Source organism: Erpetoichthys calabaricus, chromosome 2 (assembly GCF_900747795.2).
Source record: "Erpetoichthys calabaricus chromosome 2, fErpCal1.3, whole genome shotgun sequence".
Taxonomy (NCBI): domain Eukaryota; kingdom Metazoa; phylum Chordata; class Cladistia; order Polypteriformes; family Polypteridae; genus Erpetoichthys; species Erpetoichthys calabaricus.
Window position 1 is genome coordinate 34,277,728 of NC_041395.2, and position 65,893 is coordinate 34,343,620.

Genomic DNA, 65,893 nt, shown 5'->3' on the forward strand with positions numbered 1-65,893 from the left:
CAAAATACACTATGCGTACCAGAAAAACCCTGATCCCTTTTTAGAAATGCACCTTATTGGAAAAAAAAATGCCATTTTGAGCAAGAGGGAAATTAACCTTCAAGAATATCCTGAGGTAAATTAATTTTGCACTGAGCCAAACTCGGCCTTTTTGTCAATTAAATCAGTTCATTGGAAATAGCTGATGTTCTCCTTTTCATTGACTCTTTATTTTAGCACAAGTGGAACTCCCAAACGTTTAGCGGAATAGCACATTTCTCATGTTCACTCTTAGAAATACTGGTTCTGTAATGGTACTATGTGTGGTTCTTCACTGGATTGTGTGGCTCTTCGTAGCTTTATTGAGTAACCAAGCACCACTTGGATCGGGTTCCTTGCGTATGAAATTGGTTCTTCATGCATTGAAAAACTTCTTAATATGCAGAAAAAATCTTTAATGTTTGACTTAAGCTCTGTTAATAATGCTTGCAGCAGGAGTCCTTTTAAAATCACGAACCATTGTTATTTCACAAATCTCGTACCATCTATTCGTGATTATCTACTGCTTGGAACCTGATACAGATGTAAATAAAGGTTCTTTCCGAAACCTTATGGATGGGACTTTTGGGAATCAATACTGGTTCCCGTATGGCATTGCTCTGAAGAACCACTCTAGCACCTTTATTCCAAAACTACCTTTGCAACCGATTTTTTTTCACTATTTCTCTACTTGTCTTTACAACATGTTAAAAAATGATCAATGCCGTTTGGTACGTCATTTAATACTTCCACTGGTTTTTGATAGAAGAGAAAAATCTGCCAGTGAATAAAAAATACTTCTATGTATAAATATATTTTACAGTATGACTTGTACTTTCAGGTTTTCTAAGACTTCAATTAAACTGTGCACATTTAAGTAGGAAAAGAAAATTAAATAAATTCAATTGGGGAAATTGTAGTGGAGAAGAAGCTGAAAAATCGGTGAACACAACAGAGTTAACCTCAACTTTAACGAAACGTTTGATGTGTAATAAATACAATCGGCAGTAGTGGTTTTATAGTCAGCTGTGTTCCTGTGCGGCTTTGTAATTCATCTCGCTCGCTGTGTGCTTTGCACAGTAGTAGACTGCAGTGTCGTCAGCTCTCAAATCATTCATTTGCATGTAAAAATTACTGCTGTCTTTAGAGGGAATAAATCTTCCTTTTATCGCACTGTTATAGTACTCGCTCCCTGAGCTGTGATAGCTAAGTAGCCATTCTAGTGATTTTCCGGGTGCTTGTCGTATCCAAGCCATCCAGGTGCTACTAAGGGTGAATCCTTCGACTGCACATTTCAGCTGAACACTTTCACCGGGTTTCGCTTGCCGCGCATCAGACTGTTTTAAAACGATCTCAGCCGAGGTATCTGAAAAAGAAAGAACATTAAAACATTTTAAATTAGATAGATAGATAGATAGATAGATAGATAGATAGATAGATAGATAGATAGATAGATAGATAGATAGATAGATAGATAGATAGACCTACATATAAAACATGCCGTAAGGAGGTGAAAGTAGATGTATTTTCTGCACATCATTTCACACGGTGTCCCTTTAGCTGATGCTGTACACATAAAAGGTCGGCAGGAGTTTAAGTAGGGTGTCGCTGTTCATATTTGCATAGACGGGACTTTCTCTAAGCAAGGTGTGCTAGAGTATGGATTTCTGCAAATATCATTTATTAAATTTGATTAATTTGATTAATATTTGAGAAAAATAAATTTTGCTTATTTATAGTTAATGTGATTTGAGTCAGTTAAAAATTATTCGCTGTACATTTGTAATTTTATTCATTTCAGTATTATATTGCTTGCATAATTATGTGCCCAATGACATTTCAAGTAACCTTCAAGAGTTGATAATTAAGAATGTATGAAATATTTGTAACTTAATTTTTACAATATGTTCCTTCATAAGACTCAACAGTAAAACATATTTTACAACAGCATTCCCAATACAAAACTGCAAAGAAGATAGAAATTGAATTAAAAAAAAGTTAATTTAATAGATATTAATTAAAGCAACAAGAACTGACATATTCCTTGTCATTTTTGAAAGAATATTTGGCAGACTGTAACATTACATTTTAAATTAGGCCAGGGATATTCAGTCATAGAACAAGGTGGATGGGTATAAAAATTGATAGGCCAGATGTCCACAGTAGAAAATATTCCCATTTTGGAAGTGACCTCACTCTCTCAGTAAAAAGAAGGGCCTCACAACACCAGAACAAGCTTCTTGGATTTCTCCAGCTGTTCTTTTAACTTCTAGATTTATAAGGGAGCTGAACTATCTACTTTGCGATTGTTTTATTCTTGCAGATGTCTTGAAAGTACAACTGATAATATTTCTGTAAAATTAAGAAAAGAAAAATTCTTACAAGTTAACACTTTAAGTGAATGTTAACATATCAAATTTTATATTGCATGTGATAGTGAGCTCATGTATTTCCATGGAAATTAAATCTAATGCAACAAATCAATGTACCTTAAACTACAATCATGGAAACATAAGATGGCTTTAACTTGAATTTTTCACTTTATACTTAGCAATACTTTAAATGAGTGTCAGATTGCATGATGCACCAATGCTTTTACTGTACTTACTCTGACATCTGAAGAAAGCCCACACAATGCAGTCTGCCGTCAATCGCTGAATAACTTGGTATCCGTTCATCTCAGGACTGAACCGAAATGAATGAAAACATGAAGAAGTCAGCTCAGAATATCAATGGCACAGAGCTGCTTTTTGTTCACAGCATGTAATACATGCTACTGTATCTTCATAGAAATATTTGAACAAACAGTGTTTGAAGATCACAACTACTTTGAAGAGGCACTTATCTCTCTCCATCATTCTGGCAATTAATACAGGAGCATTAGTTTTCTCATGACAAAATGGATTTTATCCTCAAGTCATAAAGCTGATGGCAAACTTGTAACACTGATATATGCATTATCGCACATGATGTGTTTTTTCTTATATTATTCCATCTTCTGTTGTTGTATTTAATGTATAGTGCTGTATTCAGTGTTTAATGTTGACATTCATTAGACTGTTGAAGAAATTGAGGTAAGAATCTCATTGTAATATGTACATGTGCCAATAAAATTGAATTTGAACTTTAATATTTACTTCCTATTCATGTGTTGTTACAGTTAGTATAACATTTAAATTATTCTTAACTTATAAGACATTTCAATCAATTAATATTTTCACAAAATAAAACACCTACATTTATTATGCTTTATACAATGAGTTAATAATGAGGGTGGTACAGTAGTGGTGGTGCTGCCTTGCACTAAGAAGGCCAGGGTTCATGCCCTGTGTCCCCCTTCCATGTTTTCCTCATGTACATGTTGGTTTCCTTTTTGTGCTCTGGTTTCCTCCCACTGTCCAATGACATTCAGTCTGGATGGACTGGCATTGCTAAACTGACTCTAATACAGTATGTGTGTATTAGTGTGGTCACATTGCGATGGACTGGCACCCTGTTTATGGAATTTCTCCTGCTTTGTTACCTATGTTTCCTGGGATAGGCTGTAGGCCTCTAATTCTCCCATTTTTAGTACAGTAAATTGCTTAAGACTGGTATCTTTCATGCACACTATGACACTAAAACTTGTGAAGGCAGTTAACGACATGAAGCTACATACTGCTTTGAAGAAGTCTTCCATTATTGTTTTGTGTGTTTTATGTTCCATGTTTGACACAGAGGACCATGATAATACAGGTATTATTAACAGACTATGGGGTTGGGTTGGCCCCTTTGATTTTGTTATATCCTACTTTCACTTATCACACTTGCAGAGCCTGTTTAATTTTATTTTGGGGTTTTTGCTGTATCCTTATTCTTCAGTTTTGGCTCTTAATTTGTTCAAATGGCATGTGGTCCCTTTTGGTGAAATCATTAGAAGAAAATGCATACATTTTCATAGCTATGATAATGACACTCAGCTATTTATTGCAGTCTCCTCTGATGTGTCTCTGGAAGATATTAACAGTCAAATCAATTAAAATGTCTTAAAATTAGTTATGCAATGATAAACTTTTGGTTATAGTTTCTGATCACCACAGACAATATAAAGACAAGTTTGGTATTCTTTAATTTGAAATTACTTTTGTGCCAAATAGTCATGGTATTTATAATATCGCCACATGAAAATTTACTCTAAAGTGATTATTAATACATATTAAAAAACAACTAGCCTGTTCTTGCATTTTAAAGTGGAAGTCATGGGGCAGAGGTCCAAAAGTGAAAACAAAAGTCTTAAATCTTAAAAAATATGCTTTGAAACAGTAGAGGTTTAAAAAACATCCTTCAGCATTTCTGACACATGCTTTGTCATCAGAAGTATAAATAAAGTAAAATAAACATCATAAATTCCTGGTACTGTCTTCTTGAGGTAAGAATACGTTTTCCCTTTCACTTGTTTGCTTGCAGTGGCCATAGTGGGTGGAGGTTTGACATTTTCTACGGGAGCACTTCAAATTCTAAATTTTTCATACCTTCAGACTGCATATTATCCTACTTTTTTGCATGGCACTGCTAATTATTTTCTCCTCTGAATGTACCTGCCTTCATTCATGAATCTTCCCAGTCTTGTAGAATGTAGTTTGAGCCATCCCAAGACTTGCGGAATGCAGCACTCTGTGTACCTGTGTGATAGATCACTGTTGACCAGGCATCCAGTTTTACTCATCTTCAGCCAATAAGCTGGCTGCTGCAATACTATAATATTTTGTTGAAGTGATGTCAGAATATAATAGTAAGAAATACTTGTATATTAAATGTATACTATGAGTGTTTCCTTTAGGTGATGGCAGGGTTCTGTGGGTGTAATCAGGACATAAGTTTAATATGTCACTGTCCTCTGTAAAAATATATTTTATAAATCTACTTTTCTTTCCACTCACATGCACAGTTGACACAGAACCAGATTTAGTACAGGGGCTCATCATTTAGAACTGCTAGGCAAAGCATAAGACCAGACAGATAGAAACAGCTGGGGAAACGTGCAGTCAGACTGAAAACAGTCGTATACTTTTTTTGTCTGTCAGAGTCAGCATGAAATTGTATTCCCTTTGCCTTGATTGGAATTGTATTATTCACCTAAGTGGGGGCCGGCACATAAAGAAAGAGTATAAAACCTTGGAACATTGTCTGGCACACCTTTGAAGCCGACGGACGGATGGGAGATAACGTCATCCGATCCTGAAAATCCTTCCACTGCACAGCGAAAATGGCAGACTTTACACATCGGGCCCCCTACTCCTGAACTGGGTTCTTGCCTTTGGCTTCCTTCGTCTGTTATGCAGCCTAAGCCGTTATTAAAGAAAGCTAAGTTATTTCTCCTACATGAATTATTTTCTTAGTATCAGGAATTTTCAGCTGTGAAAGTAAGCTAAGAAAAAAAATTAAAATGTACACAAAAATTAATTAAAAAAGAAAAAGAAAAACACACAAGCATATTTAGTTTTTAACCAGTTTGCAGACTCTTGGCAATTTTAGCAAACTACCATCAAATATTACTTCTTGTTCAGTAGACATACAGCCATCTCAATACTTATACAAAGTGTTTATTGTGGTCTTTTATTTTATTTTTTCTAATTAGGTGATGAACTACTACACTTTGTCTATCCATCCATCCATCCATTTTCCAACCTGCTGAATCTGAACACAGGGTCACGGGGGTCTGCTGGAGCCAATCCCAGCCAACACAGGGCACAAGGCAGGAACCAATCCCGGGCAGGGTGCCAACCCACCACAGGACACACACAAACACCAAGCACACACTAGTGCCAATTTAGAATCACCAATCCACCTAACCTGCATGTCTTTGGACTGTGGGAGGAAACCGGAGCGCCCGGAGGAAACCCACGCAGAGAGGACCCAGGAAGCGAACCCAGGTCCCCTAACTGCGAGGCAGCAGCACTACCACTGCGCCACCGTGCCGCCCTACACTCTGCCTATTTCCCTTTTATATTATATTTTCTCAGATTTTCTCCTTCCTCCAAGCAATTCATTTTATCTAATACCATCGCCTGCTCACTTCCTCCTTCTTCATCAGTTTTATCCATCTATATTCTAGTGACAAGTCACTTTTTGTCTTATTTTCAAGTCTTTTTGTCTCTTGCTCTCCTCATGATTCCCCTCTCCTGCAGTCACTAATCCTACTCACAAAACATGTGCAAAAGTTAAAAACTCTAATTTACAGAAGGTACTCATGTAAATGTTTTCTTGTGCAACCAGCTTGTATGAAAATCATTGTGTGGTAGGAGACAGAGAAAGTAGCACGTCACAGTTTTACATAGAGGACTTGACTCTTGCAACAGTGATGAAATGCTGCATGTTGAACAACACATTTGATGATGTCTGTAGATTAGCACAGGGAAGTAAGAATCTCAGTGTACTCAGCACACTTGATAATAATGACCATATAAACAGCCAGCTGATCAGGGCAACAATAAGCCTAACCAGAAAAGGTGATTAAATACTTAAATGACTTTAAAAACCTGATCTGAGTACATCTGCAATGTCAAAGAAGAGAATTTCAGACAATGATCATTGGCCTCAGTATCCCAGTTTGAACTTTAAAAATCAATAGGTGTTGCAGTATAGCATAATTTTCGTAAAGAGAGTTAATTTCTTGAAGATGTGCTAAGGGTGCTCATTTTGTTTCATTCAGAGAGGAGAAGTATTAGCCATACTTTTCATTTTTCTCCTGCCTTCTGTTGCTGTTTATGTTTTAAAAATGATCCCTTTAGCTTTACTCTAGGTATGGTTCAATGCAAATCATCTAAAGTACTATATCTTTTCAATGACTGTGAAAGGTATTTCCATTTTTTGACTACTGTTATCAAAGTAATAAACATGAAATTGATACTTCAGATATTTTCAAATAATTCATATTTTAAATCCTGTCTTATATTCATTTAAATATTATTGGGCTATAATCATCAAATTTAGAACATGTTTAAATAAACAGATTTCTTTTCTACTACTTTCACATTTTTTATTAATTTTTCTCTTTATCCAGTACAGCATCAGAGAGAAAAGAGAGCACAGCACTGGACACAAAGCAGATGATTAGTCTGGATATGGTGATTGGCTGTCAAGGGTTCACTCATGCATCAATTCAATCTCTCATATCGTGCATCCTTACAACTTTCCATTAATCTACCCTGCAAATCTTTGAGATCTGAGTTTCATGAACAAAGATGTGAAAATACTTGAAATGAACATGCAAATTAGCATAGACAGAGTTAAAATTTACTTAATCATATTATATAGTTGTTCTGAAGACGAAACCTCTAATGAATTCAAAATGTCATATCAATATTCAATAATTCTCAAAATTGTAACTATTTAACGATTCTGTATCAGACAGACGCTTCCCCGCAAAGAAGATTTGTGGCTTAATGACATATAAAGTTCTGTGACAGCTTGTGAGCAAAATTCTTTTTTAATGATGTATACAAAATACCGATTGAGGAGCTTGGTCAATGCAGGTATTCTGTTCGCTGATCTTCCGTCTTGTAAAAAATTGATTATCTGTTCTTCGGTTGTTTTATATATATAAATATATTAAATGAAAGAACATATCACTAATGTTAGAAAAATTTGTGTTGGAAGCTGAATTGTTTTCCACTTCAGTATTTTTTAATCTTCCTTGGTTACTTCATAATATATCAAAATATGGCATTTAAATCCATGTCTATATGTATAATGAAAAGGCATTGTAAATTGGTGAATATGGAGTAGTGTAAATAAAAAAGAATGAATCCAGTATAAAGAATCATTATTAACACACATTTGAATCGGAAAGCTAGATAGTTTTAACAAGGCTTTATAAAAGACACAATCAGAAAGTACTGGAAGAAGTAATTGATAGCCTACCTTTCAACTTTTTTCTTCTGTCTCTCTAATATTTGCTTTTCTTTTTATAAATATTTAGCAATAGCGGCACCATTCCATCTCTAGGTATAATTTGTGTCCAATTAGGAATAATAATAATAATAATAATAATAATATCTGGAGGTTTTATTTGACACGTCACTGCATAAATTAAATTTACTATGTAGTGGGTGTGTGGAATTATTGAGGATTTCATGGAGTTTTTTAAGAACCATGTCCTCAGATATTTATATAACACGTTTTCCATGCTCAAAGTGCTTTTTTGTCACAACTCTGTATATTTATTTGTGTATATATACGTAAGGTTCTGTATTGTTTAAATCAGAAAATAAACATTTATTATTTTTCACTATTACTTTAATAGAAGAGAAAGGAAAAAAATGTTTTGTTTTGTTTTCTACGGAAGCCGAGAGAGGACGTACTATATCGTTATTTTTTTAAATTGTTTTCTCGAGATAACGGAATAATTTTGTCGAGATCTCGAGAAAACGAACTTTGTTTTCTCGAGATAACGGAATAATTTTGTCGAGATCTAACGGAATAATGGCAGAAATGGTTTAAAATGGCAGAAGAGCGGAACTTTATTGATCAGCGCGTCACATTTTTGTTTAATCAAGGACTGACGCAGGCTGAAATATCTTTATGCCTTAGTTTAGAAAATAACAACGTTAGTGTGCGTCATTTAAGAAGACGGTTAGCAAGGCTTCAGTTGTATAGGCGTCGCAATCTAAGCCAGCCTGATGCCATTGTGCATCACATCGCAGAGCAGTTAACGGGCCCTGGGCAACTCCACGGATACCGTATGATGACAGAGAGATGTAGATTAGCTGGATTAAGAGTCACTAGAGATCTTGTATATGAAATACAATCAACTTTGGACCCAGAAGGCATTCAGCTAAGGAGACGCAGGAGACTGCGAAGAAGGCATTACCGTGTCCCGGGACCAAATTACCTTTGGCACATGGACAGCTATGATAAGCTCACACCTTTTGGTATCGCAGTGAACGGATGCGTGGATGGCTTCTCACGCCATATCATCTGGATGCAAGCGAACGTCACTAACAGTAAACCTGAAGTTGTCGCAGGTTACTTTATTAGTGCTGTCATTGAGTTGGGGGGGCTGCCCAAAAATAATCAGATCCGATCTCGGTACTGAAAATGTGCACGTTAACAGACTACAGCGTTTTCTACGTGAGGATGAAAACGGCACACTTTCTGAACCTGCTATTCTTCAAGGAAGAAGTACTGCAAATCAGAGGATTGAATGGTGGTGGGGATTCTATCGGAGGCAAAATGTGGACTACTGGAGAGATTTGTTTCTAGAGTTTCAGTCAGTGGGAGACTTCAATGGTGACGTGGTTGACAAAGGTCTCATTCAGTTCTGCTTTCTTGACGTCATTCAGGTAGGAAGAACTCGTTCACACAAACACGCACACACGCGCACATGCACACCATAGTCAAGTACATATGAATTCTATACTATTACAAGTAGCCTTTACGCATTTTTAGTTTTTATGAACTGGTGTAATTGCATTTTTTGCCATTTAACCATGAGTCCATCAATGCCGATTAGGCCTAAATGTATATACTGTATATGCTTGGCGGATTTCCTTTTTTGGGTAAATATTTGTGTTTGCTGAGCTATACCTATTGATGTGAAAGGTGATGATGATTGTAAGGGTTCACAGCTGGATGGGAACCCACGAACATTCCAGTGAATAAAATTACACTGGGCTTGAAATTCAGCGTGGAATTGCGAGTAAGCTATTCCGCACATTATTTTGTAAGCGATCTCAACGTCTTTGTAAAATTATTGTTAAGTAATTGTGCCTAATTTGTGTAGGGATTTAATTTTTTTTACACTTTACGTTTTCTTAAGTTCTCATGCATGCATCATGCAGCTGCTGAATTCCGCAATTTGATCAACTGTTTAGTACACCTGTTCAAGTGCGCCAAGTCTAAGACTTGTGGTGCGCGTATAGCCGTATGTTTAAACTGCGTTTTAGAAAACACTTGACTAAACTTTATTTACTTAAATGCGAAAATCAGTCTGAAGTACATTCTTGCACTAAAATCAGTACATTTCAGGAAATTAACTTGGATTATTTTAATGAGTCCTTAATCAGCTTCGTTCCTTTTTATATGACGAACTGACTGCTGTGACACAATGATGAACAGTACTCAAAGACAACGTTGAAAAAGCGTCTGTTAAATATGCCCCTGTTTAAGGTTGCCATCAAACTCTGGAAAGAAAGACATTTCAGCCTATAAATGAATTTGTAGAACGCATTACCCTATGATAGCACAATTCAACTTTTCATTATTTTATGATCTTTTAGAAGTGACTTTTGGTTTTGGCAACAGTTCATGGCAGTTTCAAAGTAAATGTGTACACTGGCCGACTTATAGTCCTAGTCATTCTCAGGTTACTCCAGTTCAGAGGAGCAGACAGCAAGAGCCTATAATGTTAGAACTGTGCTCAAGACAGGGTCTGGACAGGGTATACTGGTACATCACAGCCATGCTAGTAACCAAACTAGCACGGGTTCGAGAGTGTGGAAGGAAAACTGGAGTACCCAGAAAAAAAGCACAGAGACATAGGGAGAACATATGAATGCACACACACAATCAGGTGCTGGATTTGAAACAAGCATGCTGAATCTGTGGCAGTGCTAATTAATATGTGCTGTGGTACCACCCAAGCTGGGGGTATATTAGCTTTTCATTTTTACAATTGAAAATTTCATAAATTAACAGCATTCACACTTACACCCTTATGTTGACTACTAAACTAAGACCTATGGAAAATAATATTATGATAGGAAAAACAATAGATACAAAAATTAAGGAATACTTATTTCCTTTTGCATAATGTATTTTACATTCTCTAGATTTTTTATATTACTTAAGCGATTTTCCTTTGCATGTCTGTTTTTTGTCTGAATATGAGTGTAATCTTTACATGCAAAATTAAACAATCATTTATTTAAAGTTAAAATAACTGGAATAACAACCTATTTGAAAGACTTTCAGGTTTCTCCATCTACACAAAGTTGTATAAACAATTCTAAACATCATTAAGAATAAGATGTGATTTTATAAAATGTCTAAAATATTAATATCAGAGTGATCTTTAATCTTTGGAATTTTGACCCATCAACACAATTTCATTCACTCCAGCAAGTCTGAAATTCCTCCTTGAGTTTAATTTAAGGGAGGATCCCCCCTAATTTCAAAGATGAATTTCAAGCCCTAAATTAATATAATGTTGTGTGTGTATAGATACTGTATATATATATATAATGTATATATGTATGTGTATATATATATATATATATATATATATATATATATATATATATGTATATAGCAGCCCAGAGCAATATTCTTTCAGGGGGACAGTAATTCCTACCTGTGTCTATATGTGCGCCTGTGTATTGGGGTTGTGGTGAGAAGTTTAGTAACACATTTGAGTAATTTGAATATTCTTTGCAGAGGGAGATAGATACTGTGGTCAGAATGTGGAACAACCATCGGATCAGGCCAGGTGGGAGTGGTCGTGATTTATTTCACGGCAGACCTTTTCTCATGTACCAAGCACCAGAACTTTACCAAGCACAGGACTACCTCCATCCAGTTGACTATGACAGACTTGATTAAATTGTAGAAGAGGGTGTTTGCATTTGGAAAACTGGTATTCCCTGTGATCCAGATCTTCATGAACTCTGTGTTTTGCTAATGGAGGAACACCATCTTGAAGCTAGTTATACTGCTGTTGAGGCTACTAGGCTGTACAGAGAACTTAGGCCTTTGGTAAGAGAAATATTGTCAGAACCAGAATAGTCAGAACCCCCTGATGTACTCACACCAACATATGTAATAATATGTCCATAAAGGATCTTATACTCACTGTTTTATTTATGTCTGTTTCTTTTGAGTGTGTATGTTTCCTTTAGACTTTTTGGCTTGTTTGTTTTGCTACTATGGTTTAACCTTTTCTATTGATAGATTTCAGGTAAATGACCTAACCTTGAAATTTTTGTTGTGCTGAACTTAAGTGTAGTGTATTTTGGGAAAGCTGAAACGTGAAGCAGGACCTCAGAATGATTTGTATAGCCAGCCTGTTTGCAGGTTCAAGTAACTTTTAGGAATCAAACTTGGCTTGTGTGATAACTGTGGTAGTGGAATGAAAGCCAGGTGTAAATGTTTATTTGAGTGTGTGGGATTGCGGTGGTGTCTTTTATTATAACTCTTTTCAGAAAAAGTTCTGAATTCTGCTTTAGTTCATTTGCCAGTTTGTGGCAAAAAATGAGCATTTAATTCAGTTGCTTTCTGACACTTTTTGTAAAGAGCCCAACTCATTTGCAAACATGGACATTTTGAGAGGAGCCATGGACATTTAAATGAAGCTTGCTATTTGCATAGCTGCTGGACACCTGTAAAGGAGCTCAATCTCCAGCAAGAAATCTTTATTTTAACTTTTTACTTAAGGATATGTAATTAATAACTAAGGAACTGGACCATCTAGAAACTGACATCTGGGACTGAATGAAGATAGGCATGAACCCAACCAGATTGTATAATCTTTGTATTACTTATACTTGTTTTTATTTGTTGTCATTAGTTATTATACAAATAAACATTTTTTATCTGCTGTCATTATGGAAATAAATAATTTTTAAATAAAAGCTTAAATCAGTGTCTTTGTCCAATTGCTATTAGCAAGCTCAATGCTTCGATTGATCATTCCTTAGCTATAGTCCTTTAAGGGTACAAAGGACACTTCTTGGAAGCCTTGTATTGGTGGTAAGTTGAGTTGAATTAAAGTTTCAGCAAAGCAGCCTGCCATGGTGGCCTGTAGAGTTGACAATGAAGGTAACAGGCAAGAGGTTACAGGTAACAGATACATAGCTGGTATTGACATTTCTTCCTGTCCCCCAAGAAAAAAACCTAAAACTTTAGTTAGTACATTTTGCGTTAAGTGCATGCCACAGGTGATCTTATAACACAATAAACACAAATACTATTTTCTGTTTTCCCTTCTGCTGATGGCTGAATGGAGGAGGAGCTGAATTTGCAGCAACCTTCTCTTTCAGACATCTGCGTGAATGTCAGCAGCATGCCCAAAGTGCAGAAATAAGTTATTTTACTTAATTTTTTTTAACTTCACTCTTCTTCCTCCTCTTTTTGTTTTCTTTGTAGTGCCCCATCACTCAATCAGCATGTAAATACATATCTACACTACTAAACAATCTGGTCATTGGAAGCAGTTTGGAGGTTAAGGCATAGAATTTTTAACATATTTAAATCTGAAAACTAATATTTGAAATCAATATACTCTTACTCTATTATTTGGGGAAGTAAGATGTCCGTAGATTAAGTGTTTATTTTTTTGTAATAAAAAATAATAAAATGCAAATATAAAACTAGAAAAATATCCATCCATCCATTTTCCAACCCGCTGAATCCGAACACAGGGTCACAGGGGTCTGCACTAGAAAAATATTTTCTCCTCAGATCTTGTTTTCCTCATTACATGACATCATATCACACAATAGACCTGCAAAAAAGAAAAGCTGTTAAATGTGAAACATGAATGTACATTAAAAAAAACTAAAACTCATTTTCCAACAGTTCCTCTGGAAAAAAAAATGTGCACAAAATTCAAACATCAAGCAACGGAAATACAAATGCAAATTAGATGGGCAAAATCCATGTGATCTTTGTGATAAATTTTTTTATTAATACTTAATAATTACATCATTTATGTTGTTCTACAATAACTTTTGTGTATTAAACAAAACAACTTGCTTGATCTGTAAAAGGTAACAAAATGCAATATGTAACAAAGCAATGCATTAAAGAGCATTATGTTGAACTATGAAGAAAAACATTTAGTAGTTTGGCTCTTGTTGAGGGAACCATGTTGTGATGACAAAAAAACAGAATGCATATGTAACTGATTTGTGTAAACAGAACTTCAGGAAGACAGCAACCACTATAAAACATTTGGAGCAGTATGTTAATTGTATTTCAGACACCTGTAGCACAGTGCAATGCATAATTGTGCTCCTTATTTGATGTATAGGCCTGCATCCCCGCAGTATCTTATCATGTGGCCATTCTGATGTCTTCAATTGATCACAAATTTTTTATACCATATCCATGACCCATATTCCACTTTTTAACACAGACAGAAACTCTGACCTGAATTCTGAGAAACTGCTGTAGTTGCATGCTAGCTCCAGGGCACAACTGCAAGTATGGGCTACTGGCCGTCTAGTAAATTCAGACATGTCCTTAAATGTAACATTAATGGTCTTTGACAGAAAAAGATCAGACCCTGTGCAAAACCTAAGGAACAGTCCAATCTCCTTCTGATCAATCTCTCTGACAAATCTTAGAAGGTGAAGAGATGTGGTCCTCTCAATTGGTGACATTGACTTTGGAAACTGGATAAATTTTGTGATGTTTCTTGGCTTTGGTTGAAGATCATCTAGGATCTTTTCCAGTGTCTTCCCACTCAAAGACTCTCCTATAGCTTTCAGGACTGGCTGCCAGCACTTTATTATAAATGCTGGCTCTTGGACCATCTCCTTGTGTGCGATTTCTTTTAACAAGGTCAGCAAGTTTTCTTTTGTTGGCAGAGAGGTACAGTTATGACTGCTCAGAATGGTAAGAAGCTCTTCCAAATCAGCTTGACTGAAATCACTCAAAGCCTCTGTCAGTGCATCCTTCTCAGTGGGGCTAATGTAGTTGAAAAATGCCTCCATTAGATTGCAGGTATAAGAAGATATGGAAAGAGCTTCATAAAGAAATGGTGGAGCAAGCTGAACAGGTAAGTATTGAAATCTCTGCCACCCAAAGGCCAAGATTCGGGCAACAGCTTTCCACTCTAGTTCTTGATAAGCGTGATGCAAAGTGGGGATTTTATATGTGGCTCCACACGTTCTTGTTTCATAAAAAGTGCCCCAGAAGTCAGTAAGACAGTCCATAACAAGCCCATGCCCAACTCCATTCTCCAACTGTCCATTTTCCAGCACACGCTCAAATGTTATATTAGCATATAGTATGTTCTCATCTGAAAATGTCTGAATCATGTCAGACACACAATGAACTTTGTGAATAGAAATGGTTTGCTTCTCAGCTATATTCTCAGCATTGTCATAGAAAGATGCAGATGAAGTATTTGGGGAGGCATGGTTTGACATTACTTCTGGATTTATGACATCAGGTACTGATGATGGGCTCTCGGATGAAGCAACTGAGTTGCTATTTGTGGGTGTATGTTCGGAAGGTTGCACTTCAGTTACAGGTTCACCAACAATCTCTATCATATTATGCAATATTCTGCAATCTGTGTTATCACCAGCAGAGCTGGAAACTACTTGCTCAAAAGTAGATTCATCTTTCTGATTTTCTTTGTCTTCAATCACTTCAATATCATTTTCTGATTCCTGTTGTTCAGGGGCAGGTTGATAAATCAAAGTGTCACAGAGAACATCCAAGGACAAGTTTCCATCATCACCAAGGAAAATAACTTCTTGATCAAATGTTGAAGTGGTGGTAACAGATGGTAAAATTGCAGTCATTAATGGACTGGAAGTAAAAGGCCTATGGGAGCTATGGGAGGAAGATATGGGAGATAGATCCTGCTGGGCGGGTGCCAATGCTGTCTCAAATCTCTCAGGTGATTTGGCCTGTTTTGCTGAATCATTACTTTTTTTGGGTTTTGAACAAATGTATAACCTGAGTAATTTATGATAAGTTGTATCATACAACCTGCCAACTGTGAGAGTTGCATCTAACTGCTCCTCCGAGCCCATAATACATAAAGAGAAGTCAAAGTCTTCAACTCTTCCTTTAGATGATTTCCCCTTAGGAAAGAATATTTGCTTCCCATCTTCTAAAATTTTGTTCACAGTATCATCTTTACTGACAATGAGCTCTCTTGTGCCCCCACCAGTTGGTCGTCTAACTTGTTTAAAGTTACCATTTTGATACACCATCCAACCCAGTTCTATTTTTCTTGTTTTTCGTTCAGCATTCTTGTTCCCTTTACCAACTGCTCGGCGAGGATTACTTTGTGAACCTGCTGTTGCTGGGTGCAAGCTTGGAAGTTTCATTTTTGATCGCAGACGTTCTATGAGTTTCCTTTTCCTTTCCTCATTGTTTGAAGCTGCTGAAGATGAATCTGTCCAATTTCTTGCATATACACGGTCTCCAAAATGAGGAATATATTTTGAAAGTGTGTCATCATCCATCAATCTGACAACATCCAGGTCCACCTGTCCAAAGAAAAAAGTATATATATATATATATATATATATATATATATATATATATATATATATATATATATATATATATATATATATATATACTGTATATATATAGCATCAATCAATGTACTGCATAGCATAGTAACCTAAGGTATACCAAGCCACTGTACAAAAGTTAAAAGTATTCAATGTGAATTTTATAAAATAATAGTTTGGTGGTATTCCACTAAGCAAAACTACACTGAGTAAAACCTACAAAATGCACATCTGGAACATAGATTTAGGTAAAAAGTTCCACTTAGAATGCTACTGATAGAGTAATCAAAATAATTAAGCAATCTTGGTACAGTACAAGGAATACCACCAATAAATTGTAAAGTCTGGACATAAACCAAAACATTTATTTACATCAAAATCACACTGGGTTACTTTAACAGGAGTTTAGTGCAGGCCTTATGACAACAGGAAACAGAAACTTACAGTATCTGCAAAACACCAGCTACCTAGATGTACTCCTAGTTGTGTATGCCAGGCATGTGTATGTCATATACCATATTCTTTTTTGACATCATGGTCTGGTTTAAAAATAAATAAATAAAAAGGAAATTGTACCATACATAACACCTACTACCATGTTCAATTTAGAGAAAATATTTGGACAGTCCCACAGTTTTTGTTGTTTATACTATGCACACCAGCAAACTGGATTTGAACTTAAACAATGACAAATTGACAAAAGCTAACTATTTTAATGTCAATTGAACTGGAAGCTACAGTCCTTTTCGTAAAAACTTTCTCAGTGTTAGGGGTTCAAACGATAGATAAACATTGAAGTAATTTATTGTGCTGCTGTGCTCAGCAGTGGCATCAATAAACACAAGGATACCAGTTCCATTGGCAGTTATACACACCTAAGTCATAACAGAACCCACACCATGCTGAACAGCTGATGATTTGCTTGTAGAAGGTATTGTTTGTGCCTTCTACATACTTTGCTTTCTGGTACAGGTTCTTTGTTATTTTTTCATATGACACCAGGAATCTGACTACAGATTTTTAACATACTCTTTGTTGTCTGTTGTCTGCCTTTTTCCTATATTTTTTATATTCTGATTGTGAGGCATATCACACGTTTACATGTGGTGAAGCCTACGTGGTTGTGATTTAAGTAGGTGGCTTGTCTCCATTGCTGATGTGAATGACTGCAGAAATATACAGATTATCTGCTTACATCCAGGCAAAAGTTAGAACAATAAAGGTGAAGAGCAGCACCAGGGAAGATAGATGGAAAGGGGCTGATAATATCTATTGGTCGTATATGCTACTTCAGATATAGTTGACTGAAAAGGATCATTAATCAAATAATACATATGATGACTTTATTTTTATTATTGTTATTAATAATAATAATAATAATAATAACATTATCTTTATATAAAATGTCTTTATCATTCCTCTCATACAGCTGTCAAGCTTTGCCTGACAAACCTTTCCAGGGATCTTTCACATATCCTAGCTTGGGCTGCATATGCATTTTGTTCTGTATCACTCACCGTTTTGTAGAGATTTGAACTCTTTTTGGACTTTTTTCCTCCCATAAGAAGCAAACTTAGAGAATGTTGAGACAATATAATTTCCATCTAATGTTTTTTTCAAAATTCTTTGCAGCCTTTGAGATATCACGACTCCAGACTGTAAAAGCTATCGCACATCATATGCGTCTGGCGGGTGACACTTTGCGTTCTAAAATTCGAAATCATGGCGTTCAATGAAGGAACGCACTACTGCCCCAGTTTGCCGTCCATAGACGGAACTGACAGTAGTTATGACTTTCAGCACATGATTTCCAGCACTGTTCAAATGTTTAATGAGCTATTCACCATATTTCCCATAATAGATTTACGGTAAATTCATTTAAGTATAGCCGTCACTTAGCTAGTTAACTTAATAAAAATCGAACGTAAAGTATGGAGATATTTGAAAATTGACCTTGTCTTGTGCCATTTGGTGTACGTTCTCCTCCGGTATCCCTCTTTCTTTAAGTGCAATGATGAACGGATCCATGGTGTGGCTGAATGAATAAAAACGCAGTCTCTGTTAGCCGCTGCAGTTTGTCAGAATGCAAACCAAAGCAGACATGCAACAGTTCATCTAATTACTTTACAAAATTGCATGATGCAAATAGACTTACATTTCTGTACGTATCACAGGAGGTTTCAAGTTACTATCGTTGTCATCAGATACTGTGATTTATGATAGCAAGCCCGCCAGGAGCAAAGGTTAAGTTTCGTTTCTTCGAGATCGCGATAAAATTATTCCGTTATCTCGAGAAAACAAAGTTCGTTTTCTCGAGATCTCGATAAAATTATTCCGTTATCTCGTGAAAACAATTTAAAAAAAAAACGATATAGCATGTCCTCTCTCGGCTTCCGTAGTTTTCTGTATAAATGCATTTTATGGTATAACTCAGCTTATCTAAGAATAAACCTGCAGCCACAGCAGGTTTCCAGGACCAAGTTTGGGAATTCCTGGACTACTGAATTTATCTGACCTTGTGAACATTGTAAATTTCTTCTCTGATATTTTTTCTCCAGGAACTGACAAATACTGCTTAAAATAAAACTATAATTAAAATTTCAAACATTATTAAATTTGTACTGTTGAATTAGTGAATTCCAGAATACTGTAATTTAGTATACTCAAATAAATACTTTAAACAAAGCCTTAAAAGATGTTTATGTAATTTTAAAATCTGGTTTGTCGGAGAATCATTTTGTTAGGTTTGTAACATTTGCTGTTGAACAATTTATATTTTACATCATTAGCTGGTTAAAAAACTCACTGAAGAGAAACATTTAACGGATGAGTCTTTTTTTTCCATTAATCCAATATTTAGGAACTCTTCTAAAAGAGCCTTTGCTTTGTTGTTTCCAAAGTGTTTCAAATGAGTGATCAGACTCTGCTATTGATTAGACTGTGTGCAAATCCAGAATTACAGAAATTTTCCTGTAGGCAATTAGTCGTAACTGAGAGACTGCATTACATTCACTGTATCATTGTAATATATGACATAAGCGCTTTTACTATATTTTTCACATTTTAGGGGTTATGCTCATGAACATAAGGAAGTCCTCAAAAACCAACAAATAACACAAAATTATATATACATACTGTATGTATATATATAAATATATATATATATATATATATATATATATATATATATATATATATATATATATATATATATATATACAGTATGTATATATAATTATATTACATTATATTATACACACACACACTACATCAATAACTATTTGGACAGTGGCACAATTTTCATAATTTTGGCTCTGTACACCACCACAATGGATTTTCATTCATGCTCCTATGAGCTATTTAAGAATGACTACCATTTTTATACATGGTCCCCCTATTTCCAGGGACTCAAAAGTATTTGGGAAAACTGACATAATCATATAAATACAATGATCATTTTCAATATTTATTTGTGAAAAGTCAAGCAAAATTACACCTTTTATTGGCTAACTAGAAAGATTACAACATGCAAGCTTTCAAGGCAACTCAGGCCCCTTCTTCAGGCAAGATGTAATATTTAGCTAGTATATTTAGTTGAAGATATTTACAGTCAATAACTGCCTGTGCTATCTTCATTAATGTGTATGGTATAATGACAGAAATCATCCATTGAACTGTGTTATATCAAGTCTGTTTATTATTTTCTATATTTCATTTGATTTTATTTACATTTCATAAAAATGTTACAGTAATATTACACAGATAAACTAGAAAAATTCTTCGTAATTAAAATTTTATGTAAATGTTCACAACTAATAGCTTGAGTATCAAACTAAAAACTAGATAATCGTTCTAGTCACACAAAACAAATTATTCAAATTATTCAGTGTTTTTTTTTTTTTCTACTGTAGGTTTCCTTTAGGCAAATTCATTGATGAAACTTTTTGTTTATTTTTGGACTCTTACTTTTTCAATAGAGGGAATTGTTTGTGCGGTTTTAAACCATAAGACCAATGATAGCTACTGTTAGCTGTCATTTGTCTAACGCAGGGGTTCTTAAACTGTTTAATCTGAAGTTACCAAACTGGGACCCAAAAGAAGAATTATTACTATAATGACAGTAGAGCCATAAATAAACAAAAAACAATGGCCATATAATAATAATAATAATAATAATAATAATAATAATAATAATAATAATAATAATAATAATAATAAGAAGAAGAAGAAGAAGAAGAAGAAGATTCTAGCTTTTACTTTATAAGCAAAGGGCAAAATATTTTTATGTTTAAAAAATCATGCATACGATCTTTGAACCAATTGATTCAATCATGTTGTCCGTCACACAAGCAGGAACTGCAGCAATGTTCCATATTCTCCAAGTGATGCCTTAAAATATTTATTATTATTGTTGTTGTTGTTGATGATGATGGTGATAATATTTATAATAACTGGATTAATTCATTAAAAAGTAAAATATCATATCAATAAAACGGCAAACAAATAAATCATATCCTAACATTCTTTAAGTACTGGACATATAATTAGCGAGTGAAGTTATATATTAGCGATTGCGGAAAGAAAGAAAGAAAGAAAGAAAGAAAGAAAGAAAGAAAGAAAGAAAGAAAGAAAGAAAGAAAGAATCCATGCTTTGAATATTGGCTTTTGGTTATTTAAGCATTGGTGGTTATGGAGTTGTACATCTCGCTGTGTTTTTGTGTGGCTTTGTAATTCATCTCGCTCGCTGTGTATCTAACACAGTAATAGACTGCAGTATCATCAGCCCTCAGATTGTTCATTTGCATGTAAAAATTAGTGCTGTCTTTAGAGGGAATAAATCTTCCTTTTATCGCACTGTTATAGTACTCGCTCCCTGAGCCGTAGTAGTAAATTAGCCATTCTAGTGATTTCCCGGGTGCCTGTCGCATCCAAGCCATCCAGGTGCTACTAAGGGTGAATCCTTCGACTGCACATTTCAGCTGAACACTTTCACCGGGTTTCGCTTGGAGCACATCAGGCTGTTTTAAAATGATCTTAGCCGAGGTATCTAAAAAAACAAAACATTTAAATTAGATAGATAGATAGATAGATAGATAGATAGATAGATAGATAGATAGATAGATAGATAGATAGATAGATAGATAGATAGATAGATAGATAGATAGATAGATAGATAGACCTACATATAACACATGCTGTAAGAAGATGAAGGCAGATGTATTTCTTGTCCATCATTTCATGCGACATTCCTTTAGCTGAAGTATACATTATATGCCTTTGTCAGGAGTTTAAGTAGTGTGCCGCTGATTTGCATAGACGTACATTATCGAAACTAGGTCTGTATGAGTGTGAATTCTTGCAAATATTATTTATTATATTTGCTTAATGTGATTCATGAATAGTAAATGTATATTTTGCTCATTAAAAAATGTGATTTTGTCAGTTAAATATTATTTGTTTCTTATTTTAAATTGTATTCCTAAATACTGCCCAAGAACATCTGAAATTTCTTTCAAGGGGTGAAGATTAAGAATGGACGCAATATTTTTAGTATTTTACTCTATTTACTCTCATAAGGTAGTCTACAGTCAATCAAAAAAAAAAAAAAAAAAACAATCAAGTTAAATACTCAAAGTGCAAAGAACACTCCAATTAACTACCAAATAAAAAAGCTACTCTGATAAAATTAATTAATGTAAATATAAATAAAAATAAACAGTAAGATTGACAGATTCCATTACATTTTAAAAGTGTATTTGATAAACGTAGTCAAAAATTGTCAGATTAGGCCCAGAAATCAATTCATACAGTATCTGCAATATAAAAGTTATAAAAAGTGGACTTAGCAAAGGAGACATTAATATATTAGTTCAAGATGAATGGGCATTGAAATTAACAAGTGAACAGTCTAAATCGAAAAAAAAAATGGAAGTAGCAGTGTTATCTCAGTGAAAAGAAGAGCCTATTTAAAAGGGTTAATGTAGAGATATCTGTTTAAAAGCCAGACAGAGCAGATGAGTCTTTATTTAGCACACAGGGTAGTGTGCTGAGCCACCTTCTGTACTTCTTGTTCTCCTTTGACTATGTGGCCAGACACAGCTTTATTTTCCATAAATAAATTTGCTGATGAAATCATGACCAAAGACCTAATCAAAGAAAAAACAAGACATCATAAATAGAAGAAGTTTACCTGCCGATTCAGTTGTGCCAGGGAAATAATCTCAGCCTTAATGTCAGCAAACCAAGGACTCGTCGCAGACTTAAGAAACCAGAAAGCGAGACAGACTTCCATATATATTGGAGAATAATATGTTGAGAGGGCAAGTAGTTTTAAATTTTGTGGAGTTATTATAAATAATGAATTAGAGTGGACAGATTTCATTTCTTGGTAAAAAAAAAAGGCTCATCTGAACTTCTATTTCTTCACACTTCTGATTAAAGCTTGAATTTATTTCCCCATCCATTCTTACTGACTTCTAGAACTATTAGGTAACTGAAGTAACAACTAGAAATTGTGCTGTTCATATAGATTTCATCAATGTATAAATGATAATGTGTCTATAAAAGTTAAAAACAGAATAGTTTTAATTATAATTTACACACCTTAAGAGACTACCATCATATAATTAATAATATATTACCTGTGATTAAGGTCATACATTTATATTGAAATGAAATGAAATATAAAGCACAAAGGCAACAGATATTTTACCACAGTCATGAACAAAAAAGATGAGTTTTAACTTGAATGTTTCTTTTTATATTTAGTGATATTTTTAATAGATCACAGTGAATCATGCAATGGGCTGAATAGAATCTTGGGATAAGGCCTAATTGTTTGAGGACAATAACAGATGGCAAAAGTTGACAAAATCAACTTAGAATGTCATTTCAGGATAGCTAACCAATTAAACAGCCATGAGAAACATGTGCAATCCATATGAGCTACATGTTCATGTACTACGCTTTGTTACTTTGTTGTCAGGAATGTGGGGCCATATAAATCGTGAATCACACCATGAGTAGTGCCAGCACCAGTACCCCTCCTTATCCTCGGAAGAGTCGGGTAGTGGATCGGCGAGGCCACAGTTACATCTACCGCACTACAATGGTCAACAGTCTTGGGAGTCGCTTTGGTCCCAAGTTCAAATAGCAGCCAGGCACAATGGTTGGAACATCCATACCACCACCGCATCGCTGTCACTGGAATTTGAAGGGGAAGCTGCAAAAGTGCTGTTGGACCTGATTTCAACAACTTGTCCATTCCAGTCACAGCCTTGGAGAGGAGGTATGGACAACACTGTTTTCTTCAACCAGCTCAGTCTGCATTATTTAATTGTCAATGAAAGCCAAAGCAAAGGCAAGGAGAACTTGCATCTTACATTGAAACCCTGAACCATCAAGCTCATCCTTACTTCCCAGAGGCTCTGCAGGAGCAGATGGCTCTGCAAGTATTTTTGAGGGCAGTAACACCATTAATGGTTCAGCAACAGCTTCACTTGGCTGTGCCCCAGTGCATGAAGGGAGCGATCAAAGAAGCCAAGAGGATCAAAGCCATTTTATGCCGACTCGAAGATGCCCCATCCAGACGCTCAGATCGTCAGTGGCTCCGTTCAGAATCATCAGGAAACTTCACTGGGGTGGCGCCTTGAGGGACACATTACCCCACCCATCCAGCCCTCAACCAACAAGCATCCACACTATTTGCATCTTGCATCTTTCGTGCAGGTCCCTTATCAGGCTCTGGTAAACACTGGATTCACTGTTTCTGTCATTAAAGTAGGACTGCTGCTATGAGAAGACCAGGAGGCGGAGGAGGGCTGAAGGGATCTCCAGCCCGTTTGTGGATGGTGACTGGTGAGTAGGTTGTTATTCAAAAAAGAAGCACCTGAAATTCCACCTTGGTGCACACTAATGCGAGCTCAAATTTTGGCTGGATCCCATGAAGGAGGAGTGTATATTGGTGATGGACAGCCCTTACCATTGTGTAGGGATTGTGGCATTTTAATGTCATGACCCTGACAAGGTGTCTACCATGCGTGATTGACCTCAATCCCTCAACATCTTTGAGCTGTGCAGCTTCCTGGGTCTTGCGTCATATTATCAGAAGGTTTCTCCCACATAGCAGCTGCCTTCCTTCGGCTCACAGCCCACGGCTCCATCTTCCAATGGACCCCTGAGTGTAAGGTCGCCTTTTATCCGTTTATACAAGCCCTAGGCACCACACCTGTCCTGGCTGTCCCAGACCAGATGAAATCTTTTATTATAGACACTGATGTCAGCAATCAGAGCATCGGAGCAGTCCTGTCCCATCCTGACATCAAGAGGGTTGTTGGGTATTTCAGTCGCTGTCTGAGAAAGCCAGAGAGAAACTATTGTGTCACCAGGAGAGGATTGCTCGCCATCATATCTAGTTTGTACCACTTCTGAGCCTACTTCTATGGTACTGTGGACAAATCACACTTTGCTCACCTGGCTGTTAAACTTCAAACAGCCCGAGGGTCAGGTGGCACGCTGGCTTGAGACTCTGCAGGGACACCATTTTAACATCAAGCACAGGGCCAGAACACAGCATTCCAACACAGATGATCATTTTTGCCATCCCTACCTCCTAAGTGACTGCAATTACTGCACCCAGGCAGAACAATGCCAGGGAGTCTCTGCTGAGTATCATATGTTAACAATAAAACTTAAAGAGCTCCCCAGTATGCATGGTCTTGGTGCAGAGGAGCTCAAGCAGGACTTAGATGGTGACTTGAACAAACTCAAGGGTTGGTTGAATGAGGGGCGATGACCTTCATGGGCAGAAACTACACCGCATGGCCCCACAATGAAGTCCTACATGTCCCAATAGGACTCCCTGGAATTAAGGGATGGAGTGCAGTATTGGCACTGGGATTGTCCAGTTCTGGTTCGGTGTCTGTGACAATTGATAGAACAATGGAGTCTCCAAGATAGAGTACTTCAGAGCATCCATGGGCCCCTAGGGGTTGGCAACTTCAGTGTCCCAAAGACTCTCTAACAGTTCCGCCAGCAGTTCCACTGGGCAGGTTGCCGTTACGATGCTGAACTATATATCCACTGCTGTGACCTGTGTGCTGCTTGTAAGATCACACTCACATATCATGTGCCCCCTTTCAACAGTTATAGGCGGGATCCTCAATGGAGCAGATATTGATGGGCATCCTGGGCCCATTTCCTTGGTCTGTATCTGGAAACCGCTATGTTCTCGTTGCAATGGACTATTTTACCAAATGTCCAGAGGCCTATGTGATTCCTGATCAGAACACTAAAAGGCTCTTGTAAGAAATGTTTTGTTGATTCAGAGCACCAGAAGAATTACATAGTGACCAGGGCGATAATTTTGAATCGGAGATGATGAAAGAGGTCTGAACACTCATCCAAGTCCACAAGACTAAGACCACTCCTCTAGATCCCCAAAGCGAGGGCCTTCTGGAATGATCCTTGTGCACCCTGGTCACTCAGGTATCCATCCTCACAGCAGAGCACAGCTGCCCATTGTCTTGTGGGAGTACCAATCTGCTGCATGCTTGCACTGCGCTTTGCTACAATATGTTACATGCATGCACTGTAAGTCCTTTTATTTGGGAAATGAAAACCAAAATTTAAAGTAGAAGTCCAGAAACAAGAATAAATCCTATTCAATCCAGTCCTCACAAATATGTACTCTTCAACAGTAAATGACTCATTGCCAGGACCTTTCAAAAGATGGATTGTGGTCCCAATGTAGTGGTTTCACGATGCCATTCCCATTTTTATTTTTTCTCAGCAATTTCTGGTGCTTCATAATTTATTTATAATATATATGGTGTTAAAAGAGTTCCCATAGGCTTTTGGAGCCGACAGTTGACTGGATCACAGACTAGATATACATTACTTGAAAAGCAGCTCCTTGAAGCATTCTGGGCACTTTTGCACACAGAGAGACAGACAGGTCCTGCTCTGGTAAAGTTATGTCTTGCCCATCGCTGGGTGGGTTAGAGATAATGGCCTGGGAGCGAGAGCAGGCGCTGCCCAGAATCAGACTCTATGTAAATGGAAGTGGTATTTGCAAGAGAGAGTACATTTTGAAGGGAAAGACCCTAGTGTATTACAAGGGGCCATGGCAGGAGCTGTGATATATGAAGATCCAGATGAAATAACTCCTATTCCATCTAATGGAGGCATCACTGTTTAAAGAATCACCAGCATACAATCAACTGATACAGGAACGACAAGAGAACAGTTGGTTTACAGATGGGTCAGCGACTGTGGAAGGAAGAAAAAGGCTTTGGAGAGCTGTAGTTTATCAATGCCACACTGAAACCATCATTCAGCAACAGGGGGAAGAGCAATCAAGCCAATGGATTGAACGTATTGCTGTGGCAATGAAAGTAAATTAATGATTCAACAAATATGCTTTTCACATGCACAGTGAGCAGAGTAAAATTATGATGGCCCCAACCACAAATTCATGGGACATACATTATTCAGACTACTTAAAACACACAATACGCAAATACTAAATCTCAGATAAATATATTTTTATATATAGTAAAAATCAAAAGGCAAAAAAATGTATGACATATAATAATTATATAATTAAAAATAACATTAAAAAAGGAAAATATACTTATAACAGGGAGTAAACCCTAGCTGAAACATAACAGTGGTTGATTCTACCTTCATACTGCCAATTTAAGACTATTTTTAGATGATTTTAAGTTTGACCTCCCCTCTACTGACCATTCTACAGATGAGTCAGTGCTGGGCAGGCCACCCTAATGAAAGGACCCTTTTACCCTATGATTCCATTGCTCCTTTGTCTGAGATGACTTTTCCATAGGCACTCAAATAACTTGACAGTAGACACATTGCAACTCCTTCTGGCTTTCTCTTTACTTCTATATCAACACCCTAAGAGGAACTATTGCATCTGTGGTGCTCTTTCCATGCTGCTACTCACTGATCATCACCTCCCTATTTAACCTAGCTTTAACTACCCTTTCCCATAACTTTATGAAGTAACTGATCAGTTGTATCTATCTGTAGTTACTACAGCTCTGCACATCACCATTATTCTTAAAAACTGGAACCATTACAATTACACCAAAAAAGCACATAATTGTTAAAAGTATTATATTGTCTATTGCAAGCGCTTCTCATCCAAGAGAGGGGGTTCTGGACGTGCTGGAGCTAGCTGCATCAAGAATGTTATCTAGAGGAGTAAACATAGCTCTGAATGAATTTCATATACACCATCGTAACAGTACAGTATGACATACAGTATTTTGCTCTGCACTTTATCCCCTATACCAGTAGGAAGACATCTCCAGTTCTTTAATATGTATGTATGTATGTATGTATGTATGTATGTATGTATGTATGTATGTATGTATGTATGTATGTATGTATCTATCTATCTATCTATCTATCTATCTATCTATCTATCTATCTATCTATCTATCTATCTATCTATCTATCTATCTATCTATCTATCTATCTATCTATCTATCTATCTATCTATCTATCTATCTATCTATCTATCTATCAGTATGTAGCCCAAGTCCAAGGGCTCCATGTGAACAGGACTCTGCATTAAATGCTTGTAGGTGCATTCAAGTGAGAAGAGAGATGATTAAAGAAGGTTTCAGTGACAGAGAGACAGAGACAGAGCTCCAGCTCAAACAGAGCAGCAAAAGGCACCGATCAGGGGATTGTTTTGTTAAAGGCCGGAAACTTGGCTTCTTAAGAAAACAGTTCACACTGCCAGAGGTGCAATGTATCTTATTTTCTTTAAAAAGTAATTTGCATACTTTACATTGACTTCTTTATGACACATACAGAAAACAAAATCATGACATAAGTAACTGAATCAGACATTTATAAACAGAAGGGCAAAGGAGCCAGTATCACACTTACAGTTCCACACTCTGATTATTTTGCTAAACCAATAGTCTGAAAATTCTGAATTATCATAAGCCTATCTAATTTTTAGTATTTGTAAGAAATGTAATGATTAACTTCTTGAGGTAGATGTTGTGACTAGTAATTTCTTCGTTCTCCTCCTCTTCCCTCCTCTTGCTCTCTCTACTTCACTGCTCTTCTCCTGTTGTGTGTTACCATCCCTCCTCCCAGCTCCAACTTGCCTGAACAAGAGAGTGCGGTCCCTTTTATTGAAGACCCGGGAGTACATCCAGTGCCAGGGTTGTTGCCCAATGGAAGCACTTCCGGGTCACATGGAAGTCCCACATAATAAGGAGTATGTCTCCCTGCAGCGCCCTCTTGTGGCACCCATGGACCCCAGCAGGGTTATGCTGCCTGACTGCAACTCTTTTTTTTATGTATAAAGGAATAACTTTTCCCTCACATATCCCATTATGTGGTGAATCCCTGGGGCTGGTTGATGTGGCTTGCAGAACTTCAGTTTCTTTTGATCACTTTTTGTTGAAGAAACCTATGGGTTTACTCTTTATCATAACCTTGTAATTTTCTGAACAAATTATGGTCCAAGAACAGCATAGAAATGATAGGCTTTTAGGTCTAGAAAGCCAAAAATAGGGAAGATCCCCAAAAATGCTGAATGTCTTTCATAACTTACACATCAAGATGAGTCAAACACTATATACTGTATATATGGGGATTTCTCATATTGGTGATTCATGAGGTGTTGAACAAAAAAAATCACTGAAATGATTTCAAAGCATTCTCAATCTTGATGACTTAAATAAGAGTGTGTAGCATATTTAGTTGTGCTAATTGTCACATTAATAACACTTCAAGTAACAAACACAATGTAAGTATTACAAGCATAATTTGTACACTGATGAAGTGAAAACATTTTTCATCTTATTTTTGTATTATATTAATTATTATAATAATATTGTGCCTGCAAAGCCACCTGACGAAGTCCTTGTCTCCTCTCCCCAATAACTAAGCTGAAAGGTCTTCTTTCTGTCTGTTAATCATGGAAAAGTGTGTACTAGTTTGCACTGCACTATTGTGTATCATAGTGGACCCAACAATAACAGCACAGCAACATTCAGGAAGACATCTAATCACACTTGATTATTTCTGTACGCATTGAAAATGAATCTTCCAAATTCCTAGAGTATGAGCCCCAGAGTGCTTAATTATTTATCCCTTCACCAATGGTTTGGGTTTTCAACATTGGTGTTACCAGATAGGCAATAAGAGGACACCTTAAGCAATCAATATCCACTCACCAGAAGAACAAGCAAAAATTTAACAAATTATTCAGTCTATCTGAAAAATATGTCATCATTTATAAAAAACATATGTAATCTTGAATTAGTTTTCATGCTTATGTAATGTAACTTGCCTACCCTCAGTCATGGAGTAGGGAGGTACGTAACTGCTCTAACTGAGAGGACAAACTGAACAGACTGCAAAGTTTGCACCTAATTTTCCTTTTGTAAGCTTATAAGATGAGTTTTATCATAACACTGTCCTGACTGGACATCAGTAAATTTTCTTGTACCATAGTGTGTAGCCTCTGGATTTTGTGAACAGAACTGCAGATAAGTTCCAAATTTAAAAAAAAAATGTAAATAATAGCTGGGTTAAGTTTGTGAATAATAACTGGGTTAAGATAAATTCAACAAAGTACTTAATGTTGTAACGCTTTCAGAAAACTCACCCTTGATAAACTGTTTGTGTGTCAGAAATATTCAAATGTCCATGAAAGCAGCAACAGGGCAAAAGATGCTGGTGGAGATCTGAACTTCTGTATTTTACAACACCTCTGCTCAATGGTTTCATCTGTGTGTTAACCTATCTATTGAAAAAGCAGCTGACGGACCTCAGTGGCTGTCTACCCCTGGCTACAATGCAGCACCTGTGTTCTAATGTTAATGTTTTTATGATCTCTCATGAAGGATTTCTAATGAAGTAGTTGCTTATTATCATGAACATCCCTTTCATATGAATCAGTAATGTGTTTCTGAAATTAAAGCCACAGGTCTCCATTACTTATTTATTTAACTGAAAACACTTGCACCTTGCTGAGCTGCCAATCAGTTAACCTTAAAAACTAGCAGAAGTATAGACCATTTAACAGTTTAAAATAAAGCACCAATAAACAATTCCTAACATTTTTCTTTTAGTCATAAACCCATTCACTTAGACATAGTAAAATTCTCAGTTTTAGTATGTTTTATCGAAAGTGTGATCAAAAAACTAAATATACTGGATCAAAAATTTTAGATAGAATGTAGATATTAAAATACTTTCTTAAAATGTTTTTGCAGAAATTCAGTGTTTTAATGAAGTATCGTTATATGTCTATGGCAATAAAACATTGAACCACTAAATATTTTGTCAACAAAACAAATAATTGATATTGAGAGCTAAAACACTGCTTAAATGTAAATATACATGAATTTATCTTTTAGAAACATGTAAAGTATTTATTTTATGAATGTTTTTTAATATGAAAATACATGTTGTAATGGATGGCATTCAGGGAATACTGTCCCTCCCAGGATAGACGCCCAGGTGGGAAATGGACAGAAAGGGTTGCATGGTGTTACAGGGCAGAAGATGCAAGTGCAGAAGTGGGCACGCTGGCATCCCAGCAGGGTTTGAGTAAGGAACAATACCTGGTCAGAAGGCCAGAGTGTGACAACCTCACAGGGCTAAATTCTCCTCTGACACATTAGGTGACGGCATTCCTGGACAGCACTACCAGTGTGGACACCCACAAAACATGCTGGGAACTTTAGTCCCATGGGGCAGCTTTGCTGGATTACAGGGTTGCTGCCTGAATTTGCTGTGGCGATTTGTGATTCCTGCTTTTAGGGAATTCTACTGGACCCAAAAATACTTCTAGTTGACTATGCCCAAAAGCCAGAAGTACTCCCTGGTCTAAGATAAAGGAAGCCGCTTGACCTCAGCCAGGGAGTTAAAGTACAAAGCTTGCTGGGAAGAGTGGAAGGAGAAAAAAAAGAGAGAAGAGAATTTTGCCTGAGTTTATACTTACAAGAAGCCTTTTGTAAGGTATTTGTACAAACACACCTTTTATTTATACAAAGTTATTTATTTATACCTGGGACTTGTGGGGTGATGGTTGTGTCTGGAGTTTGGTATGCTGCAATGCCCCCTAATGGTCACAGTGTTTAATGTAATGCATTTTTAAGATTTTGTTTACTCTGCTCAATGATATGATTTGAAAGACATGTTTTATTGCTTACCTTGAAATCTAACTTGCTTAAATCTAAATATATATTAAACACTAAAATCACTAAAATAGCTCTTAAAAGCTGTATCTAACAAAATAATGAATAAGGTAAACTAGATGATCATTTTTCATTTCTTTGGAACAAGGAACTTCACTGATATCAAAAATTCAGTCTTAAAAAATGTGAATGCTTTGTCTGTTTTGTTCTTTCTTTTCAGTCTTTGAACTAGTGCAGGAACCTCACCAGGTAACATCAATCTATATTATGTGTAAATCTTACACATAGTCATAACAGAAAATTCTCGAAAATTCCAATTATCTTAGAAAGTGCATGTTTATTGGGAAGGTAGGAAGAAAGAGAAGCCTGAACAGAAAATTCTCAAAGATGTGAAAAATGTTCAGCCTCCTCACAGATGGATACCAGGTGCGGCAAGTCACCAGTACTAACAACAGCAGGCATCCAAGAATTAAACTACTAAAAATATTATTTATTTAGTTAGTGATAATAAAAGAGCTTCTAAAAATGTCTTACATCAAACAAAGATATCATTCAGTATTATTTGATTTCTGTTTTTCACATTAACAGCACTTACTGTAATGTCTGAAAATGAAAGAATGGTTCATTTACATTTCTTTGCTTAGCAGATGCTTTTATCTATCTTAAACTACAAAAGAGGTTTACATAATCAAATAAAATGTTAGTTTTGAGGGGCTGTTTTGCAAAAGGTGTTACAGAGCAATGTTACACCATTGACTATCAAAAGTGTGGAGCCCAACATAACAACCCAAAACTAGATAATCTTTCGTTAGTTAGAAGAACCTATCATTGCCATTACCAATTAGACAGATACTCATAACAGAATCTTCAAATGCTTCTTAAACACATTTTGAGAGTCAGAAGTTTGGAGGGTGGTGGGTAGCTTGTCCCAACAGCTATGATCTACGAAAGGAGTCTAGATTGAGATTTGATGCCACAAGCAAAGGCAGCATGATCAGACGCTGTTCATTAAACAGACCTGTGATTGAGGCGTAAGACCTCAGACGTTAATAAATGTTTCAATAGGGTGCCAATGGAATGATCTGAAAAGAGGAGTGAGATCAGCCTGTCTTGGCTGGAGGAATACAAGAAGTGCCAGGTATGTCTGTGTCTGCATTTACCATTTACAATCTGGAAAACTCTTTAAATAGACCGACAAAAAAAAAGTATGAAATGCAGTGTGTCAGGTAAAAAAATATTTTTTTCTTTGTGGAAAAATAATTGTCTATGAGTTTAGCATCTCTGTGTTGAGAGATGTAATAATAAATACAGTTTTGATACTTCCGAAATCATTTCACATATTTGAGATCAACTTCATTGGTTATTTTCATGATTGCTTTCAATTTATTGATCTGATATATGCTTCTGGCAATTTTTAAACAATTAAATGATTGTGAGCTCAGTAATTGCCATTGCCAGTTATTTATCCATCACATTGCAGCACATTTCTTTTACAGTACATCTTAAAATACACTTTAAAGATAATTATTCAATCTTAAAAATATATATAAAAAATTAAAAATAAAGTGTTATTTTCCATTGAGATTGTTCATTGTTTGCTGTTTCAAGCACAGGTGCCGGAATTCATCCATCCATTTTCCAACCCACTGAATCCAAACACTGGGTCACGGGGGTCTGCTGGAGCCAATCCCAGCCAACACAGGGCACAAGGCAAGAACCAATCCCGGGCAGGGTGCCGGAATTTGTTTAAAAATTGTCCACAAAGACCATTTTAATAAATAAATAAATGGGTTAATCGGGATTATTTCAAAGATTGAGGCACTTATACGTTTGATTAAAATAGGTGTAAAGTCTAAGTTATTTACAGTGAGCATAACTGTATAATACAGTATTTTAATTATTAAAAATAATTGTTATACTCTCGTTTTTGAAACTGCAGGTCATTGCATGTGCGTTTGATCAAAGTAGATATGACATCTACTCTCACGTTTTATTTATTTCGGTATTAATAATATACATATATTAAAATAATATGAAAATAATAAATAGTGAAACTTGTCATTAGATCGTGTTCAGTTAAAAAAAAAAAAAAGAATCTGCCAACAACCATAACCAACAAACCGCCCACTACCCCCAAACCCCCCAAAGCGCAAAACAGGGATGTATTTGTGAGGAAAAGCAGTCAACACGCATCACTGTGACGATCGAGCACAGTAATACACCGCCGTGTCATCCGCTGTCAGGGCGTTCATTTGCAGATATGCGCCATTGCTGTCCGTCGAGATGGTGAATCTCCCTTTAATTGAATTTGCGTAGTTCGTATAACTTTTATCTCCTCTTTCATTTGCCAGCCATTCCAGCCCTTTTCCCGGAGGTTGTCGGATCCAGTTCAGGTAGTAGGTGGTGCCACTGAAAGTGAATCCAGAAATCGAACAAGACAGTTTGAGAGACTGGCCGGGCTGTCTCTGTTCTGCTTCGGACTGCTTCAGGATCACTTCACAATGAATATCTGAAACATAAAGAGAAGATCACTTTCAGTTAAATCAACAAGTACAAGAAAATATTGATCAATCAACATACAGACATACATAAATAAACATGAATTCTTACATTCAATGACGCAAAAAGTAAAAATAAAAATTCTGAATAGATACATAACGATTTACAGTTCTTTTTAGTGCACGATCCAGGTAGTTCAGGTGAAAACGAGAAGTGACAAAACGAGTACGAAAACAAAACGTTATAAGCCTGAACATATTTAATTGTTTAACAATTTGCATATATTATAATTTCCCTTTTTTTTCTTTCGCCGTAGATGGGGTCAAGTATTCTTTGAAATTTGCAAATCGTAATGTTCAATGCAAAAATATTACCGGTGTTTCATATTTAGAGGAGAAGATAACGACAATATGCCATTTCAGATAACATAAAACGCATGCAGTACTATGAGTAGTAATTGACAACCTGTTATTCTATTTTATATGTGCATTCGAATATTCGGTAAAATCTTATAAGTAGTTTTGAAGCTTGGTAAATGCTGATCAATGAAAGATTTTTAATTTATTTACGGACTTTCATAAGAACATTATGAATGTAATTTAAAAAACAAAAATCAATTACTGATTTCCTATAAAAACATTCAAAAAAAAAACTGGAGTGAACCTTTAAGCTGAATACTCAGAGCAGAAAAGGACAGTACAAAAGGAATGATAAGGTTAAATGACTGAAAAATTACAGACAATTGACATTAACACGTAGTAAACTGTAACATGTGACAGATGAAGAGAATACAACTCTGTATTAATGTTGAGAAAGAAAACGCAAACAGGATAATCTAGCACTTCTGTTTAAGCAAAAAACATTGAAAATACAACAGAGAGTAATACAAATGCAATGACATTTTAATAGTGACTGAAATTACTTAAACAAATAAGAGTTAGCAGTTGGATTTACTTCAAAGAATTCCTCCTGAGCAATCAAGACAGGAAAACCAGTCCACTATCTTTATACAGTAGCTTATGTTTTTACTGCAGCTTACCAGTAACGTTTTAAGAGTTCGTCTTGTATGTATGTCATAACATCTAGGTCTACATCACAGACTGATCGCCAATTACCCCTCTCTAAAAATCGGTCTGTATTGTGATTTAGAGTGTAATACAATAGGTGCCAAATTATATTCTCTGGTACATACTGTATAGCTAGCAGAGAACAGTGGTCCTCAGCCTATGAAAGGTTTGCAGTGAACTGTATCTGGTGGCACAGAATGTCCCAAACATTAGTTTAGAGATTAGAGATCTTTATTGTCACACACACTGCAAAAGCATAGTGAAATTCTTGTGCCGGAATTGCAGGGGTGGGTGTAGGGGCAGTGAAGTATATATAGGCAATAAAACAATAAGATGATGATCTATAAAGAATAATTGCCTATGTAGAACATAGTGTTAAAAAGGGACTGTACGCATATATAGATTGTATTAAACAGTAGAAAAAATATAGATGGCAGTACACACGTAGAGTGTTCTTCTTCTTCCTCTTTATCATTTCCCACTTCCATATGGGGTTGCTGTACTTGATCAACCTTCTCCAAAAAGCGTGGTCCTTCACCTCTTTGCTATTCAAGTCCTTTTTCTTCTGATGTTGTTTTACTTTATCCATGCACCTCTGATTTGGCCTCCCTTGCTTTTTATTCCCCTGTACTTCCATTCCCATCATGGTTTTGCACATATATTCATTGCCTCTCCTCATCACATATCCATACCACTTCAAATGAACTTTCCTGTACTTTCTCAGATATCTCTCTCTCTTTTGTTGTACCTCTGATTGTCTAATTTCTTATTCTGTCAGTTTTTGTAACTCCACTCACCCATCTCAACTAGGGAATCCATTCCTGAATGGGTTTATCCATTCCCAGGAATTCGGAAATCCCGCATGTCATTCCTGGGAATCCCGGGCTCCTGGGGATGACACAGTGCACAGGCATCTCACATGTGAACGGTTTTAGAATGACCAACACTTATTTTTAATAAAACTACTGCAATATGTTGACACAAATAAAAGACTAACCTTATCTACAAGCAGTTCATGCTGTCATATAAGTTTCATGTATCTTTAGTTGCGGTAATAAGAGAGTAGAAAGCACAACGTGTCCAGCGTGCGGTCGTCCAGGCGAGAGCGCACCTTCGTGCAGAGTACGTCAGCCACTGAAAAAGCACGGTCTGCCTCCACTGAAGTAGGCGGCACAGTCGTCAGATACTGATAGACTTGTTCTAAACAATGCCCGCACTTGCCGTTGCGCTGAAACACCACCATTTCAGCTTTTACTGATGCATCCAGTTTCTTGTCATCATTCTGTGATGGCAAGTTTCTTGGCACACATAATGCGGATGCAACAGACTGACGCATTGCAATTTCAAGTTGCTGTTCAAAGCTGCTGTCTGATGAAGTACAAGCTGCAGCAATGGCGCCACCTTAATTATTTTCAACTATAACTCTGTTATTTCGTGATTTTTACACTTTTACACGCTATATATGCGAGCTTGGCCATTCCTGTTTTCCCGGGAATTACAGCAGCTTCATTCCTGGGAATGCGGGATTCCCTAATCTCAACATTCTAATTTCTGCCACATCTAATTTCTTCTTCTGCACTCCTTTTACTTCCCATGTCTCAGCTTTATACATTATTGCTGGTCTTACAAATGTCTAAACAACATTACCTTTAACCTTCACTATAACTCTTTAATCACACAATTCTCCTGATACTTTCTTCCAATTATTCCATCTACACTACACTCTGTGGCTTATTTCTGCATCCAGTTTTCCATCTCAGACTACCAGTGATCCTAAAATTTAAATTTATTCACTGTTTTCAATAGTTTTTGTTGCATGCTAACTTCTGAATCCTTATCATCATTAAACTTCATATCATATTCTGTCTTCTTCCTATTTAACTTCAACCCCTGTATCAGTGCATGCTTCCAACCTCCTCCTCCTTTGTATTCCAAAGCCCCCCAACTTCCTCTCCTCTGTTTTGGTGCAACACAACACAGTGTCATCAGCAAAAAGCATGCACCAGAGGGAGTGGTCAAATATCCCATGACTCCCTGGTGCAAAGTAGAATGACAAATAAACCAACTAGTGGGTACAGTACAGGGCAGTAAAGAACAGGTTACTAAGATGTCAGTGATCCTATGGCATAGGGCAGTGTTTCCCAAACTCGGTCCTGTGGCCCCCCTGTGACTGCAGGTTTTTGTTCCAACCGGATTCCTAATCAGTGACAACACCTGATAGCACTGAGCTCATTTAATTAGCTGGTATTTTTTTTTTTTATTCAACATGCAGAAAAGCACAGCAGCATGATTTTTACATTTATAAGACATTTAGAAATATTTCTGCTTTTGCTATAGATTTAAATGCTTAACTCTCTTTTGTTGATTTCATTATATTTTGCCGTTTCTTTGTGCAGTTTTCCAACTTTGTTGTATTTTATTAATGACAATTTAAAACGAGCAGAGCAGACACGCTTGCAAACAACACTGAATAATCAAAGGCTGCACTAATTAGTAAATAATGGATTAATTAAACAATTAGAACACCTGGAAAAGTAGAATGAAAATCAAGATGAAAATACTGTTAAAAAGAAAAAAAAATCATTATTCCCATATAACTGCTTGGTATATTTTAATATATATTTTTAGCAAACTTAGTTTTCTAATTTCTATATTGTTCCCAAAACACAGAACTTGGGAAATAACAGTTCACTTAATTAGCCCAGGGATTCAATTAAAAACAGAAGCAAAAAACTGTGAATGAGCTGGATGGATGCCATCAGAGACGATGGATTCAGCTCTCCTCAAAAAGCTGGTGGAGCAGATGATATGAAACTATCAGCCCCAGTGATTTTAGAACCTGTACAGAGAGTCCTTTGGAGGAGTCTGCGATCCTGGCAAGTTAGGTTACTAAGCCATGCTATAATGCATTCGGTCATGATACTTTCAATAGTGCTGCAGTAGAAGTTAACCAGTGTTTTGATTCCCACTTAAAGCTCTTTATCCTCCATAGAAGAAAAAAGCCTTCGCTGAGCCTTTTTGAAGATGCAGGTGGTCCTGAGACAACACGGAAAACAGTCATCTATCTGCACGCCCAAGAGTCTGAAAATTCTACAAGTCTGGACAGGGGAGCTGAGGAAGTGGAGTGGAGTGTGATTCCCCTCATTCTTCCTGAAGTCACCAATGATCTCCTTTGTTTTGTTGACATTCAGGGATGGGTTGTTGTAATGATACCGTGCTGTCATTTCATTTGCCTCCATCCTGTAGGCAGCTTCATCATTGTCAATAATGGTGTCGTAAGCAAACATGATGATACTGTTTCCTTCATGCTTTTCCACACAGCAGTGCGCTGAGGCAGCAGCCTTGCGGAATGCTAATGTTAGTGAACAGCATGGAGAAGTTCTTTTTGCCACTCCTCAATGACTGCATCCTTTTTTTCAGGTAGTTAAACACCCAGCTGAAGATGGAGCTGCTAAGACCAAGATCTCTGAGCTTCAACGCCAAGCTGGAGAGCATGTTGGTGTTAAAGGCAAAGCTATATTCAATGAACTGGATCCTGGTATAGGTGTTTTTACTTCCCTGATGTTCTAGTGCAGTGTGCAGTGTGCAGGGCGAGGGAGATGGCCTCATCCACAGAATTGTTATGTTGCAATGCAAGCTGTATTGGATACAGGGTAGCAGATGTTAATGTGATGGACCAATACTCTTTCAGGCAAGAAAAAACACTGTGGGCACATCTGTTGAGGTTTAGTAGTCTGCGATCACCAGCAAATCTTTTCACTATCAAAATAGATTGCTACTACCAAAATCATTTTCCCTCCCATTTTCATTCTAGGTTTTGCTGCTTTAATCTCCTTCCATAGCTTGTACCTGGAGCTCTTGTAGTGATCTGTGTCAGTCTCCCCGCTCCCTCAGGCACAGGCATGAGTGCTGTTCACCCAGAGCTTCTGATTAAGGTAGGAGCATATAGCAGGAGTAACCACACACAAGTCCATACAGAACATAACATAATCTGTCACTGAGCTGTTGGATTTGTCATACTCTCAGAAGAATCTTTAAAGATGAACTAGTAAGTCAAATCAAAACAGTCCTGCAGTTTGGATTCATGTTTAGGAGTCCAGCATTGTACTTTCCTCACTGCTGACTCAGTATAATTTAATAGCTGTTTGTAAGAAGGTAAAGAGGAAGCTCACTACCAAGACAAACCTGAGCACAAGTTACAGCAGAACAATATGAAGGAACTTTGGAGATGGGATGAGGACTATCACCACCTACAATCAAGCTGTAAAACCTGCAGAGGAAGAGAACAAGAACAATGCAAAGGGCATCAAAGATCTTTAAAAGTCTGACTCATTCTTGTCAGTCCAGCCCTTCCCCAACACTATCCTGTGTACAAGATGGGAAGGTTCCAGAATCCCAATTGACATCTCTACCATGCCACCTACAATGACATCACATCTATTGTTTCCAGTTCTCTTCCACTTCTTGGATTGTCTGTCTCTGCTAATTAATTAAGGAGAACACTGGTGAAACTCTGCATAAACTAGGCTACAGGGTCAGGTGCAATCAGCCCATGGTGTTAAAAATGTGTCATTCAGCTTTATGGGCTACTTCAGCAACTGTTCTCCCTTTCTTTGATTTTGCAGAAGGTTCCCCAGCTTTGGAAAACATCCTATGTGATCCCAGTGCCATAGCAAAGGCTTTCTAGTGATCTCAATGACTTCAGACCAGTTGTTGTTACTTCATACATCCTGAAGATCTTTCAGAGCCTGATCCTGAAACAGCTCTAACCCCTGGTTTCATAAAATTCTGATCTTCTGCAACTTGCCTATCAGGCACATATACTGTAAGTGTGGAGGATGTTCTGATCTACATGGTTCAAAGAGGCTTCTTCCATTTGGACAAAGCTGTCACCACAGTCAGGATAATGTTCTCTGATTCTTTCCAGTGCTTTTAATGTCATTCTGTCTCATTGACTGGAATGAAAGCTCAAAGCTGTGCATCTCGATACCCCAACAATCTTCAGGATCATAGACTACCTGACCAAATGATAGCGGTTTGTGAGACACAAGATCTGTGTGTCAGAAATGGTGATGTGTAATACTGGAGCACTTCAGGGAACTGTCCTGTCTCCTTTGCTGTTTAACCACTACACAACAGACTTCTAGTACAATACCAGAGCTTGCCATCTACAGAAATTCTCTAGTGACTCCTCCATCATAGGCTGCTTTGATTATAGTAATGTATTAGTGTACAGGAGGCATGTGGAGGACTTCATCTCAACATCGGCAAAACAAAAAAGTTGATGATGGACTTCAGGCACACCAAAAAGCCTATGTGACTAGTCACCATTCAAGGGGATGATGTGTTAGAGGTGCATCTGGGTATTCACATAAACAGAAAACTGCTCTGGTCGGACATCACAGTAGTGCTGTACAAGAAGGGCCAGGGCAGACAGAACATCCTGAGGAGGCTCAGGTCTTTTGAAGTAGCTGCTAGAAGTGTTCTTTCAGTCCATAGTAGCCAGTGTATTATTGAACGCTGTGGTTTCCTGGGGAAGCAAGAGGATTTCAAACAATACATAATGCCTGATTAAACCTATTAGAAAAGCCTGCTCCATCACAGGGCTCACCCTTGACACGCTGGAAGCTGTTGTGGGAAAGAGGATGGTGGCAAAATTGGATACAATCTTGAAAAGTCCCCTCAATCCCCTCCAGGAGGTGCTCTCTTGAAGCACTTTTAGCTCCAGGTTTTTACCTCCATGGTGTTCTAAGAAGCATCTGTGGGGATCATTTCTGCCCATTATCCAGCAATTCAATGTGTCCCCCCCAACATCCCAGACAAAAGACTTATACTCTTTAAGTTCATTTTGCTCTTTCTGCAAAAAATACATTAATTATCTTATTATTTTTATCTGTTGATCTATTGATTGATTGTATTATTTGCCATGTGAATCTGCATCTTTGTTTTCTATGTTTCTACTGTTGTGCATGTATTTAAATTTCCTCTTGGGATTAATGCAATTAAGATCAAATCAAGTTGGAAAAGTGTCTCACATGTCATCTTTAAGTGACAGATCTAATACAACGGAAAGACTGAGTGAAATGGTTTGATGAAGCATCTGGAAATAAATGCAAGGCAAAGATCAAGCACCTATCGGAAAAACATATAATGCCGAAATGTCAAGTTAATTTTCTTAAGTATAGATTTACATGCTAGCTTGTTGAAAGTGTATCCTGTGTATTCTGTAGTCAGAATTTCATTGTCATGACAGCTTCAAATCTATAAAACTAAAGATATTTAGAAATAAGGCAACCTATAAAACCTAAAAATAAATAAATTAATTCTGTTGTCATAAAGTAAGAAATGAAAATGGTATACTTACTATTAAATCTGTAGACTGCCATACACCTTTGGTGAGAGCCACATCCATCCATCCATCCATTTTCCAACCCGCTGAATCCGAACACAGGGTCACGGGGGTCTGCTGGAGCCAATCCCAGCCAACACAGGGCACAAGGCAGGGAACCAATCCTGGGCAGGGTGCCAACCCACCACAGGACACAGACAAACACACCCACACACCAAGCACACACTAGGGCCAATGTAGAATCGCCAATCCACCTAACCTGCATGTCTTTGGACTGTGGGAGGAAACCGGAGCGCCCGGAGGAAACCCACGCAGACACGGGGAGAACATGCAAACTCCACGCAGGGCGGACCCGGGAAGCGAACCCAGGTCCCCAGATCTCCCAACTGCGAGGCAGCAGCGCTACCCACTGCGCCACCGTGGTGAGAGCCACATTCATCCAGCAATGAGTAAAGCCATGCATTTTGATACATTTGTTTGCCAGCTTAAAACAAACCTCTGTTTCTGTGGTGTGTTTGTGTGATACATTAATGACATAATTAAAGACAACAGAGGTCAGATGAGTCCTAAAAAGTAAACAATTTGTTCTCCTGTTACAGGTAATCAATGAAGAGAGGTGAGTTTGCTTAGCTGCTTTTCTTTCTGAAATAGTGATTTGATTAATTTTACTTTACACAGTTGTTAAAAGACAAAATATTTAATCGGGGTGGGGGTAATGCCAGTTATGACTGTCATGTTACAGGGTTGTACAGGACCATAATTCAAGTAAAGTTCTTTCAACGATTACATTTATCTCATTTAAATCTATCCAAAATGTACCCAGGGGAAATACTCATTCTATGAGTGCTGCCACCTAGTTCCAACTTCACTAAAGGCTATTTGCTTTTGGAAAGCACTGAACTGACATAATTTAATACCAAATACCTTTACATACTTCTCAGACAGTCTCAGTGTTACAATCACTTCTAATCTATTAGCAGAAATATTTGGTGTACTTTCGCATGGTATTGAAGTGCATAAGGATATACAAGGGTTAGTCAAAAATTATCTGCACTCCAGCTGAAGAATTTATTTTAATGAACTTTTAGAAAAGGCAAATACATTATTTTTTGACATAATCTTTCTGCTTTTCAATACCATTTGAAAAACTGTCAACAAGCTTTTGTATTCCTTCATTAAAAAATATTTTAGGCTGTGCTGCGAGCCACAAATGCACCGCTATGTTCATCTCTTCATCAGATGTGAATCTTCATCCTGATAGGGCTTCTTTTGAAACCCAAGTCTGACATGGATTACTGCATAGGCAGAGCCATGGCTGATTTGCAAATGATTTGCCACATCATTTACTGTCACTCGTCTATTCAACAGATTCATTTCAAAGTGCACGCTCAATGTTGTCATCATTCGTGGACGTGGATGGGCATCCAGCTTTTTCTTCATGGGTTATACTTGTGCAACCTTCCCTCAACTTATCTGTCCATTCATACAAATATCTATGCGACAAAACACTTTCTCCAAACTGTGCACAAAGTCATTGATAAATATCGGCACCATGCACATTCTCAGACCACAAAAAATGAATCACTGCACATTGCTCTTCTTTCGTGCAAATACAAGCTGGGCAGCCATTGTTTCTCGCATCACAGTTAAAAATGATATGACATAAAACATTCACATCTGTGACTATGACTGGGGAGACAGGGACCTCGTATGGAAAATGCTGATAAGACACTGCTGGTAACAGAAGTTTTAATATAACTGGAGTGCAAATAATTTTTGCCTCACCCTAATTTCTATTGTAGTAGCCTATACCACACTGCTAGCATGTAAACACAGCTTTCTCAAATACAGTTAGGTCCAAAAATATTTGGACAGTGACACAATTTTCATAATTTTGGCTCTGTACTGTATACCATCCCAATGGATTTGAAATTAAGCAATCAAGATGTGATTGAAGTGTATATTTACAGCTTTAATTCAAGGGGTTTGACAACAGCATTGAATGAACCATTCAAGATACCAAGATAGCCATTTTTATACATGGTTCCCCCATTTTCAGCAACTCAAAAGAATTTGGACAAACACACATAATCATGAATAAAATGATCATTTTCGATATTTGGTTGAAGTCCCTTTGCAGTCAATGGCTGCCTGCTGTCTGGAACTCATGGTTATCTCCAGGTGCTAGGTTTCCACCCTATTGATGCATTGTCTGGACTTTACTACAGTTGTCTTCGGGTATTGCTTGTTCATTGGGATGATCATTCTTAGTTTGTTTTAACAAATAGGTGGGTGTGGGGGGCATAGAGATGTCATAGCCCATGGGTGCCTGTTTAGGTTAATCCAACCCTGCCAGTGCAAACACTATCATGAGAGTAGTAGAAAAGGTCCGGAACGGCATTTATATTTACTGAGTTGCCTGAAAATGCTTCTAACATAGCATCACAAGTGAGAGGGAAATGCTACCAGAATAGAAGTATGATAATATCTCACAGCAACTTAACAGAAAATGGGGATGCCTGAACTTATACTTGAAGAGAGAGAGGATGAGAAAAGGAAGCTATAGTGTAATGGCAAGTATTTGCAAGACCTTCTAGCCAATAAACTTCTTATATAAGGCTCAATTTGAAAATAACTGACAGTAGAAATTAACATAAAGTGGCAGCATATGGTTCCTGACAAAATGTGTGGACTAGGTCACTATTACTATTAAAAAAGATGGGGGAGAGGCTGTCTTGAAGTCTTGATCTCTTTTGGACAACTGAAGACTTAGGTAGCAGAGACAGAGCTTTAATCTGGAGTCATTGAAAAAAGAAAGCAAATGGTAAACTTGAAAAGGGTTTAAAGCCATCTCAAGATACAGGGTACTTTAATTCTAGAATCAGAAGATTAAGGATCAATATACTTTATTATTAGTTTTAGTGCTATTAGCTATGAAAAGTCTAGTTCTAAGGCAGCTTTAAAAGGACACCATTTATTTTAGCAGAAGGTCCATAGTCTGCCTGCCTTTTCTCTTGCTTTGTTTTGAACTTCTGTGAGTTAAGGACGTTATGTAAGCAAGCAAGCAGATTTTTGTTTTGGAAATGAAGGTGCTGAGCTTCTCACTGACAGAAGACTAAACGAACTGGATGGAAGTTCTTTGCCTGTGTAAGCACTAGGCAAGCTCTCAAGTTAGCGCATAAACTTACAAGCACTTAAGTGGCATTTAGATCTATTAGAACTCATCAATACTTTGCGTGTTAAAGTTAAAATAAAATGCATTATGCCACCTAGTTAGTCTGAGCTACATATGATCTAAAGAGTTGATTATTGAAAGAATTGATTAAACAAAAGGCCATCGATCTTTAACATTCTTTGAGAATGAAGGGAGGGATAATCAGGTGATGCTCACTTCCAGGTGGTGAGTATGTCCTTCGAGCCAAAATAGTTGTTATGAGAAGATGGACTGGGAAGAAAATTTATTATGAGAAGGTCTACTGGGAAGAAGATTATTATGGGCATATCTAGGGGGGCAAGGGTATTGTTATGAGAAAGTCTGGCTATGAGGGGCCAAACAGGCCATAAATCATATATTTCTGTGCGTAATACATTGGTTTACAAGTGAACACTATTGGTTTATAAATATTTACTATCGGTTTGCGTGTGTACAATACTGGTTTCATTCATATGAACTATATTGGTTCATGTCCGTGTATTATCGGTTTGTGCGTGAACTATACCCGTTTGCATAAGCACTATGTATATGAACTAGGGTGACCATATTTTGATTTCCAAAAAAGAGGACGATCGGCACGGCCTCCAGACGAATTCAGACAAGCTTCTTGGTGGTTGATGAACATTATTTATTATACTTCAATGGTGCAGAATTAACCTCTGTAATAAAATGAAATCTGTAAAAACTTATAACAAAATAATAGCTCTCTTAGACTCTTCAAATAAATAATGAAATATTGTTCTAAATATGAACTATTCTGTTCCAGCTTCAACAATATATCTCTTAAATGTAATAAAATAAATAACAGAAGAGTCTCACAAAGACAAAAAAACTTAAACAAAAAGAATCTAGACTTTTCATCTTTAGTTTTCTTCTTCATCCTGCTTCTCTTCTTCATTCTCCTTTTCAAGTCCATCTATGCGCTTCTGTGCCAGTAGTCCCTTAACTTTAAGGGACATGAAGTTGTTGCTCTTGCGTTGAAGAAGAATGGTATGTATATTGTTTAATATCTTCTTCACTTCCATAATGGACATGTTCTCCTGTTCCATTTCTTGAATGTGGGTGTGGAACACAGACATGAGTGTGTGCATGTGCCAAAGGTAGATTTCAGCAAAATCATTTTAAAAAAAACTCTTGAGTGCTATGGGTGGCTTTTGCTGAGACAGAAAATATGCCTTTAAAGCTGGAAACATCTGTAACATCCTCTCAATGCTTGGGAACAATGACAGCCACCTTGTCTTGCTGTGAGACAGCATCCTTCTGTAATCAATCTCAACAAAATCACAATACTCCTTCAGGCTCTCAGTGCGCACAGTGTAAATGTGAAAGTCCTGGTAGATTTTGAATATGATATTCTCAATGTCAATTTCTATTGTGCCTGCCCCATGGTGTGCACAATTATTCAATATGTGTGCTGGGCAACCCACATTGATCAGAGTCTTGTTTTGCAGCAAACTCTTCAAATTTGCAAACACATTCTTTCCAGCTTCATCACGTCAGATTCCTCCAAAATTTGTGTTGCAATTGTCTCCAGTAAATACAATGCATTTTTCCGACAGATTGTTTTTTGCCATGGTTTTTGTGAGATATTTTGCAATGGTTTCTGCTGTCTCATTGGGTGTGTCTTTAACTTCAATCAATTTTGTTTGCACGCCACCCTTCTTCCAGTCAAAATACTGGATTATGACTGGGAATATTTTCACTGCTTCGTGGTTACTCCCGTCTGTGGAAACACCACAGTACTGGATTTCTTTGAGTGCTTCATGAGTGATTTCAACAGAGTGGGGGGCTATAGCACCATTGACGATGGCTTCGGTCTTGGTGCGAGCACTACTAAACTTTTTTGCAATGTCAGAGTCAGGAAATGCCTTTTTAAGCAAAGTACTGGTGCAATCCATGGACCTGTAACTGTTGTGATGTTTCACTGTATGAAAAGCCATTGCACCTTCTGCTGCATTTACATCATCCTCTGTTTTTCCAGGTCTGACAAAAAACTCTGTCAACTTTGCAGATGAACTAGTCTCACCTCGCACAGCTTGTTTATGTTTCTCGGTGTCCATGTGGGCTTTCAGATCCCCAGCACCTTTATTGGATACCGAGACATATGTACCGGCTTTGCACACGGTGCACTCCGCTTCCCACTTGTCCCGACTGGGACGGTATGTGGGAAATTTTCTTTGCAGTTCATCGGTGAAGCTGCACTTACGCTTCGGCATTTTCCCTGCTATACTGCTCCTCTCTCTGCTCTGATCCCTGTCTGTGTCTGTGTGTTTGCGCGCGCGGCGCAGACCTGCCCACAAGGCAGCCTCCCAGTAATTACGTCACGCAAAAAAGTAGTACCCTAGTATTGTGTGCAAAACGCCAGTCAATTTACGTACACGCGTAATGGTCCTATGAAAAACCGGACATTTTCGTGAATTTATAAAACCCGCCAGGACGACCCGGACAGGACGTAAAAAGTGGACATGTCCGGGCAAAAGAGGACGCTTGGTCACCCTAAATGAACTATATTGCTTTGCATGTGTATATCAGCGGTTCCAGTACGTTTGTTATTGGTTTGTGAGTGAATTGCTCGCATGCTATCGGTTTGCACATGAACTTTATTGGCTTGCGTTCTGTGTCAGTTTAACAATGGATTTGTGTATGCACTATATTGGTTTCATGCACATCTTATACTGGTTTAATGTGGGTAACATATCAGTTTTGCGTTTGAACTCTATTTGTTGTATGTGTGTACTGTGTCGGTTTCTCTTAAGAAACATACCAGTTATGCGTACGCACCCTATCGCAACTTTGTGTATGATCTCTGTCAATTCTGCGTGCGAGCTGTATTGGTTGTTCACGTGATCTTCAGCGGAACTGGGAGGGGCAAGAAACAGGAACTCAAGGCCTGGTAGACTCATGAAGCACAAAGAGAAGCAGACAGGAGACCAACCTGCATTAAAACAGTGAAATATTTTTTTCCGTACAATACGTTTGTGAAAGGACTTGGTGGTAATTATTACTATTTAACAGAATCTACCTTTGAGTCTGTAATGAACACAAGGCTGAAGTTATGTACATATTCGGCTGTCTTTTTATTCACTCCGAGCTACATACTCGCTTGCAACCCGTGACTATACTTTTTACACAGCTTTTGCAAACGAGTTACTTATTCTAAAGGCAAAATATTCTACCTTTAAGACTGACACCTTTATCCAACATGCAACATTTAGATACTACTGGTTGCATTTCTTATGCCCAGTGATCCTGCACCGCACAGACAGGTGAAGTGACATGTTCATGGTCACACAGTGTCAGGATCTGGACTTGAACCCAGGAACGCAGGGTTGAAAGTGCAAAGCCCTAACCACAATGCCCAAATGCTTTCATATCTATAATGTGTATATTATTTTGACATAATATAAATATGTCCATTCTTTGAAAAGCTAAATATCTAACCATTTAGGAAAAGCATGGGCGAGTCACATCATATTGGGCCACATTACCTTTTGCAGTTTTGTGACAAGACAGATGCGTTTTTAAGATGCAGCCGAGTTTTGCCCTGCCCAGTGTGGGTACCTGGATGAAACTGACAAAGTATTCTCACTCCAATATCAGATAAATGGGATTTACTGTGATATTTAATGGGCACTTTAAAGGTTAAATCACGTTGAACCACCTTCATTTTCACAGTTTTGTAACAAGACAGATTCCTTTGTTAAATTAAAGTTGAGTTTAACATTTTTGACTTGTGCAGGAACAAAATGTGGAATATTTATTTTTTCAAATAATGGATTGGTATGTAATGAAGCCAATTAATGTACATACTGTATAATATTTTGTCTTGCTGTTATAATAGAACACGAAGCTGGAATAAGTAGCTGACTGCAAGCACGTACTGGATGTAGCTAGGAGTGAATCAAAAAACCAGCGAAATGCATACCTAACTTCAGCCCTGTGATCATTTCAGAATTAAGGGAAAATACTGGTAAAAATAATTACCACCAAGCCCTTTCACAAAGATACAGTGACATCCAAAAGTATTCAATCCCTTTAAAAGTCATCCTAATATTCTGCATGACAATAGATTTGTCTACATGTTTATTCATTCAGTCTTTTTGAACTGTCGTACTGTAACAATACAATTCCAAAATCTAAATAAACCCTTTTCTGTAGATATTTAACTAAAGAAGAAAGACTCCAAACTGAGTGTTTACATAAAGTTTTCAAGCCGAACACAATCATACTTTGTCGAGAACCCTTTTGCTGCAGTATACCCTTCGCTGTTTTGGAGTATGTAAGTATGCCCCAGTTCTGCACATTGTTCAGGAGTGATTCTTCTCCATTCTTCTTGGCAGGATTTCTAGAGACTCTCTTTGTTGGTGGGATGGCACCTCTGATCAACAGTTTTCAAATAGTGCCACAGATTCTCAACTGGGGTAATTTCAGGGCTTTGACTTGGCCATTCCAAAACATTCAACTTTCTTTTTTTGAGCCATCCCAGTGTCACTTTGGTCAAATGCTAAAGGTCATTGTCATGTTGAAAGATGAATCTTCTCCCGAGCTTTAGATTCATAGCAGACTGGAACAAGTTCCATCCATCCATCCATTTTCCAACCCACTGAATCTGAACACAGGGTCACAGGGGACTGTTGGAGCCAATCCCAGCCAACACAGGGAGCAAGGCAGGAACCAATCCCGGGCAGGGCAACAACCCACTGCAGGACTCATACATACAGCAAACACATACTAGGGCCAATTTAGAATCGCCAATCCACCTAACCTGCATGTCTTTGGACTGTGGGAGGAAACTGGAGCACCTGAAGGAAACCCACACTGACACAGGGAGAACATGCAAACTCCACGCAGGGAGGACCCGGGAAGCAAACCCGGGTCTCCTTACTGCGAGGCAGCATGCGCTACCACTGTGCCACCGTGCCGCCACTGGAACAAGTTCTACTGCAATATTGTGTGGTATTTGTGTCCATCCATTGTCGCTTCAACTCTGACAAGATTCTCAGTCCTAGTACATGAAAAACATCCCCATTGCATGACACCACTACCACCATATTTCACCGTAGGTATGTTGTTTCTTGAGGCATGAGCAGTGTTCATTTTATGACATACATACTTGGAGTCTGGCCAGCAAGTTCTATTTTGGTCTGATCTGACCATAAAGCCTTCTCCCATATCTTAACTGGGTCTTTCTCATGCTTTGTGGCTAATGCTATACATGCTTTTATGTGGACCTTCTTAAGGAATAACTTTTTTCTTGCTACCCTCCTATAATTATGGAGAACTCTTGAAATTGTGGACCCCTGCACGTTTACTCCAGCTAAGAACATTGCAGACGTCTGAGAACAACAGTTGGATTTCTAGTCGCCTTTCTCACCAGTTGATGTCTCACTCTGATATTGAGTTTTGAAGGACGACCTGTTCTGAGTCTGGATGCTGTGATGAACCTTCTACTTTCTGATGATGGATCTAACAATACACAATGAGGCATTCAAACGTTTTGATATTTTTATAGTCATTTCCTGCTATTTTTTGCATTTCAGTAATTTTGTTTCTCACATCAGTAGAATGCTCCTTTGTCTTCATTTTTGCAGTGACTGTCCAACAAAGACTACAGCCCTTATATAGGGGGCTTTTTATATCCAGAGAGATAGAAAGGACTCACAAGTTGCACCTTATTATGTTTAATTATGACTGTCAAATGACTGTCACCTTTGTAATTAATTTGTTATTGGTGTAAACCTGGAGCTTCCGAAGCACAGAGGTTTAAATACTTATGTAAGCACTAACTTTGGAGTTTTTCTTGTTCAGTTAAATGTCTACAGAAAATGGTTTATTCTGACTTTGGAAATGTTTTGTTATAGCATAAGAAAAATACTGAATGAATAAATATGTATACAAATCTTTTTGTCTTGCACAAAATTATGATGACTTTCAACAGGGCCGGATTTAGACTTGATGAGGCCCTAAGCTATTTGAGACATGGGGCCCTTTATAAGTCCAGATATTCTGTGTAAGTGCAAACTGATCCATTTGAAAAAATAAATTTTCCAGATATTGGACTTGCACAGGTTGTTATATTAAAATGTTAAACTCAACTTTAACAAGGAATCTGTCCTGGACAAGTTTACATTATGTCAATTTATATAGACTTTGTACTTTTAAATCCTGAGTTTGTGGGTTCATGTCCTGATATTGATACTGTGTGAACATGAGCGAGTCACTTCACCTGTCTGTGCGGTGTGGTTGGTGTTGCTGGGCATAAGAAATGTAATCAGTTGTAACTAAATGTTATAAGTTGAATAAAGGCCTCAGTCGTACATGTAGAATATTTTGCCTTTAGAATAAGTAACTGGTTTGCAAAAGCTGTGTGAAAAAGTACAGTCGAGGGTTGCAAGACAAGCATGTAGCTGGGAACTAATAAGAAGATGGCCAAATACATACCTAAATTTAACCTCATGTTCATTACAGACTCAAGGGTAGATTCTGTTAAATAGTAATAATTACCACCAAGTCCTTTCGCAAACATATTGTGAGATAAAGAAAATACTGCACTGTTTAAACACAAATCAGCCTCCTGTCTGCTTCTCTTAGGGCTCGTTTATACTGCACGCTTAGAACACGTACGCGCACACATCATGGCTGCCACGCGTTCCTAGTGTTCATTTGACGCGTCCTCTGAGCAGGTCCTCAGAAATTAATGCGACGCATGCTCTCGAGTTGCAGTACCAGCAAAAAGTTATAATGTGATATCAGACTCACTGTTTACTATATACATGTGACAGAAAGCCGCCCTGAGTATTCTACGGGATTGATATGCATGCTTTGATGTTTGATGAATGGTCCAATGTGGTGAAGCAAAATGCCGACATGCAAATGCATTCATGGTGCTTTTATATTCAAGTGTCGCATATTCTCCATCGTAATGACATGATACATTTTAAAAGTCTTATATACCATCTTCTGTACCGTCTTTTTTTTTTTTGCACCTTCACAACAGCAACAGAATGTACAGCGCTGTATTTGAACCACAGAGAAAAAAAATTAAGGACACAGTGAAAAGGTGTATTTTGTGATTAAAATGGAAATTTTGGCTTTAATCTCGAATTGTCCACTTTAACTTCGTAGTTTATTTTGTCATTAAACGTCATCTTAAAACTGACTCAGTTGTTAATCGCTACATGCTTCTGGGTCTTCCTTCTGACCTGACAGCAGCGGCAAACAGCAATAGATCACCACACAGAACACATTATATTTATGATATTCCAGTTGTCTGCACATTTAGAATCCTTAGATTTATACTTGATATCACTTTCGTGATGAAATGCATTAAAGTATGCATGTTACATTTTACAGATAAATCATTAATTTCATTTAAATAATGAATACTGCTAATAATTACACACATGGGGGTGACATGGTGGCGGAGCATAAGCACTGCTGTTTCACAGGGGGTCAAGTCACTGGCATTCCCTGCCTGGAGTTTACATGTTTTTCTAGTGGGTTTCCACAGTGTGCTCTGGTTTCCTTCCAAAGATATGCAGATTTGGGGATTTGGTGACGCTAAAATGATGCTAGTGTATGTGAGTGTTTGTATTCACTTTTCAATGAGCTGATGCCCTGTTCCAAGGATTGTTTCTGCCTCATGCCCGATGCTTGCTGGAATGGGCACATCCCTGGACTGATGGATTCAATCATTAAACATCCTTTTCAGAGATTTTGCGTCAAGGGGTCCTCGGAATTTAATGGGTGTCCGAACGTTTTCTCACCGTGATGATATCCCAGATTTATGTAAAGTATGCACACAAGTATAAACAGTAAAACACTTGCGTAGCAATAGCGTCCCCAGGAGCATGGCGTCGCGTGAAGTATAAACCTGGCCTCACTCCATGACTCTACCAGCCCTTGAGTTCCTGTTACTTGCCCCTCCCATTTCCGCTGAAGATCACATGAACAACCAAAATAGTTTGCACGAAGAACCAATATAGTTCATACACAAAGTTGCAATAGGCTGTGCATGCATAACTGGTATGTTTCGTATGTGAAGCTGACACAGTACACACATACAAACAGCAGAGTTCAAGCACAAAACCGACATGTTACCCACATGAAACCAGTATAAGATGTGCATGAAACCAATGTAGTGCATACACAAGTCCATTGTTAGACTGGCACAGAACGTGAGCCAATATAGTTCATACACAAACCAATAACATGCGAGCATAAACCGAAGCATTGCACACACAAACCAATAACAAACTTACTGGAATCAGTGATATACACAAGCAAGTCAATATTGCTCATATGCAGACCAGAAGTATGCACATACAAATGGATATAGTTCACGCACAAACCTATAGTATACGGACACAAACCAATACAGTTCATTAGAATGAAACCAGTATTGTACACACACAGATCAATTAAGCATGCATGCAAACCGATAGTAAATATTCATAAACCAATAGTGTTCACATGTAAACAAATAGATTACGCAGAAAAATATATGATTTATGGCCTGTTTGGCCCCTCATAATGGCACAGCATTTGATGGTCAGTGGTTAAGTGCACTGCACTAACTGGTGGGAGCCACACAGATATTTTACTTGATTTTTTTTATGTGTACTTGAACTGCTTACTTATTTCAGAATCAAGTTAATATGGATGCCAAAAACTGCAAAATCAGGTATCATTGAACTTTTAAAGCTAGAGAAAAATATTCCTTCTTGCAAAATCGATGTGCACCACAGCTCCATTGCCCTTCATACAGTATGTCATACTAAAGAGACTGGCTACAAAATTAAATCATGGAAGAGTAAATCTTCAGGACAACTGAAGTTTGTTGCTCCTATGGTAATCACCTTTTTCACCTTCTCAGACCTTCTCAGAAATGCTGAACAACTAGGCTTTTCAGTTACACACTTTTTTCCCATATGCATACTGTAAAATTTTGTTAAAAGAAACCTACACAACTTTCCATACCTCACATCCATATCAATCCCAGAGGAAATATTAGTTAGTCTTGATGAAGACTCTGACAGCAGTTCAACAATATATAAAAAATATTTCAAAGAAATTATCCTTCAGATATCTTAGGGAAGATGAGGAAAGGGATCTTTCAACTGGTATTTCAAAAAGTGAGTAGGAATAATAATAATAATAATAATAATAATAATAATAATAATAATAATAATAATAATAATATCTGGAGGCTTTATTTGACAACATCTGTTCAATGCCACAGAGCTTAAATTAAATTTACTGTGTTGTGGGTGCATGGGATCATTGCCGAATTGTTGAAGCCTTTTAAGAACTAGGTCCACAGATAATACACTTTAATTATATAGCGTATTTTCCATTCTTAAAGCATTTTCTTGTCACTTTTAACAAGGAACAACTCTGCATTTTTATGTATATATATATATATATAAATATATACAGTATATATATATATATATATATATATATATATATATATATATATATATATATATATATATATATAATTCTTTGTATTTATATAGCGCTTTTCTTACTACTGAAAGTGCTCATCTTTTATGCAAATATCTCATCATAACTGTATTAACACAAAATATATTACTATGTAGACAGGTTTACCAGAAAAAAGCATGATCCCTTTTCAGACACCTTATGGAGAAAAAATAGCCATTTAGAGCAAGAGGGGAATTAACCTTCAAGAAAATTCTTTTGTGAATTAATTTTACATGGAACCAGCCTCGGCCTAACATAACTTTTTTGTCAACTAAATCAGTTACAATAGAAAGCTAAAAGCTGACATTGTCCTTTTCATCGTCTGTTCATTTTAACACAAATTAGGAATGTTTAAGGGAATAGCACTTTTCTCATGTTCACTCTTAAAAATCTTCTTTAATGGTACTATGTGCTTCTTCACTGGGTTGATTGACCAAGCACCACTTCATTCTGGATCGGATTCCTTGCATATTAATTTGGTTCTTGATGCTTTCAAAACTTCCTAGTAGGCAGAAAAAATCTTTAATGTTTTGTGAGCTGCAGGAGACTAGGAGATCAAAAAAATCTTGGACTTGGTCTGTGTTATTGCTTGCAGCGAGATTCCTTTTAATATCACGACCCATTGGTATTTTGCAAATCTGTTACCATCTATTCATGATTATTTACTGCGTGGAGCCTGTTACAGTTGTAAATAAATAAAGGTTCTTTCTTTTTTCATATGGATGGGTTTTTACAGAACTAAAAAATGTTTCCTCTATGGCAGTGATTCCCAACTGGTGATGCTTTATAAAAGGGGTTCGCGAAACAAATATTGTAATGGCGGAATTTTAAATCCCAAACGTAAAAAATATAACGAAATACTAAATTGTAGGCAAATATATTCACAGAACTATTAATAATACATTAATAAAAATGGGTCAACAAATCAATTAAATGTGAAATTCATGAATATTACCTCAGTCACTTACGCATTTTGACGGAAGATTCCGTAAAATTGTTGAGTCACAACAGGTAACAATTTGAAACGTGATGCATGTACATTCTCTTATGATCCGGAAACTTTCAATTCAGCGAACCGAGAACCCCGAACCCCGAATGCGCTCGAAAGAATGAGAATAACGTCTGCCGATATAATAACGCCGTGATCAGAAAAGGGAGAGTAGAGTCGAATTGAATCGACATGCTTAAGAACCACAAGTAATTTTAATAAGATAAATTGGTAGTGCATAGTGTGTGTAAATAAATTACGATAAAGACATTTTACTTAAACGTGAAAGTGAATAATTATTACTCCGTAATTTTATTATGGATCGATGGTTAAAAACAACAACAACAACAACATTTATTTATATAGCACATTTTCATACAGAAAAGTAGCTCAAAGTGCTTTACATAATGAAGAAAAGAAAAATAAAAGACAAAGTAAGAAATTAAAATAAGACAATAATAGTTGACATAGAATAAGAGTAAAGTCCTATGGCCAGGGAGGGCAGAAAAAAAAAAAAAAAACTCCAGACGGCTAGAGAAAAAAATAAAATCTGCAGGGGTTCCAGGCCACGAGACCACCCAGTCCCCTCTGGGCATTCTACCTAACATAAATGAAATAGTCCTCTTTGTATTTAGGGTTCTCACGGAAGGGCTTGATGATGAAAATGGGTAGTTTTATCGAGTCTGACAAAAAGCTGGACGAGCAATCAGTTGCTTTTTCTTCTACTTCAGTTCCTGATTTGGTACCAACGCAGGGTGACGATACTGAAAGTTGTAGTGAACAACCGTCTCTCCAGACTGAAAGCAAAGAAAAAACAGGTGAACATAGTAAGACAAAAGAGAAGAAACGAAAATATAACAGTGACCATTTACAAATGGGTTTTTATTTTACCGGGGATGAGTCAGAACCTAAACTGCTTTGTGTAATTTGTAATGAAGTCCTGGCCAACAGCAGTTTAAAACCATCACTTCTTTATAGACACATTGAAACAAAACATCCAACGTACAAGGATAAAAACCTGTAGAGTATTTTAAAAGAAAATTAGCAGGTAATAAAAAGTGTAGTGTTTCTTCTTTCCTGTCAGCTTCAAACGCAGATAGTAAAAATGCTCTTGAGGCATCATTTCAAGTAAGTTACAGAATTGCAAGATCTGGACAAGCACATACAGTGGCAGAAAATTTGACTGGACCGTGTGCAAAAGACATCATGAAGTGTATGCTTGGAGAAAAGGCGGCAAAGAAAATTGACCTGGTTCCTTTATCAAACAACACAGTGTCGCGAAGAATTAATGATTTGGCAAATGATGTGGAAAGTGAACTTTTGAAAAGAATAAAATTGAATTATTTTGTGATCCAACTTGATGAGTCGACCGATGTAGCAAACGCCGCAGTATTGCTTGTTTATATTAGATATATTTTTAAGAATTCCATTAAAGAATATTATTTGCAAAACCTCTGAAAACCACTACGACAGGGGAAGCAATTTTCGATATGATCAATGGCTATTTTGAAAGAAATGGAATAAACTGGTCTCTTTCCTTGGGTGTATGCACAGATGGTGCCAAATCAGTGACCGGAAAAATTTCTGGTCTTGTGGCGCGAGTAAAGAAGATCAACGAGAATATTGAATGGACTCATTGCTGTATTCATAGGTAAATACTGGCACGTAAACGTATTCCTGTAGAGTTGGCCAATGTTTTAACCGACGCTGTAAAAATTGTAAATTTTATAAAATCATGTGCTACAAACTTTCATCTGTTCCAGGCGCTTTGTGAGGACTTTGGAAGCCTTCACATTTCTTTACTACATCAAAAAGAAGTTAGATGGGTTTCTCGTGGCAAAGTTCTGACCCGCTTGCTTGAACTGAAGCCTGAAGTTGATGCATTCTTTCCTGACCATTCTTTTCATTTGTCCTCTTGCATATTCGATATTCTTTGGCTGCAAAAACTTGCATACTTAGCTGACATTTTTACTAAATTAAATGATTTAAATCTGTCTTTACAAGGCCCAGGTGTCACCATTTTCAGTGTGCATGATAGAATAGAAGCCATACTAAAAAGTTCAACTGTTGGATTCAATGTCCGGAGATGAATGAGTATGAATGTTTTGGTTCTCTCAGTTGCATTTTATCAGAAAATGAAATTCACTTTAATGAAAATATTAAAAGAGAACATGTCAAACAGCTTCAATGAACTTTCAATGACTATTTTCCTAATAGACCTAATATATCTGGATTGAACAACTGGATACATAGTCCTTTTTAGGAGATATAAGTTCATATACTTCTATAATTTTACTGGAAAAAGTAAAGCTCATCGATTTATCTTCTGACAGTTCCCTAAAAGCTGTTTTTAAAGATCACTCTTTAATTGAGTTTTGGCTCAGTGTAAGAAATGAATATCCTTTTTGTCAGAAAAAGCCATTAAAGTTTTATTACCCATTTGTTCAACATATCTGTGTGAGAAAAGATTTTCAACATACACTTACCTGAAAAATAAATACAGAAACAGGTTAAATGCAGAATCTGATCTAAAACTCAAACTTTCAGACATAGAACCAAATTTTGAATTTCTTTTTTCCACCAAACAGGAACAAATATCCCATTGGGTTTTTTTTCAAGTTTAACCTAAGTTAGTTAAGAACCAGTTGGCATTCATTGACATTAAAGATAATTCCGGTTTTTTTCAGCTTATGATGAATGTTCTGTTTTATTGTATTCATTTTTTTGTAGCTATCACTTTAGTTTTATTAATGTTTGTCTGTAAATGTTTTACGATTATGTTTAGGTTTATCATTATGAACCATTTATTATTCAATATGGAAATTTTTTTTAATAACAATCCAATTTTATTGTTTTATTTACTATATCGTAATGGCTGCACAGGGGGTTCGCCAATTTTTTCTGGTTATTTGAAGGGGTTCACAAGGAGAAAAAGGTTGAGAATCGCTGCTCTATGGCATCGCTCTGAAGACCCGCTATAGATCCTTTATTTTTAAGAATGTTCGTCAGGTTTTAGCTGAACAAAAAGCTACCTTTGCAACCGCTTTTCCCCGTTTATTTACTCGTTAAAATGTTTAAAAATTATCAAAACTATTAGCCACTTAAAATATTTTTTATTGAGGTATTGATTCGCGTTACCACACTTAAACAGTCTGAACGGCGCGTGATGCTTCAGACATTTCCTGTTCGCACACATACTTGTAATTAATTTGCTCCGGCAGAGTCGAGCTATTGTTTTTCAGCGCATATGTTGCACCACCGAATACACAAAACAGGCATAATAATCTCATACTTGAACTGATTTCTAATAGAGAAAAGTCTGTCAGTGAACAAATGTAGTTTATATATATATAAATTCATTTTGGATTTATGACTTGTATGACTTGTACCTCCATACACATAGGAAAAGTAAGAGAAATACATTCATTAGGGAAATTGTAGTGGTAGAAGACGCTGCAAAACTAGTGAACATAACAGAATTAATCTCAACTTTAACAAAACGTTTGAGGTGTAATAAATACCACCGGCAGTGGTTTTATAGTCAACCGTGTTCCTGTGCGGCGTTGTAATTCATCTCACTTGCTGTGTCTCTCGCACAGTAATAGACTGCAGTGTCGTCAGCTCTCAGATCGTTCATTTGCATGTAAAAATTAGCGCTGTCTTTAGAGGGAATAAATCTTCCTTTTATTGCACTGTTATAGTACTCGCTCCCTGAGCTGTAATAGCTAAGTAGCCATTCTAGTGGTTTTCCGGGTGCCTGTCGTATCCAAGCCATCCAGTAGCTGCTCACTGAGAATCCTTCGACTGCACATTTCAGCTGAACACTCTCCCCAGGTTTCGCTTGCCGTGCATCAGATTGTTTTAAAACAACATCCGCCGCGGTATCTGAAAAAGAAACATTTAAATTTAACATTTAAAATAGATAGATAGATAGATAGATAGATAGATAGATAGATAGATAGATAGATAGATAGATAGATAGATAGATAGATAGATAGATAGATAGATAGATAGATAGATAGATAGATAGATAGATAGATAGACCTACATATAAAACATGCTGTAAGAATATGAAGGCAGATGTATTTCTTCTCCATCATGTCATGCATATTCCTTTAGCTGAAATATACATTATATGCCTACATGTGTCAGGAGTTTAAGTAGGGTGCCGCTGATTTGCATATACGGTCACTCTCGAAGCAAGGCGTGTAAGAGTGCGAATTCTTGCAAATATTATTCATTATATTTGCTTAATGTGATCAATGAAGTGCAAATGCATATATATTTTTTCTCATAGAAAAATAATGCGATTTTGACAACCAAACTGTCTTTGTTTCCCATTTATAATTAGTACTAAATATGTTTGTATGGTCACCTGCCAAAGAACATCCCAAATGGCTTTCAAGCTCTAAAGATTAAAGATAGATAAAATGTTAATGTGTATCCTTTTAAGGCCGAAATCAATCAGCCAATTAATAACAAACAAACAAACAAATAAATTCAAATACACAGACTGGAAAGAAAATTGAAAGTAAGTGTCAAATAACAAAGCTATACAGATGTAATGATCTAATTTAAATATAAATAAAAATAAACAGTAGGATTGACAGATTCCATGCAATTTTGAAAGCATATTTGATGATCTTTTTCAAAAATATCAAATTAGGCCTAGAAATCCATTATACAGTATGTGTAATATAAAAGTGCTAAAAAATGGACTTGCATATATTAGTTTAAGATTAATCAGTGTGAAAATGAATAAGCAAATGGTCCAAATTAGAAAAAAAAAATCTCTCTGTGGAAGTGACAGTATTATCTCAGTGAAAAGAGATCCTACTCTTCTGGGCCCTTGAGCAAGGCCCTTAACCTGTAATTGCTCCAGGGGCGCTGTACAATGGCTGACCCTGTGCTCTGACCCCAAGGGGTATGCGAAAACTAACAAATTCTTAATGTAAGAAATTGTGTAAGGCGAAATAAAGAACAAAAAAAAAAAAAAAAAAAAAAAAAGAAGGGCCTATTGAAAAGGGTTAATGTAGAGATATCTGCTTTTTAAAAGCCAGACAGAGCAGATGAGTCTTTGGTTAGCACTGCCCAGGTTAGTGTGCTGAGCCACCTTGTCTACTTCATTTGATCCTGTGACTATCTGGCAAGACACAGCTTTATTTTACATCAATAAATTTGCTAATGAAACCACCACCAAAGATCTAATCACCACCAACAAGACATTGTAAAGAGAGAAGGTTTACCTGATGATTTAGTAGGAGCACCAATCTCACCCTTAATGTCAGCAAAACCAAGGACTAGTCATAGATTTAAGAAACCAGAAAGCAAGACAAACTTACATTATACTCTGGAGAAGAACCTGTGGAGGGAGAAAGTAGGTTTACATTTTGTGGAAGTATTATCAATAATCAACTGAAGTGGACACAACAAAATCTGTCTCTTGTCAAAAACAGCATATTTCCTCACACCTCTGATGAAAGCTTGAATTTCTCCATCTGTCCTCCCTGACTTCAGGGAATATTAGGTAGATGAACCAACCACTGTACAAACTGTATTCATGTAGATTTCTTCAATTTACAACTTGTAATGTTTAGTTAAAACTAGAATTTTTATAATAAGTTAACACGTTAAGAGAATACTCTCATATCACAAAAATATTGCAATTGATAAAGCTTCTACATGTACATTGAAATGAAATATAAAGCAAAAAGCCAACATATATTTTCCCACAAGTTTGAACTTGAAAGTTTCATTTTATACTTAGTTAATATCCTTATTGCCTGAATAAAATGTTAGGATGGGGCCCAATCATCTGAGGACTGAAACACATGGCAAAAGTTGGCAAAGTCAACTCAGAATATCACTGGCACACAGATGTTGTCTGTTTAAGGTTTACATACACAGAATGTAAAAACTGTTGTTGAAGACCTCAGCCTTTTTGAACAGGCATTTTTCTCCCACCTTCATTCTGACAATTAGTACAGGGATACTAGTGCTCCCATGACAAGATTTAGAAACAATATACTGTATATCCTCTGGTCATAATGACACTCAACAACCATTGTAAAATGCATGGTCACACCTGATGTGGTTTATTATAGTAATCCATCTTCTGATTTTGTATTTAATGGATGATGTTTTATTCAATGTTTTATGTTAACATTTACACTATTAGTCATTTCTCTGATTGGAACATGGAAGTATGCATCTCATTGTGTTATGTATTATGTACACATGAACATAAAATTGAACATGAACATTTATTTTCAGTGGAGTAGTCATCATTATCAAGAATCACATTGTTTACTTATGTACAATATGATTTAGCATTTTGACAATTAAACAAAATTAATGGTATAAATATCAATTTACATTTCTGCTTAAATATTGAGATCATTTTTAAAACTGGTGGATATACTGTATGACAAAAGAATATGTTGATTGATCTTTATTTTGTGAGATTTCTTTAAATCCTTATTTGGCTCACATTTTTTCACTACTGGTGTTGGTAGCCTAATACACAGTGAAATATGGTACCTGTCCCTTTCTTCCTCATTCAGGCTGTGAGATTTTTGAGATTCTGACTACCCCCTAACATTCAGTTAACACCGCTAAGGATGGGTTGTCCGCTGCTAACGCATACTTCTTGCGTAACATGTCTCTCACCCACTGGTTGACAAGGGGAACATTTAACACTGCCTACTGACCTGACCGTGTGTGCACTTTCTGTCTCCTCACTTGTGCAGGGAGGATATCTGTTCTGTTTATCTGAGAAGGGAAAGGAGGCAGAATGATGTCATTGTCCCTGCTTGCATGCTGTGTGTGTTTAAGTGAATTCATCCTGTTTGGATGAATGCTTTGATAATATTCCTGTCTTCACAACAATAAAGCTGTTTTATTGTAAGCTCGCCTCCTCCTCTCTTGTGCAAGTCTGTAACTCACACATTACAGGACATTAAACATCTTCCTCAGGTACCCACTAATGAAACTGCTACACTTTGATACTCAATGGCTCTTCCTTTAACGCTCAAATGATCTTCATTCTGCCATATTCATGACTAGAATATTCAGGCTACCAGCTCCACCACCCACCATTCACATCTGCACTCAATTTCCAAAACTCCATCAACAGATCCAACCTAAAATCTCTAATAATACTTGATTTCTCTTACCCTATGTGTATCTTCAGCACCTTTATCGATGTCCTCATGTTTCTAAACCATCTCCTGACTATTACTCCCATTTCTCATAAGGCATGCTTCTCAGACTCTGTCATTTCTCTGTGAAAACACAAGGCTAAAACATATTTCTTGGCCATCTTTGCACATAACATATTGTCGTGACAGCAATGATTGGCAAACGCATTTAGAACGTTTTCAGGCTGTCATTGAAAGCTTGAGACAGGCTGGCTTGACAGCTAACCCTAAGAAGTGTAAGTTGGGTATGTCTGAGACTCATTATCTGGGTTATTCAATTGGCAGGGGTTTACTCTGGCTACAGTTTAGAAAACTGGAAGAGATGCTTGCTTACCCGCACCTCCAGAAACGCAGAAACAAGTTTGTTCTTTTCTGGGGCTTTCCGGTTATTATAGAAGATTCATCCCTGACTTTGTAAACAGGGCTGCTCCTCTTTCTGATCTTACTAGAGGCAGAAAGAACCGCCCTGTTTTATGTACAGAGGTTTGTGAACGTTCCTTTTGTGATTTGAAAACTGCTTTGTCTTCTTTTCCGGTTTTGCGGAATCCTAATTTTTCCAAGGATTTTGTTCTACACACGGACACAAGTGCATTTGGTTTAGGCGCCGTCCTGTCTCAGGTTTTTGATGGGGAAGAGCACCATATCACTTCTTTGAGTAGAAAATTACTCATCCAATAGAGAAGAGTACTTTGTTCACAACATTAGATTAGCAGATCAGTTTAAATACCTAGAGGTAAACATCATAAATAAATATAAATCTCTTTTTCAACAAAATTTTTCTCTCTACTGTATATGGAAAAACTTAAATAACTGTTAAGATGAATATCCTTCCTAAGCTTCTTTTTTTATTTCATAACATCCCCATTTACATTAACAGATAATTTTTAAAAGATTAGATTCAATCATAACCTCATTTATTTTTAATTCAAAGCAACCACACATCCAAAGGGTGACTCTACAATGACCTAAAGCAGAAGATGGCATGACTCTACCTAACATTCAAATTTATTACTGGATGACCAATATACAAGCTATAAAAACCTGGACATTGACACAGAACATACACAAGCTTGGTCCGCAATAGAAATAAAATCTTGCAGTACTTTATATTCCTTGCTTTGTACCCCAGTAAATTCAAGTTACTGTCAATATATTAACAACCCAATTGTCCTTCATTGACTCAGAATATGGAACCAATATAGGAAGCACTTCAAGACAGAGAAGCTTTTATCTGTGGGACCTCTACATGATAGCCACCTTTTTCCGCCCTCTCAAACTTACACTGTTGTTAATGTTTGGAAAATGTATGGGATTGAATCATTTAGAGATCTGTATATAGATAATGTCTTTGCCTTATATGAACAATTATACTGTAAATTTAGTTTCCCATCAACACATTTTTCCACTATTTCCAAATTAGAAACTTTGCTAAACAAAATCTGCCCAATTTTCCTCACCTCCCACCTATTTCTGTTCCAGAAGAGATATTGATCAGTTTTCAGGACAGTATTTCTAAAATATATAAAAATATTTTAAAGTCCCTTCCTTTCAAAGATCCCAGAGTACATTGAGAAAAGGATCTCTTACTCAACATTTCAGAAAAGGAGTGGAAGGCAGCCATGCACAGAATTCACTCTAGTTCAATATGTTCAAAGAATACGATTATTCAACTTAAAATGTTTTATCGAGCACATCTGTCTCATTTAGAATTATCCAAAATGTTTCCAGGGCAAGATCTAACCTGAGAAAGTTGCAATAGAGCTCTAATCTCATTGGACCATATGTTTTTGGGCGTGCACCAATTTAACATCATTCTGGACCAAAATTTTTAAATGCCTATCCAACAGTCTTGGTGTCACAATCACTCATAACCCATTAACGGCTGTGTTTGGTGCACTCCCAGAAGGACAAACAAACTGTAATTGCCTTTACTACACTATTAGCATGTAGACTTAACTTGATTAACTGGAAGAATCCTAGTCCACCTCTTTTAAGTCACTGGGTAACTGATGTTCAAAATCAGTTCAAAACTTTTTTAAAACCTAGCAGGAACTAATCCATAACATTTTAGAATAAGCTTTTATATTGGGAAAATGATTCTCTTCTCACTTTTCTACTCTTAAAATTTTACTCTGGCTGTTGGCCTCCTCTCTTTCTCTTGGGTGGAGTCTGAACTGAATTTTGTTATGTTAATTTTGACTTATTTATACGGAATGTTACTTGCTTTTAATAAATTCATTTTTTAAAAAAAGAAAAAAGAATAGTACTTGGTACTGGAGAGTTTGATTCTTATTTCTTCTATGGTGGGAAGCAGATAATGTTCCCCTTAGATTGCCTTATTCAGATCTCGAAGGTGAAGGTAGATTGGCAAGTTTCCATCGCTTTTTTCCACAGTTACTATTGGATTAACCAACTCTGTTGGGTCTTGAATTTTCTTTATTATTTTACTTTTTTCCATTCTGTCTAGTTCTTTTTTGAGTCTGTCCCTTAGCCTTATTGGAACTTTTCTAAGTGGGTGTATTTTAGGTGTCACTGTTTCATCAATCTTATTGGAGTGTTCTCCTTTCAGACAACCAGTTCCTTCAAATACATCTTTATATTCATTCAGAATATCATGTTGTGCTGCTGACATTATTCTCTTGATAAGTCTCAAATGTTCACATTCTTTTATTCCCAATACAGGTGATACTCTTTCATTCACCAAAAAAAACACCAAAAAAAATGGAAGTTCTTGGGATTTACTTTTGTAATTTACCCTCAGCATGTGTTTACCAATTACAGCTATGCTTTCACCAGTATACGTTAAACATTTCTCTTTTTTGTTTGTTCCTGTGGTTTTTCTTTGCTTATTTTGTTATACACAGTCAAAGAAATTACATTAGCTTGTGCACCTGTATCAAGCTTAAATTCCACATGATTATATGCTATTGGAACGTTGACTTTCTATTCATCCTTTTTATTTTTGGCCTCTTCTGAACCAATACAAAGATCAGCATCCATGTCCTCTTCAATTATGTGCACTTTTTTAGACCTGCACATCTTTTTAAAATGATTTAATTTACCACAGTTTCTTCACTGCTTCCCATAAGCAGGACAAATGCTTTATGTGGTAATTGCTGTAAGCAACATTTTTACATTGAAATGCTTTCTCTAAATTTTTAATCTTTTGAACTTTGTTATATTTTCAATTTTTTTCTTTCATTTGTTTGTTTTCTAATTACACTAACTACACACTTCACCGCCTGTGACTTTTCATCTTCCTGCATTTGCTTCAACTGGGTCCTTGTAATTTCTGTCACTCTGCACATATGTGTTGGTTTCTCGAGCATCAGGCTGCCCCCTCTTAGCAGAGTTTCTCTCAGTGATTTGGTGGGAACTCTGCAAACAATCCTATCATGGATTAATGAATCCTCCAGCTTTCTTAACTCAGTTAGTACTAGGGTGTTGTACCGTGTTAGCCATTATGAATGTAGAGAAAAGCCAAGCAAAATTACACCTTTTATTGGCTAACTAAAAAGATTACAATATGCAAGCTTTCGAGGCAACTCAGGCCCCTTCTTCAGGCAAGATGTAATCAATTATTGCTGACGAAACACTTATTGCTTAAGTGATAGTTTGAAGTTCTCCATCTAGAT

General features: G+C 36.9%; 1 long non-coding RNA gene and 1 gene segment (V, D, J or C); both read right to left on the reverse strand.

Moving 5' to 3' along the window:
• Positions 1-21,107: 21,107 nt before the first annotated feature.
• Positions 21,108-59,164, reverse strand: LOC127526724 (uncharacterized). Its single transcript, XR_007934161.1, has 2 exons — positions 59,108-59,164; positions 21,108-21,303 (listed from the first exon to the last, which is right to left on the reverse strand). It is a non-coding gene; the product is annotated as an uncharacterized LOC127526724 (long non-coding RNA).
• LOC114645741 (immunoglobulin heavy variable 3-11-like) lies at positions 33,631-34,178 on the reverse strand. The segment is given in 2 exon segments: positions 33,631-33,962; positions 34,064-34,178. Coding segments are annotated over 2 exon segments (363 nt in total).
• Positions 59,165-65,893: the final 6,729 nt, after the last annotated feature.